This window comes from Suncus etruscus, chromosome 7, assembly GCF_024139225.1.
Source record: "Suncus etruscus isolate mSunEtr1 chromosome 7, mSunEtr1.pri.cur, whole genome shotgun sequence".
In the NCBI taxonomy this organism is placed as follows: domain Eukaryota; kingdom Metazoa; phylum Chordata; class Mammalia; order Eulipotyphla; family Soricidae; genus Suncus; species Suncus etruscus.
In genome coordinates this window covers 106,741,968-106,814,056 of record NC_064854.1, presented here as the reverse complement: position 1 = coordinate 106,814,056, position 72,089 = coordinate 106,741,968, and the positions used below count along the sequence as shown (strand labels likewise).

The following is a 72,089-nucleotide window of genomic DNA, read 5'->3' as shown; positions in this document are numbered from 1 at the left end:
CATATTCTCTTAATTTTTATTAGTGTTCTGATTTATACTTTCTTTGATTTCTGTGAGCAACCTCCATATTTCTTCTCTAAACTCCATTTCTGAAAGACTGCTTAGGTAGTTGGCCATTGTTGGGTCATCAGAGTTTCCATCTTCATTCTCTATGGCTGAAGTTGGTCTGCATAGTTTCCCCATTGTCACACTTATGCTGTGGGTTTTTCTACATGTTGTGGTGGTACTCATTGGCTAGGTGGAGTGCGCAGCGGCAAAGTGAGGCATGCCTTCAAGGGATTAATGCCGGAGAAGATCAAAGTTCTCAGGTTGAAGCAAGCTGGGGGAGGCCCCAAAATGTCTGCCGAGCCTAGGGGTCCCAGCAGTCAGCTTTCTCCGCAAGTCTGGTCCCCAAACACTCACCTCAGCCGAGGCAAGCTGTCAGGGGATGAATGCCAGAGAAGATCAAAGTTCCCAGGTTGAAGCAAGCCTGGGGAAGCCCCAAAATGTCTGCCAAGCTTCTGTTGTTGAATTTTTGATGCATTTTTGTAGGTGTGCTTTCTAAAATTTTCTAAATTATCACAGTACTCATATAACTCATTCTTTGCAGAGGTCAAGGAAACAAAACTCTGAAGGCCGAAGAAATACAAAAATATATGCAGAAGCTCTAGGAATATTCCAGAAGGATGAAAACTGGAAGACAGGAGCTGTTCTATATCTGTAAAGAGGGCCTATGACTATTTCCTACTTGTTTTCCTCAAAGGAGTTATGTAGTCTAGAGAATCATCTATTCCTTCAAAATAGGCTTGATAACAAAAATATATAAAACAAAATGCAGCTTAGCTATTCATGACCAAATCTAAACCTCAACAATGACCCTAGAATTTTCAGAATTCTTTTATCCCTGATTAATACTCAATTATAAAAGGATGAATTTATGAGACCAAAAGGCAAGGACCTCAGTTGAGATTATACTAAAGAAAACATTAATTTCATTATCTAACCTATATTAATTTACATAGTAGGTGACATTGTTTTAAAGTTATTGTTAGTTTCATGTTCACAACATTCCAACACCACACCCACCATCATAGTAACCATTTTTCCCCATCAAGTTTGCAACAGCTTCTTCTGCTCAACAACCCCCACCCCCATGTTTAGTTATAAGGAGCAATTCTTCTTTTCTGGTGCCTTTGTCATGTGTAACTCCCTTAATGTATTTAAATTATACACATAAAAGTGATAATTTTGAATCTATCTGAAACCTTATAGCAAACAATCCAACATAATACATCTGGTTCCTTCCATGTCATGGCAAATTGCATACGTTTGTTCTTTTTACTGTTGCATAGTATTCCATTGAATAAATAAATGACAACTTCTTGATCCATTATTTTCAGTTAGGTATTTTTTGTGGCTCATATCTTGGTTATTACTCTAAATGCTACAATAAACAAAGGTGTGCATATATGCTTTAAAACCAACATTTTTTGTTTTTGTTTTTGGGGGAGGTTCATGCCAAGAGTTAGTATCTCTGGGTAATATGGGAATTATATATATTTTTTATAACATTTAATCACTCTGTGTACAAAAAATTTTATAATGGGGTTTCAGTCATAGAATGTATACCACCCTTTACCAGTGCAATCTTCCAAGCACCAATGCTGTCCCCACTTCCTTCCCCTATCAAACCCCTGCCTATCTATCAGATAGGCATTCTGCCTCTCTCCCTCACAGTCATTGTCATGTTAGCTGTCATTGTAGTTAATGCTTTAAATGCACTCACCATTCTTTGTGGCAAGCTTTATATCATGACCTGGTCTCCCAGCATATAGTTCTATTGTCTCTGGACGTAATTGACATACTGTCTTTTACTTTTCTTATATCCCGCAGATGAGTGACTCTCTCTCTCTCTCTCTGACTCATTTTACTCAACATAAGAACCTCAATGTCCATCCATATATAGGCAAATATTATCACTTTATTTTTCCTAATAAATATAAAGTATTTCATTGTGTAAATATAACACATTTCTTAGCCACACGTGTGTTGTTGGGCAACTGGGTTGTTTCCAGATTCTGGATATTGTAAATAGTGCTGCGATAAACATAGGGGTTCAAAGAGCATTTTGTATTGTGTTTTTGTGTTCCTAGAGTGTGAAGGAACTTACAGGCTCCAAAACCAGGACCTTCAGAGACGCAGGTCTGAAAAATAAAGGTCGATGCAGGAAATAATCCACACAGTGAAAGGTACAAGAATGGGTTCAGGAATTCCAACACTCAAGCCAGAAATTTCAACACGCAAGGCTTCCATTCCTAAGAAGAAAGGCAGCTTAGAGGAGGAAGACTAGAGAATAAATGCACTGCTTTACTGAAACCTGGGCTTTTATTAGCAAGAACCAGATCACACAGTAGGGTAAAGAATAAATACTAAATAGGGAGGGATTCAATAGTCCAATCACCACATCACACTTTAGGGTGGATAATGAATACTGAGTAGGGTAGGACTCAGTAATCCAACACTAAAGTATATCCATAGAAGTGGCTTTGCTGGATCATATGGGAGCACAATTTCTAGCTTTTAAAGTAATATCCATATTGTTTTCCAGAAAGGTTGGACTGATGGCTTTCCCACCAGTAGTGAATAGGTGGAAACATATTTTATCCCACAGATGCAAGGATAGTTTAACATTCACAAGTCAATTAATGTAATATATAGGTATTACGACATAATATATAGTTCTTTAACCTCTTTCGTTCCTTTGTTCTTGCTCTTTGTGATGTGTGCCATTTTCTGTGGTGTAATATGATATCTCATTGTCTGGGTCTTCCTGGAGTCCTGATTGGGTTATCCAGCAGTAGCTGCTCAACCTCAGCAAACAATATATGCTTTAAAACCAACATTTTTTGTTTTTGTTTTTGGGGGAGGTTCATGCCAAGAGTTAGTATCTCTGGGTAATATGGGAATTATATATATTTATAATATTTAATCACTCTGTGTACAAAAGAATTTCATAATGGGGTTTCAGTCATAGAATGTATACCACCCTTCACCAATGCAATCTTCCTGGCACCAATGCTCTCCCCACTTCCTTCCCCTATCAAACCCCAGAGGAGAGTCCTGAAAAGGGTTGAGGGTAGGAGAGAAGTCTCGCTGTAGTGCCAACAAATACTCAAACATGGCGGCGGTTCTGTCAGAGCACTTCCAAGTGCTGGAAACAGAGCCTGAAATAGGAGACAAAGTAGTTCTTTGCTGTGAAATAAAACAGAAAATAGCGTGGGGTGCAACACTTGATAGTTGTTTGTTTTGAATCTCCCTGAGGATTAGTGATGTGGAGCACGTCTTCGTGTACCTTTTGGATATCTGCCTTTCTTCTTTGAGGAAATGTCTGTTTATTTATTCTCTCCATTTTTTGACGCAATTAGACTTTTTTCTTGTTAAATTGTTTGTAACTTGCATATCTTGGATATTAGTCTCTTATTAGATGAGTTTTTGGTGAATAGTTTCTTCCATTTCATGTGTGGCCCTAGTCACTGTTTCTTTGAGGTGAAGAAGCTTCTCAGCTTAATATAGTCTCATCTGTTTATCTTTGCTTCTTTGCTTCAACTTGTTTGGACAGTGCTGTTTCCTCCTTGAAGATGCCATTAGCCTCAATGTCATGGAGAGTTTTGCCCAAGTTTTCTTCTATATACTTTATACTTTCAGGTATGATATAAAATATCTTTAATCACTTTGATTTGAACTTTGTATCTGGTGTCAGTTGGAGAGAATTCCGAGTTCCCTTTTTTGCAAGTAGTTCCTCCTGGCTCCATGCTCAGGAATCGCTCCTGGCAGGCTCGAGGGACCATATGGGATTCCAGGATTCGAACCACCATCCTTCTGCATCAAAGGCAAACACCTTACCACTGAGCTATCTCTCTGACCTCTGTATGGAGTTCTTATGCATCTCATCTTCCAAATCACTGATTCTGTCTTCAGCATTTGTTATTCTGTTGATGTGGCTTTTTAGTGAGGCTTTCAATATTTTAGCTCTGATATTTCTGTTTGGAGTTTTCTTATATCTACTTTTATCTCATCTTGATTCTTATTTGTGATCAGTCCAGTTTGTTCCATGGATTCTTTTAGTTTCTTGAACATCCTCAAATTTCCTTTATAAAGTCTTTCTCAGAGAGCCTATATAGGTGACTGGTACTTGTAGGGTATTTAGATCCATCATCTTCATTCTCTAAGCATGTTGGTGTTCTGCAAAGCTATCCCATAATGTCCTTTGCAGTGTGTTTTTTTCTACATGTTATATTGGTGTACATTGATAGGCACAGCCACGGAGTGAAGTGGTCATTCCTCTGCTTTTGGTCTCTGAGCAGAAGCCTGTGCTCCCTCAGTGGAGGAGAGGGTTGGCCTTTCATTTTAAATTTTCCTTGGAGGTTTGTGTGTCACTGATTCTTCTGTTTCTCAGGGTTTCTGCCAGCCTTGGCCCAAGCAGAGGTTCCTGCTGCTTCTGAGCAGGAGTGAATTTATATTATTTACTTTTTGAGAGCACTAAATGTTATGTTACATTTTTGAAGGTTCAGATCTACCTCCAGCTTGATATTTATAAAAACATATCTGAAAAATACCTTGGTTTGATTTTATTTCTCTATGGTCTGGAGTATCAAAATGTACATCCTAAAAGATAAAGAAATTGGCAATTTTAAAAATAAAAAATTCACCCAGAAAACATGTATCTTCAACTTAACCAAAAGAATGCACCTTTTAAAGGACAATATGTTCATAAGAAGAGATATTTAAACTTAAAGCAACAAAAGGAGCATTACAGAGCAGCACTAGATGGCAGAAGAGAGTTGGTTAAGGGCCTATGGCCTTCAGTGCTTTGCCCCTTTTTCTCTAGAGTTAAATTACATGCAAGGCAAGTCCAGTGCTTGAGAGAGGTGAGGGGAAACTGCTAACACAATTATGACTCTGTTCATTGCAGTTTATTTGACTAAATTTGATTGGAAGGATGTATTTACACTTCTCTGTTCTTCATTCCAGCAGGTCACATATCACAATCGCCCCACATCAGTCAGAGAAAGATGGTTACACACCCCTTCCAGCAGATACTAAATTACTTTAAAATACCATCTCCTTCCTGGAACAATCTGAGGCGACACCTGCTTTTGGAGTCCATGGTGCTTTTATTGCATGCAACTGCAGCTGACAAATATTTGAAACCCTGGCACTGCACTTTCTGTTGTAGTTCCTGAGCACAAAATCATGAATAAGCTACAAGCAGATCCAGGGGTGTCCAAAATCAAACAAAAATCAAACTTCATCTAAGTTTAATTCTTTTGTACCAAATAAAAGTAATAGTAATATCTACTTAAGGGATTGCTAAGAGAAATAATTCATAAAATGCTTTCTCAATAAAGTGCCCAATACATGTACTTGTTACAGAAATATTAAAAGAGACAAAAATTAAAATAGGATTAGGATTTATTATTCACTTTGTTTGGCATAGACATCTTTTCTAAAAATTTTCTTTCTTAATACTCAATTTAAAAGTCATTTCTTTTATTCATTTACATATCTTCTTGTATTTTTGTATTTATTTTTTGCCAAACCCAGTGGTACTCAGGAGTTACTCCTGTATCTTTACTCAGAAATTGCTCCTGGCAGGCTCGGGGGACCATATGGGATGCCAGGAATTGAACCCAGGTTTGTCCTGGGTCGGCCATGTGCAAGGCAAACAACCTATCTCTGTGATATCTCTCTGGGACCTCTTCTTGTTTTTTTTTTATTCCTTATGGTAATAAGAAATTAATTGATTAGACATAACTTCTAGTATCAAGAAGCTCCTAGGATAAAGGCAGAATATGTTAGGTGGACAATGTTCTTAATGTAATATAGAATATAATTAAGAATTAGTATTATTAGATGTGTATACCACCATACTTAGAAGTATGTATTATGTACCAGAGTTTTAGATCTTATTATATATAAGGAAGTTACTTAATATTGCATTTGAGCCTCAGTGTATTCATATAAAAAATAAAGTTAAGGGGGCAGAGCAATTGCACAGTGGGTAGGGCATTGGACTTGCTCGTGGTAGACCTGGGTTTGATCCTCAGCATCCTATATATATCCCTTGAGCTCACCAGGAGTTATTCCTGAGCACAGAGCAAGAAGTAACCCTTGAGAACTGCCATATGGGAACCCTATGGGATGCCAGGAATTGAACCCAGGTCTGTCCTGGATCAGCCATGTGCAAGGCAAACAACCTTTCTGGTTTTATTTTTGTGGCCCACCCCACCCAAAACAAAGAAAAGAAAAAGAAAGTTTCTGATCCAATTTGCCACCCTGTCTCTTATTTAGTGCATTTAGTCCATTTACATTCATAGACATTATTTTCATTTGTGTCATCTTTTCATAGGCATTTGGTGTGTTTTTGGAGTTTATCTTACCTTAAAGTAGACCCTTTAGTTCTTTTAAAGTTTGATATGAGTATGTAAAGTTCCTGAGCTGCTGTTTATCCATAAATGTGTGCATTCTTCATTCAAATTTGAATAAAAGTCTGGCTGGTTGAATTACTTTCAGCGAAATTTTTATTTCATTGATTTTTATTTTTAAATCACATTTTTTTTGTTTTGTTTTTGGGTCATATCAGGCAGTGCTCAGAGGTTACTCCTGTCTCTGAGTTTAGAAATAGCTCCTGGCAGGCTCAGGGGACCAAAAGGGATGCCGGGATTTGAACCACCATTTGTCCTGGGTCTGCTGCCTGCTGTACTATCTCTCCTGACCCCATTTCATTGATTTTTTTTACACTATATTCGACCACTGCCTTAGGGCTTGAGGGTTGATTGTGATAAATCTGCTGTAATCCTTCAGAATGCTTCCTTGTTTGTTATTTCCTTCTTTGTTCTTGCTACTTTCAGAGTCTGTCTTATGGTTTTTTATCATTGTGACTAGGCTGTGCCTCGAGGTGCTTTTATTTAGATATCTTTTAGCTGGTAGCATCCAGGATTTGGGTGCATGCACTAGCACTCTTCAGCTCTGGGAATTTCTCAGCAATGATGTCTTTGACTATTGATTCTTCATGACGGTTTTCTTCCTTGCTCTCTGGGACTCCAATAATTCTTATGCTCTTTCTGTTACATTTATCTCAGAGTTCCATTTGTTCTGTTGTATGGAAGTTTTGTGTTTCTCATCTTCCAGCTCACTGTTTCTGTCCCCAACAGATGCTTTTCTACTGGTAAGGCCTTCCAATGAGTTTTTTATTTCACCTATCAGATTTTTCATTTCTGTTATTTTTGTTTGAAGTTTCTTCATTTCCACTCTCATACATTCTTTCTTTCTTTTTTGGGGGGAGGGGTCACACCTGGCAGCGCTCAGGGGTTACTCCTGCTCTATGCTCAGAAATCACCCCTGGGAGGCACAGGGGACCATAAGGGATGCTGAGATTTGAACCACCATCCTTCTGGATGCAAGGCAAACGCCTTACTTCCATGCTTTCTCTCTGGCCCCCCTCTCATATATTCTTGAATCTTATGACTGCCCATTCCATGTTTTCTCTAAGTTCTTTGAACATTCTTCTCTTTTTACATTCGAAAGATCTTATCAGTAGCCTGTGTAAATGACTGGCAGTCATTGGATCTTCAGAACTACCTTCTCATTCACTTTCTGTGGAGGGGTTCTGCATTGCAATCTCATTGTCACCTTCGAACTTTTGTAATGTTTTCTATGTGATGTATTGACATTCAGTGACTAGAAAAAAAAATGCACGACCATGAAGGGATGTGGAACAGCTTTCTGAAAGTGTGGGGCCTGTGACTTGGCTCAAGATGCTTCCTTGATGAAACTTGATTCGTTTGCTGGATCTCCTTGCACTTGCACCTCCAACACCAATTGTCCAGCCCCCTCTCCCCTGCCCGAGATCTGTCCACACTGCAGTCAATTCTGTTTAGGGTGGAAAAATTTTAAAAGATGCACACCTTGTCTGCACTTAGGATAAATTTCCTTTCCATCCAAGTTAAAAATAGATTATCTTGGGGCCGGGAAGGTGGCGCTAGAGGTAAGGTGTCTGCCTTGCAAGCGCTAGCGTAGGACGGACCAAGGTTCGATCCCTCGGCGTCCCATATGGTCCCCCCAAGCCAGGGGCGATTTCTGAGCGCATAGCCAGGAGTAACCCCTGAGCATCAAATGGGTGTGGCCCAAAAACCAAAAAAAAAAAAAATAGATTATCTTAAGAAACTTTCTGTACCTATACTAATAAGTTATAATGATGTGGTTGTATTCTCTGATATTCTTGCTGTACTCAACTTTCTTCAATATTACCATGGTGTACTCCTTATCTTACGTACTGTAGCCCCAATATCCTTGCTCTAACTCATGCTATGGTTTATGTGCACCCCCCCCCACAATGATAACATGTAATACCAAGCATGAATCAAAAGGATGACATTACAGAAATGCCCATTGTCCCCTTTGTACTTTTGTGATGTTTTTATGTGATGTCTTGAGGTTTAGTGACTAGAAGAAATACATGGCCATGGAATGATGTGGAGAAGCTTGCTGAAATTGTAGGGCCATTGATCTGGCTCAGGATACTTCCCTGAAGAAATATGATTAGGTCTCACATAAATGCTTGGGAGACCACTACCCTCTGCTGCTGTTCTCAGATGCCTTTGTTGTCTGGACTTAGCTCCCTTGTGAATAAACTCCTAGTTCTGTCATGGATTGTCTTAGTGTGCTTGAGTAAACAAATATTAGTTACAAAAAAAACTTGTTTGAAGCTGGAAGGCCTCATGTTAATTAAAATAAGTCAGAGAGAACATCCAGCTATTTCTGGTATATAAAGAAACAAAACAAAGGAATAGTATCAAATGTTACCTAGCAGTGGTGGAAGCTGGTGGTAGCTTTAAATTAGAAGTAACATAAGGAGGGCTGGAGTGTGGGAAAAGTAGTAAGGCATCTGTCTTGCCCCCGCTAGCCTAGGACGGAAAGCAGTTTGATCCCCCGGCTTCCCATATGGTCCCCCAAGCCAGGAGCGATTTCTGAGCGCATAGCCAGGAGTAACCCCTGAGCGTCACCAAGTGTGGCCCCAAAACAAAAACAAAACAAAACAAAGCAAAAAAAAAAAAAAAAAAAAAAAAAGGAAGAAGTAACATAAGGATATTGTGAAGAGTGGAGGATGGAAGATCTTATATAATCTGTTGGGGGTAAAGTTGCCATAGTTTTATAGTTAACATTATTACAAATATGTCACCTAAACTCAATAAAACTTTAAAGGAATAAAGAATAATATAAAATTAAACTATATTTATAGGTCAGGAAAACAGGGCAGCTCCTGACATTATATAAGAAAGGGAAAAACTGTTCAGAAGTTTATTTCAGTTAATCAGACTATGTAATTAAAGTTTTATCTCTTGTTCTAGCCAAATCATTCTCCTCCACACTGCTTCTCCTACAGCCCTTTATTTGTCCTCTATGATTTATCATGTTATCTAAATTAAAGATTTGTATGTGTGTTCTCGTAATTTTACAACATGAAGGTTGGATCTTGGCTCTTTTATCTTCATATTCTTTTATACATAATATTGGTCAATATGTATCGAATTTAATTGATTGAAACCTATGGTTCTATACAATGCAATAGATTGTGTTTTACTATTCATCTCAGTCAAAATTGAACATCAGATTTCTGTGTGCCTAGTAATTATTCTTCTGGTGACACATAAATTCAATCTATTAAAACATTGATTTGCAAATCTGCACAGAAAGAAATCCTTTGTAAAATGAAAGGCATCATTTTTTTCTCTTAAAATTTTAAATTGAAGAAACTTTACATTCATTTATTTAATTATTCAGTCAGTCATCAATATAGTTTTGTAGTACTATATGTTTTTTCCTGTCCTGAAATACAAGTTAGAAATTGAAGCTCCTCAACTGACTTATTAGGTAACCAATCAAACACTGGAAGTCAGACAATGGACAATTCCTCATCAACGGTAATTTACTTATCAAAGTTCAAGTTGGCTTAAGTTCCCTTGAAAGCTTAAATACTCTCATTGACAAGTGTGTTTAATTACTGTCAAATCAACAAATTATATAAAGGAATAAAATGGTATAAAAAAGCATGGTGATTTGAAAACAGGTATTCTAGGGCTGGAAAGATGTGCATTCAAATTCCAGCTCTGCACCTGATTTATCTAATTTATTTACTTTTGACAAGATAAACGCTATGACCTTCAATTTATTTTTTATTTTTTTATGGAATCATATCTGACAGCGCTTACAGACCACACATGGCTCTGTGCTTAGAGTACATGCCTGAAAGTACTTGAGAGGTTCTGGGATTTGAACCAAAACTACAATTGTGGTACTTGTGGTTCTGGAATTTGAACAATAGTTATAATTGTGCAAAGCACAAGATTATTAGTATCACTCCTGTCCCCTCAATTTCCTTATGTTGAAAATTGGAATAAAGTAGTATTCATCACATAGGGTTGTAGTAAGAATTAAAATAGGTAATTCATGTAATGCCATTATCAATATGAACACATTTTATACAAATAATATGTTCCAAATACTCAGGCCATCTATGGCTAGCCCAGGCAAGGGATACGAAGTATTCATTGAAAGGTTTTTTTCTTGTAGTTTATTAATTAATTAATGAATTCATACATAATTCATTCATACATAGAATCACAGAGCTGACTTAAAGAGTTAAAATTATATGACTCTTACAAACTTCAAGGTTTGAAATCAGAGTGGACTGAGTCCTAAATGATAAATGTTAGGTAGCAAGAGCATTTAAGATATTTATTAATGAATATTTATTAATAAATGGTTGTTGGTAGTAGTGCCTGCATGAGAAGGTAAAGAGGCCTGTTTAATCAGGGACTCAGGATCCTCTTTCTTGCTCCTGCACACTCTAGGGGAGGAAAATAATTTCTCATTTGACACATTTGAGTCTTTTCTGGAATTGGAGACTGATAAACCTTTTTTTTTTTCCAGCTAGTTCTTGGCAGTTTTCAGGCCCAATCTCTGAATATTAACCTCTGCCATATTCTCTAAAGTACATGCTTATGCAACAGTTCAACTCACTGAGTTTCAAATTGCTCACAGAGTTTTATTAAGGTTTTATAATTAAAAATTGGGGAGCCATATCAATAGTATAGCAAATAAGAAACTTATCTAGCACACAGCCCATCCAGATTTGAACCCCAGCATCCCACCTGGTCACAAGAGCACAGCCAGGAATGACACCTGAGCACAGAACTAGAAGTAATTACCAAACACCACTGGAAATGACCCCCAAATCCTCAAAATTTGGACTTCGGGGACATTCACAACAGTGCTTCACCACACTGGGATCACTCCTGATGTGGCACAGGAGACCATATGGTATGCTGGGAATCAAGCTCAGGTCCACTATTACATTCTTCATTTCTGAATGTAATTCTCTCATTCTGGCTCTCAAACTTTCTTGTGCTTTGCTGACTACCTGTGCCATTTTTTTTAAGCTCATAAATGTCCTCACCAGCTGTCACTAAAGTCTTCTGCAGGATTTACAGAACTAGTTGATATTGTTTGATATTTTTGTGTTATAATTTTCCCATACTGAATATATTGACCTCTATTATGTATTAGAACCCAAACTTTATGTTTTAAAATTATAAGAACACATACAAATATTTAACTCAGAAAACAATGAATCATAGAAGACATATAAAGAGGAGCAGTGGAAAAAACAAGAGATAGAGCCTTCATTTTGTAACACAATTAAATGAAACAAATTCCCTAGTTTTCCTGCTCCCTGGTTTAAAAATATAGCGTAATCTTATTTTTCCTTTTAAAGTTTTTATTGAGTTTAGGTCACATGATTGTAATACTGTTTACATTTATCATTTTTATCTACAAAGCTCTGGAACCTTCACCCCAGCAGATTGTCCAAGGCTTTCCACCACTTCTAGTCCACATCTTTTTTCTGACTTTTATGAATATTTCCCATTACATTTTCAGTATTCCTGATGTGCCAAAGGTGAATGTTTATATTTAGTCCCCCTTGAGACTCTGAGTGATTAGGTTGAAAGTTGCTCTTGTCTTTCCCTGCCAGCCTTCACTCAATGACAAGAAACATTAAAGGAGATTTTTAATTTAATTTAATTTATTTATTTTGGGGGCCTATACCTGGCGGTGCTCAGTGTTACTACTGGCTCTGTGCTCAGAAATTGCTCCTGTCAGGCTCAGAGGACCAAATGGGATGCCGAAGATTGAACCTGGGTTGGCCCTGTGCAAGGCAAAAACACCCTACCTACTGTTCTACCGCTCCGGCCCCTAAAAGAGCTTTTTTTTTAAAGTGCAGCTTGCTTTGCATTGTACCTGACCTGTGTTCAATATCTGGCACCCAATATGGTCCCCTGAGTAGCACCAAGAGTGATCCCTGAGCACAGAGCCCTGAGCACTGCTAGATATGATGCAAAACAAAACAACCACCACTGTATAAAGCATGACATTCACTCATGGCTCTTATGATTGCTCTTTACTAGATTAAGAATGGGATGTTTATTCCTGGTTGCTAGTGTATTTTATACATTTTAATAACCATTACATTTCATTTAAACTGAATGCTCTATGTCTAATCAGGTATTTTTAATCATAGAGATTCTCTACATTCTTTTACTTCTTAATGTAGCCATTTATTCAGTATATAATTATGATTTTTTTTGGTTTTGGGTCACACCCAGCAGCATTCAGGGGTTATTTCTGGCTCTGCATTTAGAAATTGCTTCTGGTAGACATGGGGGACCATATGGGATGCCGGGATTCTAACCACCATCTGTCCTGGACTGGCTGACTGCAAGGCATCTCTCAGGCCCCTGAATATAATATTTTTAATATAAAGACAATATTATTTCCTTCCTTAGGGTAAAGCAAATTTATACATTTATAGACCTATTCATATTTTTCTCTAAAGTTTGTAAATTTTATTCATTGTTGCTAAAATTTAGTTTGTAATTTATTTACCTATTTACCTAAAATATTTACCTATTTCATATAAACTGTAAATATATTAGCACAAAATGTTTCATGTTAAATTTAATTAATATATATCAAAATATATAGTTTTTGAAATTAAATTTTTGTCAATATGCTGATTTATAATTTTGTGGAATTTCAGGGATAAGTTCTATTTATATTTGTGTATGTGTCACTACCTCCACAATAAATAAAAACAAGCAATCTCTCCCAGATGTGGGTAAAAAAGGAACATATTAAGGAAACAACAAATGATCAAAGTTATTGACTAAAAACTTTGTATATTGAACTGAAATTATGAGAGTAGTGATTGCCATGATTTTAGAGGTTGTACATAAAATTGAAATTTGTATTTTATGTGACAATTTAAAAGCTATATACATTACTATCTTACATAGTATATGTTTGCTATTGCTATTATCTCACTTTTAACTAATTCTTAATTTTCCATCATTTAATGTCAACATTCTCTCTTGTCTCTGTTTCTCAATTCTTCCTTTCTTTATTCTTCTTCTACCTCCCCATATTCTCTAAATAAAACTACTTTACTTTAAAAACATATCAGTAAGGTACTTTGTAGCTTTTCTAAAACAGACCAAATGTTTGGTATGTATTATTAATCCTATTAAGAGAATATTGTAGACTCTTGAAATAAGAAGGTCTCAGTAGTAAATGAAGAAATTGAAACTATGTTAGAATTAGAAGACTTACAGATAGACTCAGAGCCAACTGAATAAGTCAGCAGGAATGTTAACTTTATGGTATATGACTAATTCTAGTTTAGTTTTATTTCAACATTAAATCAAGTTTCGGGTTTTGGCACCTAGTAGGAAATCTCAGCTAGACCAAAAGTATTTCTTTTGTGAAAAGAAAATTCGAGAATGCTAGAATTACAACTTGTCTTTCTGAAGGACAAAATGTAAATAATGATAACAAGGAATGGATAGAAAAACTTAAGTTCAAGAATAGGACATTTATTTCAAAAGCAGATTATTGTATATCAACCAATTTTTAAATACCTCACTTGAAACATTTGAATATCAATGCTCTTAAGTGGATGCTATAATTTTCAATTATTTTTTAAAATAGTGAACATAGTCCATGTTCTAACAAATGGAATTATAATGTTTCTTTTGGCTATCTTAGTAAATATAGTGGTGATTTTTGAAGATATTCAAGACTGTGAAGGTCATTTTAAGACAAAGTCTTCCTACTGTTGCTCATTCATAAAATAGTGTATAGATATTTATTTTGAGATTAGGAACTGTGTCTAATTTAATGTTGTTGTTTTTTTTTTTCATAAGTACCATGCGAGAGTAGTGCCTGGAAGCAATGGGCAGCAATATGAATTGGTTAAGTGAATGGAGATATTTCAGAACTGGAAAGAACATTAGCAAAAATGTCTTCATTTAGGATAATTCTCAGAAAAACTGAGACATATGTGTGATGTCATAGGCTGTTTGAGTGGCAATTTTCCAGCAAGGATCTTCCTACTGAACCATACTTCCACTCCTTATACTCTAAGAACCCAAATAGTGTGCTTCCAGCATCGACCGTCAATCATTTCTACCTAAGACATATACTTTCTCAGAGATATTTGCTTCTCTAGAGATGGAATTAACATGCTTTCTTCATTTAGAATCTATAAAATTAATGTCAGTAAGTTCTAGTTTATCTTTTGAAAAGTTAATTGTCAATTTTTACACTTGTTTTACTACTGGGAACCAGCACTGGGTGAATGGCCCTGAAGCAGAGGTGCTGTGAAAATTAAGAAAATATGACAAACATGACAGAAAAGCAATGGAATCAGAAGGCTCACAGCCTTGTGAACTAAAGCCCTGACTCTCTTTTATTTATTATTTATTTATTTACTTATTTATTTATATTTTTGGCCACACCCAGTGACACTCAGGAGTTACTCGTGGTTATGCACTCAGAAATTACTCATGGACCAAATGAAACGCGGGGGAATCGAACTGAAGTTCATCCTAGACTAACTAGCAAGGCAAGGCAGATGCCTTACTACTCTGTGCCACCACTCCGACCCAAATACAGTATTTATTATTTAGAACAAGTAAACATAGGATGTTAACAGATACTTTTCTATATGTACTCATTTAATCTAGCTAGGTGTTTACTTATCTAAGTTAAAGCAAAAGTGTACAGACAATCTTTTTGGAGGCGTGTCAGATAAAAGAGTGAATACAGAATCCTCACCCCTCACCAATAGGACATTCAATAAGGGTGCTACAGTTCCAGTAATAAGTAATTAAGGATCCTTAAATCATCTTTTCAGTTCTTCCCCTCAGATTTCTAGTTAAGTTGTTTTATTTCCTGGATGTCTGCACGTCCAACATTTTACCATACTATTTTCAGAATGCACAAATATCTGTATATTATACTTTGTTCACTCAATAGCTAATAATAAGCATTTTCATGTTTCAAACATAAGCATCATAACTATAATGTTTATTGGTTTTTAAAAAAATTCTGTTGAATACAAATATCACAACTGACTTCACTGTTTTCATAAAGGACAAAAAAGCTTTACTTGATAATTTCATATTACAAATCAAGTAATGATAAATAGCTATGGTTGACTTACATAGCTTTGTTTATGCTCTGGATTGTTTGCTTATGAGGCATTTGCTATTAGTGAGTCAAATATGATGGACATTTTTGTTGATATATAAGGCACATATTTTTAATTCCTGTGTGAGGAGGCAAAATTCAAAATTTAATTAAATTAGGTGAGAATAGGCAATGGAGATTTACTCTGTAAATCCAGGCAACATGTTGAGTCTGGTAATGTAATAGAGAGCTGTTCAGAGTAAGTTTCCTTTTCTCGGCGCTTCCTATGTAGAATCATTATGATTAATCTGGACCCAAATGTTATTTCAGAAGTCTGTATGAGACTCTAGTTAAACTGCTGTGTTGACTTGTCATAGTCCTTGTTTTGATCTCTGACAGTTATCAAAAAGAAAGTGGGAAAAAGAAAGCTTTTTCTTTCATTTCTTTTGCTAAGTGAGATCAAACAGATTCTGAAGCTCAGACAACAGAGATATTATTAGACTGACTATTGTTGCAACATTAGTATCATACTGTCAAAAGTCAAAATAACATAGAAAAAAATTTCTACTTAGAGTTGTTGAGCCCAGTTTTACCTCTTAACCTATGTAGAAATGGCATTTCTTTTTTTTGTTTGTTTGTTTGTTTTTGTTTTTGGGTTTTGAGTCACACCCGGCAGTACTCAGGGGTCACTCCTGGCTCCACACTCAGAAATCACTCCTGACAGGCTCGGGGGACCATATAGGATGCCAGGAATCGAACCACCAGCCTTCTGCAAACAAGGCAAACACCCTACCTCCATGCTAGCTCTCCAACCCTAGATATGACATTTCTTTTCTGTGCCTAAATGGTCATGCTGAAGTGAGATCTGAGGAATAACCTGACTATATCTAAACAAATTCATATGGATGTTTGATAGAATAGAAAATGCCCCCCCCAACTTGTCTTCAGTCATACATATAATTATTAATTAGATGAGTAATTAATTTCCTCCATGTTTATTTCTTGCTGCAAAGATGTGTGAGAGGGTCTAGGAAGATAGTAGAATGGGTAGGGTGTTTGCCTTGTATGTGGTAAATCTGGGTTAGATCCTTTACTTCCCATATGATACGCTGAACTTCACCAGGAGTGGTTTGTGAGCACAAGAGGTAGGAATAAGTCCTAATCACTTCTGTGTGTGACCCCCCAAATTACAAGCCTTTGTAATATTCCAGAGAGTGTATATAAGATATGAATAATTAATAACCCCTAGTCTGTTTTTATAAATATTTTTATAAATATTTTTACACACCTACTTTCCAAAAGCATTGAGAGTTAATAATATTTTATTCCCATTTACAGACAAATATGATGCATAAGCATCAAATGATTTTCTTTCTCTATTATGTCAGCAAGATACTGAACCATGACTAAAATATAAATGTTTAATCCCAAATCCTATTTATTTAGTACCCTTAGCATGGAAAAACAGAAAAATATTAGGTGATTGAAAATACCTTGGACCATTTTAAAGTAAAACTCTAAACATAAAACTTAAAGCTGATACAAAATTCAGAACAAAGAAACAAACAAAAACCAACCCACCAAGTATCAGAATTGTACTACAAAATGCTAGTGATAAAAACGGCATGGTACTGGAATAAAGACAGACCTTGATATGCAGATAAGAGTTGAATATTCTGAGATAGATTCTCAGATATATGATCAGTTAATCTTTGATAAAGGATCAATAAAGGAATTGGAGCAAGAAAAGCCTGAAAGAAGAAATGTAAATATCAAAACAACACATGAAAAATGCTTTGGTCATAAATTACAAGAGAGATACAAATCAGAACAAGGAGTTATTATTTCTGACCAGAGAGACTCACATACATAAGAAAGAACAAGATATACCCACAAACGCAATTGCTAAGTTCATACTGTGCCAGCTCCATAGATTCATTCATAAGAGAATGAGGAAGCCTAAGCCATGAAAAATCATGGATATATTGGTCACACAGCTGGAAGGTGGCAATCTTAGGCAGAGAGAGCAGACCAAGCCACCACCCTGCAAAAGCCTCTACTGCTTCAGCCATCACCTATAATCACCACTTTGCCTATATCCCTGCCTCACCACTGATTTATGTTTCTCTTGGAGACACCACTCTGACCAAACTTCAGGTATGCTGGTATTTGAACTGCTCTCACCAGTACTTTTTCAAGTAAGTACGGGCAACCTCCACCTGCATTTTTCTCCTTCTAGAAGCCTGGAAGCTGAGAATACTCCCTGCAAAAGCCACAATATCAGTAATAGTGCTTTGAGTTCCTGTACAACTTCATTGCTTAATGCTGTTATCCCTATAGGAACATACTAATTTAAATGCCAATATGTAGTTAAGGCCACTTAATGTATCTCCAATGAAGTCATTAAGACAATGGTAGAAGATTTAGTAAGCTCTTCTGCCATTGTCTTAATGACTTCATTGGAGATACAATAATTTTCATAAATTTACTTGTCACAGTATGTCTTTTTATTCTTTCTTTTTCTTTTCTCTTTTTTTTGGCCACACCCTGTGACACTCATGTACCAAGTTTCTATGATAAAGATGGAAGCCCCTATCTAAAAGATAAAAGTAAGATTAAAGTAAATTTTTTTTAAGAAAGGAGGTGGGGGTTGTGGCAGGCTTTTTGCTTGTTTGTTTTTAATAACAAATAAATTTTAATTTTTATAATTTTAATAAAAATAAACGTTTGAGGGATAATTAGCCTAAAAAAGAGTGTCCCTACCCATGAAGCATTTTTTTCATTAGACCAACTACAGGCTCCGGGCATACTAATTGTATAACCTCAAGGTCTTTCTTCATAGTTCTAGGAAAAGTTCTCTCCAATCACGGTTGTTGCAGTCAGACTTCTGTAATTTTTTTTTTTTTTTTTGGCACAAATCTTATGTTGAAGCCAGGATGTCATAGAGCATTTTCTGATTTCATCTCACCATTCGGTGGTGATGCAGGGAGACCTATTCTGAAAGCAAGTTATTGTTGTCTCCTAGTCGCCAGGGTGTCATATAATTCCACCCTGGAGCAAGTCATTGCTGGGAGGCACTAGGACCTCCCAATGTGGAAATTTAGATTCCCAATGCTGGTGCAAAAACCATACTAATCCAGGAATGGGATCCAACGTACAGGGTTGGATGGTTAATACCCAATCAACTGAGGCCCAAGTCACTGTGACAAATGTTCAGGCTAAAAGGTGCTTTTGCACTATAAAATATGACAAATATTCAGGGTAAAAGGAGCCCTTGTACTATAAAATATTTTAAATGTTTTTTAGTTATTGTGTTTTCATGGTGGAGAGATGGCAACTGAGATGTCTGATATTTCTTGTTACAATGCCACTAGGTCTACCACAGAGGATCCAACTAATGACAAAAATGAAATTGCCATCTAGGACATAAATACTATCATCTTGGAGATTAGGGACTTCATAAATTTTGAGGCAGAATTGCCTATGGCACCCACCACGAGTTTTATGAGGTGTGATCTTGCTGCAGCAGCCTGTTTCATCTCATAAAATATAAGTGCTAATAAAGAAGTTTCCCCAACTTCTGTGGATGGTTAATGAAGCAAGTTAGAATCCAATACTGATGAGTTAAAATCAACTCAAAGTAAATCACCATTAAAAGTCCTACTTTCATTTTTATCATCTTCAGTATGCTCTCTCTTTAGCAAGGAGGAGCCAGTTGACATTATGTTGCTAAATCGGGATTCATCAGTCATCACTTGGAAATAATACTCTGGAAAGGGAAGCATCATCATCTATTTATAAAAATTTAACTTAGTGCATTCCATCATATCTACTCCGTTATTTTTTTTGTATGTGTAAGAAAAGGCCTGGTAATTTTCAGGGGTTAGTCCCAAATCTGCATGTGGGCTGCTCTTAGTGCTGCTCAAGTGGTCAGGCAGTCCAGGGGATTGAACCCAGGGTTCCTGAAACAAAGCATGCCCTCAGCTTTATTGAGCCATCTCCTTGGCCCATATCCACTCACACACTTTTACTTCGGCTATACATTCTTTATGCATAAAACAAAAATATTTTATTGACATCTGAAAATTAGATAGTAATAACATCACCTTCATAGTTTTGAACATAACAGTAGTATAAAATATTTACTTTATATAATTTCAAAGAATTTAAACCTGTAAGAGTGACATGAGTTCTTACAAATTCAATTTACTAATGTTTTAGCATTTAGGTTTTTTTCTTATTCCTCTATTTTCTTACTTGTATTGTTGCTATTCTTTGTACTCTCTAATTTGTAAATACAATACAATGGATAAAATGCTTCTCTTGCATGCAGATAGCACAAATAATCCTGGGCACCCCTTTTGGTACCCCAAGCTCTGACCAAAGTGATTCCTGAATAGAACCAGGTGTAAACGCTGAGCATCACTGAGTATGGCTCAAAAACAACCAATAACTACAAAGAATACCAAAATTGAAAATAAGTTGCATAAATGGTGATCTTCTTTTTAAATACATTAGCCTCTATTCTCTGTGAATAAAGACACTTATTACAAGAATCCAGAGAACAAAAAGAAAAGATAACTGGTATTCACCAATGACAAATAAAAGGGCCTTTTTGGTCTCCAGTCATACAGGGATTGAACCCAGGTTCTCTATGTGCCAGGAATGCATTTACCACCTGGCCACATATCTGCCCACCTAAAAGAAAGCCAATGAGTGCAGAATCTGTAGAGATATTAATTTTTTACTTTAACTTCAGGAAGCTAGTAAATAACGAATTCCAAACTAGGTTTGGCCATATTCCTTTGACCACTTGTGGCGTGAATGTTTGCACTGTATTTTCACTGTGGCATTTGAACCCTTTCTTCCTGCCCCAAAAACTCATTTGGAAAATACCATTGGGAAAAATGACCAGTTTATAGATATTGTTAATTCCAAAATATAACTCTATCTGGGTATATTCTTGTAGACAATTATACTGACTCCATATTGGCAACAAGGAGGAACATATTGCTGGCCAGTTCTTGCCTTATAGTTCACAGATTAATCTACAAATATCTTTTGCCAGTCACCCATTCTAGCCCTTGAGGGTAAAATAGAAAACACAATTTTACATGTTGAAATTAACTTTAAACTCAAATTCAAACAGAGGTTATTGCTGGGAGGTTAAAGTTTCCTAGAAGTTTACTTATAGCTTCAACCTTTCTATATAAACTCTAACTTCCTCTTGTTTTTGTATACCTCTGTATTTGGCAAATCTTTTCTCACAACTCAGTACCACTGGATTTTAATACACTCCTTTCCCTTACTACTCAATCCCAAGTCATCTCCTGCCTGCTCTTATCACAATATACTGTTCTCATAAAACGTGTAACTGTCTAAAATGTTTCAAAACAGGTTTCAAATAAGGCTCATTCATAATTTGTATGTAAATAATGTCATGCCACTTTTGTTCATTTATTGTTTTTTTCCATTAGGACTAAATCTTGCTTCATCAAGTTGGCAAGTAAATTAGTTCTGCTGCCTCTTAGGTGGGTGTCTTTCACTTTCCTTTTATTGGTCATTGTTGCTTAGCCCCTGGAATTCTATATGTTTTAGGTTTCTGAGACTTATAAGTTTGGTTGTGGTATACTTGGCATTATTTCAACATTTGTTGAAATACTGAGGAACATAAAGGAGAACCTGTAGATCCCATTTGGTAGTGTTGGACAGAGAAACTCAAGATCAAACACATGACCTCATACATGTAAAACAGGTAGGCCATCTACCACTGAGTCATATCGCTGGGCCTCTGGTATACTATTTGCTCTAAAGGCAAGGTTTCAAAAGTTGAATTTTAAAAACTAAAAAATAAATCAAACTTTAAAAAAGTAGTCTTGTCTCTTATATGAGTTTTAAAATGATTACTTTAGATTTTCAATTATAAATAAAAGTACAATAGACACAAGCATAAAACTTGTGATGCTAGATCACACCTGGCCTTCATCTCATGAGTGGTGGTGTATACTAAAGGATATACCTTTGGAAGATGTCCTTAAAAACGCTGCTCAAGAGTGCAACCGTGGTTGTGGGTTATTTTGAGCTAAGGTCAATGGAGGCTTTGAAGCTCAAGATAAGCCCTTTCCATTCACTTAATTATCAAGAGAATGAACATTAGTGGAGGGCAGGATGATGATCAGCCAGATATGTATTGTACAGAAATTACATTTCTATCAGAAATGGCAGGAAAAACATAGTTACAAATCATCTGGTTTTATCATATAAGTCTTCCTCCTCTCTCCTTGAAACCTCAGGTGGTTCTTAGCCCATTTTTGTGGTCTAGAATAAATATACTCATGTTGTTCTACTTATTTCACATCCATATAGATTCTTCATATGTATGTAATTAAACCCGTACTTTCCCTCTATTAATCTGCCTGATGTTAATTTGATCGCTTTGACTAGTGCAAAAAGAAACCAGAAAAGGAGGAAATTTGCTGATTTACCTCCATAGTACCGAGAATCAATTGTTGACATTTTCAAAACATCATTTTTGGTTCAGTAGATTTAGGAGTATGTCTGAGTAAACTGTGAAAATTACAATAGCTCAGAGCTTCTCACCCCTAGAATCACTGACATTTGAAGTCTGAGAATTCTTATTTGTTTGTAATTTTTAGGTCCATTAGCAGAATTCCTGGCTTCTATACACTGGTAACATTAGCATACAACCACATTCTAAAATGTGACAACCTAAAGTATGTCTAGGTATTCTCAAATATTACCTGCGGGACAAAATCATTCTGTTAAACTCTATAATAGATAACTTGGGTTTTTTTTACCCATAAATTCATCTTGCATGTACTGGTTAATTCTTCAAATCCAATGTGCATAGGCCACAGATAACCTCCTTAAATAAAAGGTCATTGAATGCAGATTGAATGCAGATAGTTTCTTTTCTTTTTTTTCTCTCTGTTATTTTTTGGTCAAAACCATTCGCATACAGGGCTTACTCCTTGTTCTGCACTCAAAAATCGCTCCTGGCAGGCATAGGGGACCATATGGGATATCAGGATTCGAACAACCATCGGTCCTGGGTCAGCTTCGTGCAAGGCAAATGCCCTACCACTGTGCTAGCTTTCAGGCCCAAATGCAGCTAAGTTTCTATGCTTTATTTATCTTACATCACTAATCATCTACTATAATTTTTGGGATGAAGTATATCTGATGCTGACTCCAAATATTTCTGCTTAACTTGATTTTTCTCTTTCACATGCAATTGTAGGGTTAGTCAACATTTTTTTTGCCAATTAAATGTGAAGTAAACTGAAACAATCTCCAGGTAAAAATGTAAACGTTCATATTCTTTTTACTACATGTTGATCTAATTTCAAGGTTAGTGACATTTGCGATGGTGACTGCTCCATCTGTTTAGATCGGAATAATCACAATGAGCAGGACCCGTTCTTGATATACATAAAAATGAAAATTTGAACTATTAAAAGTATGGGATTTTACAGCTTTCCGTTTTGTTTTGTTTGCTTATTATAAGACCTATATGTTGTTTTTAGTATCACAGACATTTGAATTTAGAGAATCATTGAGGATGGTCAGTTTCTTTTCTCTTTCCATGGGGTTGAGAAGAAAATTTCTCCTGCTCCTTGAAGTTCTTTCATATAGCCAGATAATCAAATTAACATCAAGCAGATTAGTAGGATGAAAGTACAAATTTAATCAAATATATATTGTAGTCTACATGAATGTAACTTCTAAAATAAACAGTGTTACATAATCGTACTTTTTTTTAGATACAGACTAAACTTTATTCAAGATGGAAAAGGAAAAATACTGGAATGGGGTACATTGGCAGTCAAATTTGGGGGATCAGCCCCAAACTAACAGGTCCTTCCTGGGAGCCTCCACTGGAGACAGGTGAGAAACTCCTTCTCAGGGTCAGATCCCAATCACTTCTCAAGTAGAGTATAGTAGGATGCAGGAGGAAAAGTGGGGGGAGAGCTCCTTGGAGGCAATGGGGACTTCAAGTGGTCTAGAGGGAAATGAAAGGGACTTGGTAAAGGAGACTACAGGGTAGGGAGTGAAAGGGTAGACAGAGAGACCACTTTCTAATTAAAGAAATGTGACATATTTAGAAAAATTCTTTTCAGAGCAAAGATGATTCCCTTTGGGAAAGCTAGGTGATTAGGAGAGAGGCTCAGGCAAAGGTTGGTGGGAACAGAGGCAGCCATGGAGACCCTTTCAGTGCAGGATCCAGAGGCCAAGACCAGCCAATGTGGTGAGGAAGATAAGGGCAAGGGCAGGGTTAGACCAAGGATTTGGATTATTACAGTTGTCCTTGTCACAGCAGGTGGTATTGCAGTTGGGACCCAACTTTCAACATAATTGTATTTGAGCAAAAGAATAGGAAAGAGATCTAGAGATTCTGGGAAAGAGGAGGGGGATTCATATAATAAAAATCAGATAATCGAGGGATTTCAGAAACAAAAGAGCAGGTAAGGCTTTCAATGCACCAGAGTGATCCCTAAGATAGACCTAGGAGTATTAACACAGCCCTAAGACAGACCCACGAGTAAGCCATTAACACAGCCATAAATTATGGCCCTCACTCAAAAAAAAATTATCTGTAACTTGATGGTTGTCCTATCATATACTTTAAGATATAGCAAAATCCTAAAGATTTTACTGATAAGAACTTATTTCTGAATCATTCCCTTAAATAAGGGAGTGGAAAGGTTTCTCTTGAATTTATAGGGCTTCCCTTAACAGTAATTTGAAAAATTCACATACAATAGTGACCATTGTTTAAGAAGGGTTTTTTTCTGGACACCTTGCGGAGATTTATTCCTGTCCCTTCGGGAAGTTATTCAGGATGAATCTATGCCTTGAAGTTCATCTGGGCAGATAACAGAGGTTCCTCTCAGATTTACTATAATTAATCTGCAAATGTATTAGTAAGATATAAAGAATTAAGTTAAATTGTATTAGTTATTTGAAAAGTAAGCTGAATTTCCATGTTACTAACAGACTATTGCTACTAATATTGACAGAGCTTTCTCTGAACTAATCAGTATTTTAAGTAATTGTCATAATTTTTATACTTTATTATGTTTTTTTGAGATAAATTCTATCATTAAACTTTAGAGTTGTGAAAAAAAAGGCATGAGGAAGTTATCTGGTTTATCATAAGCTATAATTACAAATTGGTTTAACTGGGCAGTTTGATTCCAAAAATCTTTGTCCCGTGATAACTAGTAACCTGTCTCTTAAAAAGTGATTCTTCTTAATCATCCAGGTGTGGTTCCCTCCCAAAATAAATAAAAATGTGTTTCTCTTTCTGTTTTTCCTCCAAACTAATTCCCTTTGCAGAGATAAACATAAACATATGTGTAATTGTTTTCTAATAATAAAGTGTTGAAGGGCTGATAGGAACAGCTCAATAGCCAAGCACTTGTGTTGAATGCAAGAAATCAGGGTTTGATTCTTGGCTCTGGGTGCCTCTATCACCACCAAGAACCAACCCCCCCCCAAATATCAAGCCAGGAGTAGACCTTGAGCACTGCTGGGTGTAGCTCCCAAACAAAAAAGGTGAGGTTTATAAGAAGTGATGTAGTATAAAAGACCATATATTTGAAATGAAAATGAATAGCATTTAAATTCCCATGCTTTTCCAGAGAGTGTACAAATTGAGTTGATTAAACTTAACATAACTAAGTAAACACATTTATTTCGTAGAATTTGAACTGATTATACAAGTGTTTATACAAATTTTTACAAGTTTATACATGTTGTTTATACAAGGAGTTCTGTAAGATAATTATTCCTTCTAATACTTCTTTGATATTTTTGTCACATTTAATGGCTCTAATACATTTTTTTTTCATTTACACTTTGTTATCTTCTCTCTCATCTCTTTCTGGTTTGATCTCAAAAGAGACAGCAACAAAACAGAAAAGGTCAGGAAGAATAGAACAGAATATGTTTATTCTGCAGGCAGTATCAGCATACAGAAAAGACTATTTACTTATTTATTTATTTATTATTATTATTTTTTATATTTTTTATTAAATCAAGTAAGTGGATTTGAATTTTAGTTCTGGCTAATTAATTAGCTTACTTTTGAAATTTTCTTTTTTTTTTTACATTTTTTTAAATTTTATTTTAATTATGACAACAAAGATGCAAAGAAAGAGGACAGGGTAAAGTTACAGTGGAAGCCCAATCACCCATAAACAGAATTCTCGGTAGTCCCATCGATGATATCCCAGCCTTGAACTTTCAGCCAAAAACATTAAGAAAAACAAAACTGAACCCATGTACAATACAATTACTTTGTCCCTCAAATCCCCAGTTGTAGTACATACTAATTCTTAGCAGCACACAAGATAATCTAAAGACATTAGACTTATGTAACTCCTTAAACATTGAGGGCAAAGTACATTTCTCTAGTTCCATGCACATGCTTACTAGTTTAAGTTAACCTCAAAAGTTTTAGTGGGTTGTTTTTCTTAAGGATTGGAGTCAAGGGAACATAGTAAAAAACAGTATTAAAGTGGCATTTGTTTGCATAGGCCCACCAAAACATAAGGGACATGGAAAGACAAATTATGGTCTAAATACAAGGAGACCCTACCCCTGAAGTTTCCTGGCACAGGACTGACTCTAGGCTCCAGGCAAACTAGTTTGTCCAATTCAAGTCATCGTCTGTAGTGGCAATACACCTCCATTCCTCACATAGTCTCTGTTGTTGGTATCATGTTTCTGTATTAAAGATCCTTTGGTCTGCATATCCCATATTGCAGTCAGGATGGTGCAGAGCATCCTCTCATTTCCCCTCACACTTAAGGGGCACTAGAGAGAACCATGTCCTGTAGAGCAGGTCATTGTTGCTGTCAAGTCTTCTCAGTGTAAACGGAAGTCTCTTTTTAGGAGGTCGATATCAGACCCTTGGTAGTGTCTTTCCTGGTAGAGGACTGCTTCCAGCTGTTGCTATATCAGACCTTGGATGTTTCGTAGATAGCTTGCCTGGTTCTGGCGTGAATGGCGGATGCCCATTCTTCTGAGGCCTGTGCCAGGTCATTATATCAATGTTCAGGGTGTAAGGTACATTGTACTGAGATTTATTAGATAAGAACTTATCTGTATGTATGGTGTTTTCCCATTTTAATGTGTCTATGCAAACAAGGATCAATGCCATGAAGCGTTATTGGTGCATCTGGAAGCAATAGGAACAAGACCAGCAATTTCCATGACATAGTTCAATCATAGGCATCAAACTAAGGGACAGTTCCAACAACAATCCTTACTGATCAGCTTACAAAGAAAAGACAAGATGAAAAGTGGATAGAAACATCATGGTAGAAGAATATATAGAGAGTTATATCAGTTAAAGAAAATACCCATAAAATATACAAAAGATATATGAGTTCAATATGTGTTCAATTTGTGTCTTTCTAAATAGTTCTAGGATTTGTTAGATCTACTGTATGTCTTAGGTCAGAGATTAGAACTGTGTGTTACTGAAGTTAAGAAGGGTAAATCTGGGGTACTGATGGTTGGGAGGAGCATATGTTCGCGCGGGGGCCATAGCCCCTGCGCGGTTTGCAAAATGTAGACTGGTATAAAATTGCCAGTGACAGCCTGAGTATAGCTGAGCAGCTATCTGCCACCCACCAGATCAAACTCCACCCCCTCAGCCCCACCCTAGGCCAGTCTCCGGACAGGGAATGGGGAAAACCCAGGGTGCCCCGTCAACTCCTTCCAGGAACCCACCTGGAGATCCGGAGGAATGGGGGAGAGGGGGGTCGGGTGACCCAGGTCCGGGCCCCCCTACCCTGGGCTGGGCCAACAGGCCGCTGGCACATGCGGAGGCCTGCCAGCTGCCCACCCATGCCGGCTAAAAATCCTATTTTTTTTTATGTTTGGTTTTTAGGTCACACCTGGCAGCTCTCAGGATTCCTCTTAGCTCTACGCTCAGAAATTGCTCCTGGCAGGCTCGGGGGACCATATGGGATGCCTAGATTCAAACCACTGTCCTTCTGCTTGCAAGGCAAACACTTCATGCTATCTCTCCAGCCCCAGAGATGATTTTTTTTTTGGTTATTGGGTCACACCCAGCAGCGCTCAGGGGCTACTACTGGCTCTATGCTCAGAAATTGCCCCCGGCAGCCTCTGGGGACCATATGGGATGTCGGGATTCGAACCTTCATCCTTCTGCATGTAAGACAAATGCCTTACCTCCATGTTATCTCTCTGGCCCAGAAAAGACTATTTTAGATACTAGACTCAAACCTCATATTTCATTAAAACCACAAGCCAATAGCTGAGAACAGAGACAGAGAAAATCTAAAGATATTGAGATATCACCAGTGACAACTATTCAAATGATTAAGCAGAAAAACCTAGAGAAAAACATGAAATATACCAACCCTCCCCCCAAAAACAAATGATAGAAACAGTAATTAAAGTCCTAATTTTCAATAATTATCCTAGATATAAATTATCTGAGTTAACCAATAAAAAATACTGACTGGCTTTATAGATTAAAATATAGATTCATAATAATCTCTATTATGTATATACGAAACTGATAAGAAATCAAGACAAGGAGATTCACAGTGCAATGTTGTAATAAGTACTTAAAGTTAATAACTGAGAAAAAGGGAGGAGTTCTCACTTAAATTTGGAGCATTAACTTTAAAAATATTGAGCAAATGTCCAAAGAAACCCAAATATTACTCTTTGACTAAAAAAATGAAGATAAAAGTGATGAAGGGAATGGCTACAAAGACCTTTTTATCTTATACTTCCACTGAAAATTTTGTAATAGGCAGATTGAGAAACACACATATAGGGATTTGAAGCAATACTACCCATATATTATTATGTTGCAAATCAATAAAATTTAATTAAAAACAATAAGCAAGAGCATTAAAAGAGTCCTGGAATATACAAAATAGTGCTTATGAACCAAAAATATGATATTAAGCACTATGTATGATTAATTCAATTCTGTGAGAGATACTTAAAGAGGAAAATTAAAAGTTTCAAATGTTAAAATAGTGTATTGTTGTAAACTGAATCAGTGCTTTTAACAAGGTGAGAAAACCATGGCACATAGAATCACAAAACAGAAAGTACCAAGTTGTACAGTAATCTCAATTGGTGACACTTTTTTTCCTAAAAGATAATTGACAATATCTGAGAACATTTTCATTGTCATATCTTTGTGGGCAGTTCTACTGGATAGAGGCCAGGAGTACTGCTAAGTACCTGTTAACACATAACCTTCACTCCAAAAAGATATAAAACTTCAAATGCTGATAGTTCTGAGATGAAGAAATCCTGAGCTATAACCACCAAAAAAGCTAAATATCCCTAACATTTGTGTGATATGCAGTTAAATATGCTTTAACACATTTGGAGGATGAATGTATGGTAACAGAACCTGAAAAAAATCAGCATACAGAACAGTATTTACCAAGGGGGTGATTTGGGAGGTGGGTGTAAGGGGAATCTGAGGTATTGGTGGAGAGGCACTGGCAACCTGCTTATTGCATAATGTGTGCACAAAACTCTATCATTAATAGTACTGTAAATCACAGTCTCTAAATAAAAATTGGAAAAAAAAATTAAAACGTAAAAACAATCCTACAGCACATCATTTTTAAAATTATTTCCAGGATCTTTACTTATTTAACTAAATTAGTACATGGGTATGGTTAAGTTGTTTACATCCACCAGTCTTGGGTATTTTAATCATTGGCATGGTGGAGGAGGGAAGAGTGACCATACTAAGAAGTGCTCAAGGTTTATTCCTGGCTTTGTATTCAAAGATCACTCTTGGTGGTGGTTGGGGTGCCAAATGCAGTGCTGGACATCAAACCAGGGTCATTCTTGAGCAAGTCAAGTGTTTTAAGTTTGTGATATTTCCCCACACTGGTTTGTTTAAACATCTTTAATATAATTCTTATAAAAGTTAATTGAAATGTGAATTTAAGGAAAATAAAGTAGATAATACTTAGCCAAGAACTCCATTTTTTTGTTTAATTATGGACCTGAGTTCGATCAATATCAATATTAAGACAAGTTAAAATGTTACCTTCTAAATCAAGTTTTGAAGCTTTAACCCCCACACCACCTGAACTGAATCTAGCTCTGAGTTCTATGATGCTCAGAGGGGCAATCCTAGAGATTCTCAGTCAAATGGATTGGATAGTTAAATGTTGGGGCCAAGTACATGATGCTTCTGCTGTCCTGTGGTGCTTAAAAAAGCCAGGTTCATCCTGATAGTGCTCAGAGGACCCTGGAGCCACACATGGCTGTACTGTGGAGGGGTCTGTGAGTTGAACAAGGATTGAGGGATTGGACACATGCATGGTCTCTAATCCTTATACTATCTTCCCATCCCTGAAATATACTTTTATGCTAATTGTGATTGCTTTTAGCCCTCATTTTCTAGGTTAATTTTTTTTAGAATGTTTTATTTAGACAAACTTGCTCTCGCTTTTCTTTTTTCCTCCCTCTCTACTTTCCCCCTCTCCCCACACACCTAGCTGTCTACACTTTGAGATTTTTTAAGCATCTATTCTGTCTGCTTTATTATATAAGGATCCAGCAGATTTGTGTGTAGCTACTTTCTGGTTCATAGAGGTGTTACTTCAGTTCTCTAGGAATTCTTTTATAAAACACAAGTCTCACTCAGATCAATGCATCTTTAAACATAATCTCCAGCTCTGAGTTCTACCTCCTAATACCAGCAGTGGGGATAAGGATTCAATATAAATTTTGAACACATTTAGTCTCTATCTCTGTATTTCTAAAATCTAAACCTATTGTTTTTGGCACCAGGAACATTGCTTTATAGCATACCTGCCCAGATTTCTAGGAGAGGGTAGAGATAAATAATTTTTGAGGAACTGAATATCCCTGACACTAGTTTTACAGTCACCATTTAAAAAACATATATGCTAAGTTTAGACACTTGAAAGGCAAATTAATACATTTAAATTATACCCAGTATATTAAAATTCATGATTCACGAAGTGATCTTCTAGTTATTACCATATTAGAGCCTAGATTCACCTCAAAGGAAGTACAAATTAAAATAGCACAAAAACCAGTGATATTCACTTACCAGAACCAGTAAATAGAATCATTAATGGCTAGTCAAACTTTGAGTTTAAAAGAAGATGAGTCATTTGTAATATGCTTTTATAAATTAAAAAATAACTCCTTTAATAGCTAATTTGAAATTAGATTCAGATTATGTTTGTTACTTGATTTCAGGCATTAATGTAACCAACACAAAAATCTTTAGCAAAAATATATCATATTTCGTTGTATCTGCATCCTGAGAAGGATAAACATATTAAAGTGTCATTTGATAAAATGTTAAGAGTCACTGGTATTCTCTTCTCTTTCATTTCATATAACTCATTTCATTTCATGAAGCTCAATTTCACAGCTTCAATCAGTATTGAAAAGGAAAATTGGTAAAAGGTGGAATCGATTTGCAGAATGGAATTGCTATTTTCTTTAACACCTTTTTCATCATCCTTGTGTTTTGTAATACTATTGACAGTTGTCTGATCACAACAAATAATTGCTAAAAGTCATTTTCTAAAGTGGGGGCAGAAAAACACCAACAACACTAAAGTCGCCAGTTGATTGTGATTTTATAAAAAATTCTAAATTTGTAATCTTGCTTTAGTAAACTCTCTCTCCTCCCCTGAAATTTACATCTAAAGTTTTCTTCTCTTTGGTCAAAGAGATAGCATTGTTGGTAAGGCACTGTTTGGCATACAGCTAACCTGGGTTTCAACTCTGGCACCATATATGGGTCTCTGAGCCTTAAAAAGGAATGCATACTGAGCACAAAGCTAGGAAGAAGTCCTAAGAACATCTGGGTATGGGACCCCAAACAAAAAAGCTTCTGCTTCCAAATAACTATGATCATAGCAACCTTCTTTGCCTTGGTTCTATGAAAATAAATATTTAAATCACTAAACATATAATTTGAGCTAAATACATATCCTTCAACATTTGTTTCCTTTTAATATTCTATTCCTACTAAATTTCATGTTTAAGCTGTAAATATATGAGAAAATTTCTCCAGAGGACTTTATGCTATTTGATAGTTAAGCTGTAAATATATGAGAAAATTTCTCCAGAGGACTTTATGCTATTTGATACATTAAGATGAAAATTTGTTTACTTTTCTTTCTGCTTTTCTAGATCAGCAGTAAGTTCTTACTAAATATCAAATTTTAGCATTTTAGAACAAAGCTTTGTCTATCTAATGTTAACCCTAATAACAAGAACTCCTTTGTTTTCTTACAGATAGTGGAGAAAGAATAGTGTGGGACTACTGATTCATATATTGCATCCTTCACTATCCATTGTTCTTTTAAAATACATTTCTTTGGGAGGAAGACACACCCAATGGAGCTCAGGGGTTACTCCTGGCTCTTTGCTCAGAAATCACTTCTAATAGGCTTCTGGAACTATATGAACTGCTGGGGATCAAACCCAATAGCCCCCATCCAAGGCAAATGCCATACCTGCTGTACTATCGCTTCTGCCCCTTAATATACATTTCTAATGATTAAAGTACGTAATGCCATCTGCCCAGTAGAATGGAGTTTACAGTGATAACAGCATTATAATTTTCTTTGTTTTGCTATTTTTATTCAGGCTGATCTATTTGCTATCTACTTACACCCGAATTTAAAAAAATATATCAAAACATCATAAAGCTTTCTTTTTAGTTAATTAAATGATATCATCACTCCTGCTAACTACGTGAGAATTAAATAAAAAAGAAAATGAGCCCAATTTAAGAGTTAGATAGGTAGCTATGACAAAAAAACAATTAGAAAAATAATAAAAAAACATTTTAATAGGTTTGAGAAAGTGGCTAAATCCTCAATTCAAGATCTTCAATCAAGAAATTAAAATTCCTTTATTTTCAGTGTTAGAAAAGCTATGTGCAGAGAATAACCATATATTTAGAAAAAAAATTCCTCACTGATTATTCTACCGTGCATTTACTTCAAAGTTGTAGCATTTCAACCGTTAATTTGTGACTTAAATTCATTTTAAAAATATTATCCATGATGTGCCAAGGAACACTGCAAGTTGCTAGAATAAAATAATTATAAAACATGATAACAGTACATTTTCTGCTCTCTTCCAAAAGATTAGCAATGCAAAGCAGATAACATAGGACCTATTATTCACATGTTACGTGTAAAGAATATAAGTGCTCAATAAATAATCTTAATTAAGATTCCCAAATGAAGTGACTAAAGAGTGAGACTTCGATGATTTTTCCCTGAGTCAAGGTATTTTCAAATATTTCTTCACAGGAAATCATAGATGACTTAGTGTGTTAACCCCTTCTTTTCCAAGAAGCAAAAGAGAAAAGTATCTTGAAATTCCTCTATTTGGAGAAGTCAAACAGGTGTTTTCTGGTTCTGTGATTAAAAAAGCAAGGTTTGAGTGGAGGCGAATTCTGCTGGGCAGCAGTTGTCAGCAGACCAAGTCAATCTGTGGAAACCAGAGAGGACTTGGCCAAGGCGATGCTATTTCAATTGGGTGTCCCAGGTGACTCATCAGAGATGGCTTGCTTTTCGGGCCTTCTGATCTTTTCCTTCAGGGTGGGGTTATCAGATTTCCTTGGCAGTTTTGCAAAATAAATAAATAAATAAATAACCCTCTGGATTATTTCCTATAATAATGATTTCATAGCCCTTAAGCAGAGACTGCTTTCATGCTCAAGACTTGTCATGACAGGAGGTTTTGGGAAGGAAGCACAAGGTAAAAAGCAAGCAAACAAACAAAAACATTAAGACCAGCCAGGGTCCTAGAAAGAGGCCTAAAAACTGAGACTGGCATTTCAGGAGCTTTCCCTCCCCTGAGCCCCTCAGAATGACAGCTCGGCTCCGGCCCGAAGACTACTTCTTCCGGCAGGCAACTCACGCCTCACTGCTATAGGCTGGCGTGCTCCCAGAGCTCCGCCCCCTCCCGAATCAACCAATAGGAAGCCTCGACTGGGGCCCCCGCCCGACCCAGACCACGCGGGACCGAGGGTCCAAAAACTACAGTTCCCGAGGCACTTGGGCGCCTGCCAGAGCCAATAGGAGCCCGGAATGCGGAGGCGAGGGGCGGAGTTTAATGCATAGGCACACCTCATTGGCTGGAGCCAGCTTAGAAGAGCCGGAACCCGGGAGCCTGAGACGCTCATGACATTTCCTCTTGAAATAGCTTTAGCGCCCGGGCGCCGTGGAGAAATGGCCGCGTCGGCAGGTGGGTCCGGTGGTGCTTCGAGTGGGCTGAGGGAGGAAAGGTGGGTCGGGGGCCGGGCAAGTCGGCTGGGGGGTTCCGAGCTGACGACACGAAGCCGGAGAGAAGGATGGAGAGGGATGAGGAGGGATGAGGAGGGCGGTCCCTTGGGACCGGGATGGGGAGGCCGGGTACCCAGCCGTCGCCCGAGGGCGGTTGGAAGCGGTTGACAAGCCCGTGGGGTGGGGGCGGGGGGCGCGTCCCGGCCGAGTCGCCTCGGACACGCTCAGGTTGGTGCCTCGCACGGGTTCTCCTCCTCCTCCGCGCACGGGCGAGCCCGGGACTTGGGGCTCGCCGTGTCCTCCGGCTTCGCAGCAGCTCCCAGGCGGGTGTCCGGGGGTGCTGCTAAGAGAACGACGTCTTTTTTTTTTTTTTTTTTTTTACTCTCCAAGGGGGTGGGGAGAAAGGCAGCCTGGGGGAGAACACACACACACACACACACACACACACACACCCACACGCACGCACGCACACGCATCCATGCACACACACCCAAGGGGAAGGGGAGGAAACCAGCCTATGGGACACACACACTACACAGCACACCCTTGTGCCACCCCCTAGCCTAGGGAACACACACATGCATACACGCATGCACGCATGCGCATGCCACCCGAAGGAGAACACACACACACACACACACACACTCGCAAACACATCAAGGGCGTGGGGGAGAAAACCAGCCTATGGGACACACACACACCATACTCGCGCCACCGGAAGTCCTTATAGGGGAACACACATACACGCATACATGCATATACGCATGCGCGCTCGCGTCACCGAAGCCAGCCTAGATGAACACGCATGCGCGCACGTCACCGAAACCAGCCTAGTTGTACACACACACGCACACGCACGCAAACACGCATGCGCGTGTCACCAGCCTAGTTGAACACAGATACACGCATGCGCGCTCGCGCCGCCCGAAAGCCAGCCTAGGAGAACACACGCACACACACCAAGAGGGTGGGGAGACAACCAGCCTATGGGACATACACACATACACACCACACTCGCGCCATCGGAAGTCCTTATAGGGGAACACACACACACGCATCCACGCATGCGCGCGCGCTGCCCAAAAGCCAGCCTGGGGAACGCACATACACATACACACACCATGGGGGTGGGGAGGAAACCAGCCTATGGGACACACACACCCCACACTCGCGCCACCGGAAGCCAGCCTAGGAGAACGCGCACACACACACATACATACATACATGCACGCGCGCGCCCCGCCCGAAAGCTAGCCTAGGGGAATGCACACAGGCACACACACCAAGGGGGAGGGGAGAAAATCAGCCTAGGAGGACACACACACACACACTTTCGCGCTGCCCACACTGCTTCCAACTTCTTGTGGTTGTCCGATTTTTTTTTCTTTTTTTTTTTCTTTTTCCTCCTAGATAGAAGTAAATCGTCCCCCACACCGAATGGGATTTCCTCTTCTTCAGAAACCGCCTTCGAGGCCATGGACTCCTTCCATGCTTGCAGTATTCTTAAGCAACTCAAAACCATGTATGATGAAGGACAGTTGACAGACATTGTAGTGGAAGTGGATCACGGGAAAACATTTTCCTGTCATAGAAATGTGCTTGCTGCAATCAGTCCCTACTTCAGGTATGATGCTAACAGACATTTCTGTGGCTGTTCCCTGAGCATTATCCACAGAGTAGCTAGATGAAGCAGCTAGGACAAGGCAATGAAACAAATCGTTGGTTTAGAAATGGAGACTGCTAGGATCTAATTTATTCGGTTCTCGTTTTTATGGTAGGGTAGCTGCCTCTAGAATTGACTGGTTTTTATGTTAGTAAATCTGTTTTTATTTGTCTTCGGTAGATCATGATATCTAGAATTGTGTTACCCAACATGGCAGCCATGAGCCACTTGTGGCCTCTTAAATTTCAGTTGTTTAAAATGAAATGAATGGGTGTGAGAGATGGCTCTTAAGACTGAAGTGCATTTTTTCCACATGCTGGAGCCGTGTAACCACTCAGAACAACCCCTCTTTCTGTTCTCTATCTCTACCCAAATTAAAAATGTAATATTTCTGTCACACTACATTTAAAGGATTCAAGGGCCACATAGTGTTTGCCTCGTATGTACAGCCCATATAGAGTGGGGGTTCAGGGGTGCTCAAAACAATGAACTAAAGAGGAATGAAATAGTTTCTGTGCACCTTATCACTAGTGGTTACTTCCAAGATTTTTAGGAGTGTTTTTAAGCTAAATTTTCATTGACTTTTTTTCCTCTGTCATAAAACCTTGAAAGTAAAACAATGTAAATATCAAATACTCTGAAATCAGTGATAAATGCTGTTTTCTACTTGTGTTTAACTTCTTTTGTGTCAGGTGTTCACTTTTTAAGTCTTTCAATATTCAAAAATGGAGTATGAATGACAGTGAAATATTTTCTCAGGATACTCTAAGGTGCTTTTTTCTTTTGCAGGTACTTACCCTTAGGGCTTAGAATAGTGTAGTGTTCCAGACAGTAGTTTCTTCTTCCTCTTTCTCCAAGTACTGGTTTAAATATAGTCACTTAAGTTTGATGCCTGTTATATAACTATTTGGACTTGCTAGGGTAGGTCATTGGACTATTAAGTATTAATCATCACGAGATAAAGAACTGGAAAGTAGGAAGAAGAAACTCATACACAGAAGTCATGTCATTTGGTCCGCCGAAGGAAAATTCTGTTGTGATTCATTTGTTCAGTCTCTTTATGCAATTCAGTCATTTATGTGATTAAATATATGTCAATTACTATTTAGTGACTTCTGAGCTAGGTATACTTCACACATATTACTTTAAATAATTCTTTGTACAGAAGTTCCATTTTACATTGTGGTAAACTGAGGCTCAGGCAGGTTAAGTGACCTATCTAAATAAGCTATCTCACTAGCTACAGGAAAGGATGGATTTTATTTTAGAGCTAGCCTTCTTAGTGCATGATTTAAGGAACAAGAGTGGATCTTCCTTAAAGTTTTCTTTTTTGGGGTCAGAGTGCTAGGATAGTGGTTAGGGCATTTACCTTGCATATATTCCTCTGAGCCTGCCAGAAGTGATATCTGAGCATAGAGCTAGGAGTAAGCCCTGAGCACTGCTGATGTGACCAACCCCTGCCCCAAATCTTATATGAGTTTTTATTATAAATTAGGTTTTGAAGTGAAATAAAGTACTGGAATTTCAAATTGAAAATATCTGTCTTAATAAAATTTTATACTCTAGCATGTATCACTTAGATGTCAATTAAATTTTTTGAAAACTATGACCAATCCCCTAAAAAATTGTTTTTAAATATATTTTCTTACCCAGAAGTTAAGGAAATGCTTGGAAGATTTCTAAGCATAAGATATGGTTAGAAAGGCTTAAGAATTAGGTTATTTTTTGCAGGAGGTTTTTGTACAGTAGTTTCATATTAGTGCCATTCTTGTGAGAATTAAAATATCACACTTAATAGTTTCTAAGTCTTGCATCACTGCTAGAAGAATTAGAACAGCTTGAAACCTGGTATGGTGGTATTATCATTCTAGTAACTTGTCAGTATTAAATTTTTTATAATTATTCAAAATGTTAACTGCTCCAACATTTTGTGTGAGGAAGTACTACTATCTCCTGTAGTTTATGCAATGAACCTCAGAGGAAAGCTCATCAAATGTCACACTACTCCTGTGTCTGGGACCAGCCTGTTCAAGTCAGTAGTAGTTCCCATGATAAATAGTTATGTGGTAATACTCTCCTTGGGGAATTAATTTCTACCTAATGAAGAGCTTTATTTTTCTTTTTAATTGGTTGCCTGTATAACTGAGAGTTTTGTGAGCTGAATTGATAGCTAACTCATACATTATTGGATCATTTGGTTTTCAATGGTCAAAAATTAATCATCTTATAATATTTATATAATATAAATGTTCATATTTATATTATAATGTTTAATATTACAGTAACATTGTGCTTATTATTTACATGTAGATATAAAGTAGGATTTTTTATTTTTCACTCTGAAAGATCTCCAGTATTTTTTATACTATATTTTTAAATTTCATGTGCTTGGTGGAGACTTTAGAAGTGACTGAAATCTTTGACAGATCTTTTATTGGCAATATTTATAGGTATTTTTCAAAAGAAGTACTTAAATATGTGGAAGAGATCTCATTTAAGTATTACATTTAATAATCAACTCTTATCATTAATGACAGTTAGTTTCTTCAATAGACATCTAATAAACATTTTAGAACATAGCTCCTTTTTCATTGCACTCCTATGTTCACTGCAGAACTGTTTACAAAAGCAAGAATCTAGAAACAACCAGAGTGCCCAAGAACAGTTGAAAAAGCCACAGAATTCAATGAAATACAACACAGCTGTTAAGAAAAATGAAGTCATGAAATTTTCTTAAACATGGATCAATATGGATAGTACTATGCTGAGCAAAATGGGTCAGAGGGAGAGGGATAGAATTACAGCAAGCACACTTATTTGTGGGATATTTAAAAAAAAAAGTATGGTAATAGTATCCAAAGACAATAGATATGAGGACCAGGAGGACTAAACATGGTAGGAAGCATGCCACAGGTGGGGAGTAGTGCAGTTAGGGCAGAGAAGGATCCACTAAGACAATGACAGTTGGAGAGGGGAGACATTGGTGGAGGGAAAATGTGCACTGTTGAAAGATATTGAACACTGTATGATTGAAAGTCAATGACGAACAACTTTGTAACTATCTCATCGTGATTCAATTAAAAATTATTAAAAAAATGAAAATAAAGAGGTTTTTGTTTGTTTTGTTTTGGTGTTTGGGCCACACCCATTGGTTCTCAGGGGTTATTCCTGGCTATGCCCTCAGAAATCGCTTCTGGCTTAGGGGATCAGATGGGATGCTGGGGGATTGAACCCAGGTTCGTCCTAGGTCAGCCGTGTGCATGACAAATGCCCTACCACTGTGCCACTGTTCTGGCCCCTTTATTTGATTTGATTTGATTTATTTTTGGGTTTTTTTGGGGTCACACCCGTCGGCACTCAGTGGTTACTCCTGGCTATCTGCTCAGAAATAGCTTCTGGCAAGCACGGGGATGCCAGGATTCAAACCAACCACCTTAGGTCCTGGGTCGGCTGCTTGCAAGGCAAACACCGCTGTGCTATCTATCTCTCTGGCCCCCTTTTATTTTATTTTTAAGTTTAATTTTGGGAGGCATGGTTTGAGGGCTACACCCAGTGGTGTTCAGAGGTCACTCCTGTGATGCCAAGGGAAACATATAATACAGGAGAGCTAATTGGGGTCAGTACATGCAAGGCAAATAATTTAATCTCTGTATTGTCTCTCCAGCCCTCCTTTTTATTTAATTGTAAGAACATTTAAAGGAACCTTAAAAAAGAGAAAAGCAAAGCAAAATGTTTGTAAATGACAGCAGATATTCAGGTTTTGACTACTTAATGTTTTGGTCAAGGAAGTTATTGGCCAGAGATATATTAATCTCAAACATGTTTTCAACCGTAAACTTTTATCTTTGTGTCAGTTAATTCACCATATATAATTACCTTTTTTTTCTTGCTATGTTAACTTTTATGATCTATTGTCTTAGTAACTTTCAATGTGGAATACTGGAACTAGAATTATATATAGGGGTTATGGCATTTGCCTTGCATGCAGGTGACTTTGGTTTGATCCAGGCACCAAATGTGGTTCCATGAACATGTGAAGAGGGATCTCTGAGTACAAAGCCAGGAGAAGCTCTTCAAATTGCAAGGGTAGGGCCTTATACCCAACGTAAACAAAAAAATAAATAAATAAATATGCAAGACTATATTGGTAACTATCACCATATTTCACTTTACTCACCAAGAGTTTACTTACTACTTTTTGCCCACCTTGGTGTATCTTGTCATTTTGAACACATGTTATCTCATAAAAGTTTTATTGACTGGAGTGATAGCAGAATGGGTAGAGTGCTTACCTTGCACATGGCTGACCTAGGTTCAATCCCTGACTTTTTATCTATTATCTTCAAAAACTGCCAGAAGTGATTGATTCCTGAGCACAGAGCTAGGAGTAATCCCTGATCACTGTTGAATGTAGCCCAAAAGTTAACAACAAAAAGAAAAGTTTCAACAATATACAAAAAGTTCTATTAAACAGTCTCTTTTTATATTGATGTGTTACATTGACACTCTATAGATAATCCTTTTGGTTTTTGTAGATTTTTGTATGTTTGGGAGACACATTGAGTGGTGCTCAGGGAGTCTTACCTACATGTTGACTGATTTCATTTCAGGTGATGTATCACTTGGGGAATCAGACAGTCCAAGAGTTGAAATCATGCTACATGTTTATCATGTTTATTAGCCTTTTTTTTTTTTTGATTTTTCGGCCACACCTACTGAAGCTCAAGGGTATGTGCTCAGAAATTGCTCCTGGCTTGGGGGACCATATAGGACGCCAGGGGATAGAACCTTGACTCGTCCTAGGCTTGTGAGTGCAAGGCAGATATTCTATCGCTTGCACCACTACTCCGGCCTCGTTTAATAGCCTTTTTAAGCTAGCTTCCCTGATTCCCTATAGGTATTCTTAAATTTACTGAACTGTTGATTTAAGATGTCACTTTTTATAAGGTTATAAAGCTTCATGTCTCCAAGGTAACAACCAGAAAGACTGGATAAAGGACTCTAAGGTAAGTAAGGTATCTTGAAATAAATACTTCATTTCACCTTTCATTATATTCTTTCTCAGAGATGGCACCAAATGAACTGGTTCATTTGAATTAAGTAGGGTTTGTGAGATTAACTACAGTAAATCTGCTGCATTGTCAGTTTTCTTCCATTTAAATACAAATTAGGTAGTCCCTTTCAGTTTCATAAAAATTACCTTTGTAGTAACTTTATGCTGTTAAAATTTTGCCACAATAATTTTAATTTTTCGCACACATGTGATAGTTACCACTCTTTCCTCATAGATCCATGTTCACTAGCGGCCTTACAGAAAGTACTCAAAAAGAAGTTCGAATAGTTGGCGTTGAAGCTGAATCGATGGATTTAGTCTTGAACTATGCCTACACCTCCAGAGTTGTTCTGACCGAGGCGAATGTTCAAGCCTTGTTCACTGCAGCTAGTATCTTCCAGATTCCTTCCATCCAAGACCAGTGTGCTAAATATATGATCAGCCACTTGGACCCACAAAATTCTATTGGGGTCTTCATATTTGCTGATCATTATGGTCATCAGGAACTTGGAGATAGATCAAAAGAATACATCCGTAAAAAATTTCTGTGTGTCACCAAAGAACAGGAGTTTCTCCATTTGACAAAAGACCAACTGATAAGCATACTAGACAGTGATGATTTAAATGTAGATCGAGAAGAACATGTATATGAAAGCATTGTAAGGTGGTTTGAACATGAACAGACTGAAAGAAAAGTGCACCTTCCAGAAATTTTTGCCAAATGCATACGTTTTCCTTTGATGGAAGATACCTTTATAGAGAAAATTCCACCTCAGTTTGCACAGGCTATATCTAAAAACTGTGTAGAAAGGGGACCATCCAATACCAATGGCTGTACTCAGAGACTTGGAATGACTGCATCTGAAATGATCATATGTTTTGATGCTGCCCACAAACACTCAGGAAAGAAGCAAACAGTGCCTTGTCTAGATGTAGTCACAGGAAGAGTGTTTAAACTATGCAAGCCGCCAAATGATCTAAGAGAAGTTGGGATTCTTGTATCACCAGACAATGACATTTACATTGCAGGAGGGTACAGGCCAAGCAGCAGTGAGGTTTCCATTGACCATAAGGCAGAAAATGATTTCTGGATGTATGACCATTCCACCAATAGGTGGCTATCCAAACCATCCTTGCTGCGAGCCAGAATAGGCTGCAAATTGGTGTTTTGCTGTGGTAAGATGTATGCAATAGGAGGCCGTGTTTATGAAGGTGATGGGAGAAACTCACTGAAGTCTGTTGAATGCTACGACAGCAGAGAGAACTGTTGGACAACTGTTTGCGCAATGCCTGTTGCCATGGAGTTTCATAATGCTGTGGAGTACAAGGAGAAGATCTATGTTTTACAAGGTAATTATCTAAATGATTTATTTCTTCATAAAAGGACAAAAATGGTATGTTCTATACAACAACAAGCATTTTTTTCTTACTAATTGGTGACTATCTCTGGCTTTTTGTATGTTTTTGGACCACAACCAGCTGTACTCCTGACTACATTCAGTGGATGAGAGTTTGGGGGTCGGGGGTGTGTGTCCAAGCAATGGGATGCCAGGGAGCTGGCCCAAGTTGATTTTGTGCAAAGCAACCTCTTTATGCACTGTACTATCTCTATCCTCATATCTGATTTTCTTATCAAAGTTGTTGGAATAGTATGAAATTTAAGCTCGTGTCTAGAAAGTATAGTTCTGAATAAAAAAATAATAGGCATTTTCCAGTTACCAAAATGATTTGCAAGCTTTTGTTCTTAATGTTTTATGACCTCTTGAGTATTTTTGAAAACAATAAAAATAACTCAGCATGTGGGAGAACTTCATTTCACAGCCAATTTTAAGACAAAAAAATTTTCTTTTAAATTAATTTTACCAAGAAAGCAAAGTATATGCCTCCCCCCATTTCCTTTTTTTTTTTTTAGTAATATGGACTCAAAAGATGTAGCTATTTTCTTACAGAACATACTGTATTAATTTAAAAGTCAAAAGAAAAAGAGCAAACCATTCACTAAAGTTATATTATTCAGCTCGAAATGAATTTTGCATAAGCTCTATTATTGCAAGTTTATAAAAAATTTAATTGTAAAGAATTTGAAGTTATGCTGTGTGGATATTAATTGCATCGAGCTTATGATACCTTCAATAGGTTTAAGCATTTATTTTCAATGGAAACTTTGGATATGTCAACTTTTATTTTTGCCATTTCTTATACAAAGTGAGATTGTCTAATTTATTTAGCTTTAAAACAGAAGCAAAAGTTGGAGAGCTGGAGTGGTAAAACAGTAGGTAAAGTTTTGTTTTTTGTTTTTTAAATCGGCCTTCCTCTCTTCCTCTCACCTGGTACAATATGCTTGCTTTAGCCTTTTTTTTTTTTTTTTGCACAGCTGTTTCTATTTTTTTTAAATTGACTCTGTGGGATCGAGTTAAAAAGTTGTCATAGTTGAACTTCACTCATACAGTGTTCCAATACTCATCCTTTTGAAAGCTTTTCTTAATTACTCACCATTGGTTTAAACTTATTAAAGAGAACTTTAGAGGTAAAATGATCTATATCTCATAATTTCTTTTTAAAAGAAATTATGAGATATTTTAATTGAGATTTTTAGATAAGGTCGTACACTTTAGAAAATTTTAATTTCGGGGCCGGGCGGTGGCGCTAAAGGTAAGGTGCCTGCCTTGCCTGCGCTAACCTTGGACGGACCGCGGTTCGATCCCCCGGTTTCCCATATGGTCCCCCAAGCCAGGAGCAACTTCTGAGCACATAGCCAGGAATAACCCCTGAGCGTTACTGGGTGTGGCCCAAAAACCAAAAAAAAAAAAGAAAATTTTAATTTCTATTTTTATAAAGAGTACTGTTAGTAACAGAAAGCATGTATACGCAAAAGCTGGGAATTTAATAATCTATTGTAAGAAAAATTTAAAGGAAATAATCACTAGCAGTTAAATTTGTAGATAAGAGTGAAGAGTAAATCCAGTTAAAACCAATTTTCAAGAGGGTGCTCAGTATATAGACATTCCTTTATTCTACAACATAGTCAAAACTAGATATGATATTTGTATTTTATTTTGTGTTTCCTATTTTAGGAGAATTTTTCCTCTTCTATGAGCCTCAAAAAAACTACTGGGGTTTTTTAACCCCCATGACTGTGCCTAGAATCCAGGGCTTAGCAGCTGTATATAAGGATTCTATCTACTACATAGCTGGAACCTGTGGAAATCATCAACGTATGTTTACTGTCGAAGCCTACGACATTGAGCTAAATAAATGGACTCGCAAGAAGGATTTTCCATGTGATGAGTCTATAAATCCCTATCTTAAACTGGTACTTTTCCAAAATAAGCTTCATTTATTTGTTCGAGCTACTCAAGTGACTGTAGAAGAACATGTCTTCAGAACCAGCAGAAAAAATTCCCTTTATCAATACGATGACATCGCTGACCAGTGGATAAAAGTTTATGAAACCCCAGATCGGCTCTGGGATCTCGGCCGGCATTTTGAATGTGCCGTTGCTAAACTCTATCCTCAGTGTCTTCAGAAAGTTCTTTAATAGGTAGTAGGCCTTAGTGGCTTACTGGCATCTTGTACTTGAGGAAATTTAATCCTCGGTGATGCAAAACATGCTGTCAGTATTGAAGAAAGCTGAGAGAGTTTGTATATGGAAATGGGTGCTCCTAAAGATTAAAGATTACAGTATAGGAAGGGAATTTTTTTTTCATTCTTGTGAAGTTTTTATTTTCAGTAAGCAAAGTTAACAAAGTGCAATTATCAGCATATTTTTCCCCTGGTATAAAAGTATCAGATTATTCTAGAATTTTGTGGTAAATAGTTACTGAGCTAACAGAAGAATTGACAACTATGCACTCTTAGAAGAGCATTAGGGTATGATTGGTTAGAGATACCCAAACTAGTTTGACGTGACTTTTTATTTTAAATACGGGTAAAAATTTGAGGCAATATCACTAGGACTTTAGCTGTGATCTCTCTAACATAGGGAAGCACTACTTAGATCCTCATTCTTAATATATAGATATATAAAGAGATAGATATATATTTGTGTACTGTTCTCTCGTGTTCTTGGATTAAAGTGTGTTCTGTTAGAATAGATGGAAAGGAAAACAAATCCGTTTCAGAAAGAACATTTGGTCTGATTATTGTTTCTCCATGTTGCTTTAAAACGTCTATGGTTTTAAGGTAGTAGTTTTCAGTTTATAAATTTTTCAAGTTCTGACACTGTCTTTAAAAAAAATCCACAAAGGGCTCAAATTCATAGGTGGCTGGTGCTAGTATAATTCATGTGTATAACTAGATAGATTTAAATTGTCTGAGCCTATATCTACCTTTTATATTGGTATGCTAGTTTTGTGGCCATAGTTCTTTACTAGAAGAGCTCTGGCTTTTTCATGATGTTCTTTATGTACATGATAACAAGGTATGGCCACTTACTGATCTAACTGGATTTATTCTTCAGATAGTGAGAATATTATACTTAGTTTGCACTAACATAGGCCGTCTTGTCGCCTGACATCCTTTTCCATTCCCTACCTGTTCAGTCATTATTGATACAATGAGAGTAACTTATTTCTCTTCTGCACAGAGCATAATGTGAAGTTTTACACCTGCTTTTAAGATTCTGTTTTTCCAAAATACAAAACTCCTACAGTGATCTAATTTAATGACTTTACTTTACATATGACAATTCAAACCTCATTATTGTGTTTATTTTTGCACTTAACAGTGATAATATTTTTACACTGAGAACCTTATCTAGGCTGAAGGTAATTGAGAAGCAAAAGTATGAATAGAACCATAGCATTATAGGTACTTAATCATTTTTCATATTTAACTGGTGAATTTCTAATAATTGGGAAATATTAATGAAGTCCAAACCAACTCATTTGTAATACCTAAGGCAAATATTTGAATGAATAACTTTTTTACTATGTTGAGAATAATTGATAAAGGATATAGTATAACCACGAATCTCTCCTCAACTGGAACATTGTGATTCTCTTAAAGAAAACAAACTAGCATGGTTTGTATTAAAACCTCTTGCACAAATTGTAATGTGATACTGTGAAACAAATTTAAAACATTGCCTCTTTGCATCACATACCTCGTTTTTTTTTTTTTTTTTTTTTCAGAAACTTTCCAAACTTCTTGTCATAGCTATAAGTAGGAAATGTTTTCTGAAGCAGAATTTAAAGTGGACAGCTTTTATAGAATTAACAGCTAAAATCTAGTCTTGAGAAGCTAGATTTGTGGTTTCTTTTTACTGGCCTTGATAGTCTGGTTATAATCTCTTTATAAACTTTCACAACCAATGATATTTCTCCCCACATTTTCATAACTTCTGTTCCTTTATCTTCATGCAGTTTTAGGAATATTTCTGTGATTTTTCTGAGCGTTTTTTTTTTTTCCAGTATTGTGTTGCAGAAGGGAGAACAAAATAATTCTGATTTTGTGAGAGATGTTCATGTAATTTATTTTTGAAAGCTTTGTGGAATACTAAGATATCCTGTCGCTTTTTGACAATCTTCTATATTTATTTAGATATATGTATTACTTGAAAACATGTCATTAGAACATTGAGTTAGCAAGTTACACATGCTGTATGATGAGTAGAGTACAGCATACTGTGGTTAATTCTGCGGTAGATATTTGTTAATCTGCACAACAGTTAGTCCTTTTGCTCTAACATTTTATATTGTGGGAGTGATCTAAGTACAGTGTGTCAAAGCCAAGGTTTAGAATTTACTACAGGAGTAGACGATATATTGAATTTTGTATGAAGAACTATTTGCTTAAATTATATATAGCTGGGAGACTTTGCCACTTTTAAATGCTTTCAGAAGAGTTCCTAGAAAATTAAGGCTAGTACTATGTGTGGATATATGTTTAGATATTTAAGGTATACTTGTATAGTATAATGAGAATATAAGCAAAAGGCACAATGGGTACTACAGAATTGAAATATATGTCTAACACAAATGCCAGTCTCACTGTAACTTTGTTTTTTGCATTTGATGAATGTATGTAGCACTTTCCTATGTATTTTTAATATGTTGAAAACTGGACCTGTTCTAACTGTATAGGAAAGTAGAAATTGTATTCTTTATTTTCCATCTTTGTTTACTATTATCCTTACAAAGTTGATGTTTAAGCATCAAGTTAACTTCATTGGTGCATGAGAAAAAAGTGGACGTGATCTGCAAGGAAATAGATTCCCTATGTGAATCAGTTTAAAATGGCATTCAATGTTCAGTGCTCAGGTATGTAGTAAATACTGTAGTCCTATGGGCTCAAATTATTAAAGCATTTTGCCATAATTGCACAATTTTTTGCATTTTTACATGATGACATGGTTTCTTATAATAAAACCTTTTCTGATTAGAAATATCCATTGTTGTAAATTGACCTCTAACTGATGAGTTGCAGAATTAAAACTTGATAAAAATCATGAACTATCTATGCCACCTTGGAATGAAATGAAATTTAAACCTGTTACATTCTGAAAGTGAACCCCTTAATATCGTTTGATAATATCAGTATCTCCCTTTTACATTTGTTTTTTTGTTTTTTTGTTTGTTTTTGTTTTGGGGCCACATCCAGCGATGCTCAGGGGTTATTCCTGGCTGTCTGCTCAGAAATAGCTCCTGGCAGGCACTGGGGACCATATGGGACACCGGGATTCGAACCAACCACCTTTGGTCCTGGATTGGCTGCTTGCAAGGCAAACGCCGCTGTACTGTCTCTCCGGGCCTCCCTTTTACATTTGTCTTGGCATAAAAGTTTATGCCTCCTTCTTTCTCACATCATAGTTAATCCAGAGTTAAAGCTTATGCCTTCTGTTTCTTGCCTCATAGTTAAATCCATTAGAAAATGTTCTTTCATTTTTAAAACATACCTAGAATCTAACAACATGTCACTTGCATCACTTCACCTTAGAATAAACCAGACTGTTTTGTCTGTCTAAATGTATTTTCACTGAACAGGTCTGTTTGTTGCACTGTAGCCAGAGTTGAAAATCATAAATAAGAGTATGTCCATCTTTTGCTTAGATTCTGCCAATGGCTTCTCATTTTTGCAAACCAGTGCCTTTTTATTTGGACAGGGAGGTCACATCTTGCAGCACCTAGGGGTTATTCCCAACTCAGAAATTATTCCTGGCAAGCTCAGGGGACCATATGGGATGCTGGGGATTTGAATCCAGGTTGGCCATATGCGAGGCAAGTTAAGTGCCCAACTTGCTATGCAATTGCTCTGAGCCCACCCACCATTGTCTGTTACCCTGATCCCTTCATCAGCCTCTTTTTCTAGCTCGCTCTAATTTAGCTATGTTGACCAGTTCCTTAAACTTCCAGGTACCTAAAGCTTCATGGCTTTTGTCCACTTAAGTCTTTTGCCAAGAGAATTTATAAAGTTACCTTATTCAAATTTACTAAAATTCCAGACCTAGTTTAAAACAAAACCTCCTCCTTGCCACCTTCAAACCCACTAATATCACCTATAGTTTCCTGCTTTTCATTTACCTCTCCCCTCATTTAACATATACTCAATGAAGGCAACAAGGATTCAGTAAGCATCTCATCTCAGATTCATATTAGTTACCCAGTTAAATATTTGCCGAAGAAAAATTTAAGTCTTTATTTACTTAGTGATAAAACCAGTAGTATCACCTCTATTTATCAAATAGGAACAAAAAACAAAACCAAGTCAATTGCTGAAGGACATAACTAATGAGAGAATCTGAAGTCAAAACCAAGATAACTATTCCTACATAGTATTTTAGCTCCAAATTAAGCTGTTAGAAAAAGTAAATGTGAATTTTATCTTTAATTTCCATCTTTTCTCCAACACTACTATTTAAAGTATACTGTAATTTATAATAATTATTCTTCATGGGTGAGTAGAGATAATATATTTTCAGAGATAGCACACCAGGTAGGGCTGTTAGGGTACTTGCCTTGTAGACACCAAGCCTAGGTTTGATCCTGACATTACATATGTCCAGTAAGTATCACCAGGAGTGATTCCTGAGTGCAGAGCCAGGAGAAAGCCCTGAGCATCACTGGGTGTTGGCCCCAAACCAGAATCTCTTTGTTACCCTCCCTACACTCCCACCCCATATTATATCTTATGTTAATATGCCTCTGTTACTGAGTTCTGTCCCACAAATAAATTGAATAAAAATAGGGCTTAAAGTACTGCTAATTTATTTCCTGAATGAACTTAAAAAGATGTCATTTAAAATCTTGCAGGTAATAACTTTTTTATTAATTATTTGTAAATATGAAACTTAAAAGTAATGCTTTAGGATTTGCAATTCTCAAAAGGAATGCTGCATATAAAACCTGCTAGATTTTTGTTATTGTTAACAGTTCTTGGAGGCCACAAACAGTGGTTAGTAAGGTTCTGTCAAACTCAGGACTTCATACAAGGTCACTGTACCCTAATACTTAAGCCACATTCCTAGGTACTTGTTAATTTTTAAATTAAAAGTATAATTATATAAAATAGATATGAGGACAAATATATTCCTCTGTTTTATATGTATAAAATATATTAATGATTCTTAGATTGGGTACACAGTTTAAAAGTTTTCAATAGTAAACAAGAAGAGATAATATTAGCTTGTAAATTTCTAGTAATAGTTTTGTATCCAATGAACCTGCTTTTAGTTTTTTAGTTTTTATGCTTCTCACTTCATTTTGTTTGCTAGTATCTTTAGGCTCTAGGAAGTTGAGCCTCTGGATCTTCTCTTCCTCCTCCTCTTCCTCAATCTCTTACTCCTCATCCTCCCATTCCTTTTCCTTCTCCCTTCTCCCTCTCCTTCCTCCTGTTCCTCAAAGATGAAAGTATGTTGGTAGCCTGTGCTCAAGGCACCTTGCATTTCTCATTAAGGTGTTTGTTCTTTCAACTTTTGCTTCTCCTACATCATCTATCCTTGCTCAGATCATTGGGCTAGTACCAAAAGTATTTTTTCACACAGCATAAACCCCAAAAATCCTTCAGTCGAGTGTCTTTCTTCAATAAGTTCACCTTTTCTTACTTGCATTAAAGCCAAACTTTTTTTTTTCCCACTTGTTTTTGGGCCATATTCGGCTGTACTCAGGGGTTACTCCTGGCTTTGAGCTCAGAAATTACTCATGGCAGGCTCCAGTAACTATATGATTGGTTGGCCTCATGCAAGACAAACACCCTGTTCACTGTATCCACTGTTATATTACTCTGAACCCAAAGCCAACATTATTGGGGCCTTTCCCAGATGACTGTGAAGGGCTAAACAGGCGATATTTGGTGTCAGGGTTTCTAACTCAGGATTTGCCATAAGCAAAGCATGTGTTCCATCCCTGTTCCCAAAGTAAAATCAAATGGGTTGTTTTTCTTAATTGTTTCTATTTCCTTTTATTCACTCTTGTGCTCACTCCTGTCTGTATATTCTACACAGGACAAAAAACTGCTTTTACCTAGATCTCCAGCTTCATGCATGCTCTAAATTCATCCTTCACTTGTCAGTCCTCAGCTTGCAGGGGTCTCAAACTCAATTAACCTGGGGGCCGCAGGAGGCAAAGTCGGGGTGATCCTTAAGTGCAAAGTCTGTAGTAAGCCTTGAACTTTGAGGGGTGTGACCCAAACAACTAAAACAAAACAAAACAAAACAAAAGATTCCTCTGGGGCAGGGTCACAAAATGTTGTACGGAGGGCCGTTTGAGGCCCACGGAGTTTGAGACCCCTGGGTCACTGGATTTTATGAAAGCATTTGGCACAATTGATCATAATCATAATTTTGAAGTCCTTTTCTTACTAGATTTCAGAGAGAACATGTTCTAGCAATTAACTCCTTTTTTTTGTTATGTGTTCTTATTTACTTTTCATTGCTGGCTCCACTATATGTATCATCTTCTCATCCTATTCTCACTGCATCTAATCATTAGGTGTCATATACTTGTTTACAGCTTTCAACCTTATATTTTAGAACAAATTTCACTTCTTACTTTAGACTCATCTATCCAAATGTTTCATAAATAATTTTTGTTGAATTTCAGAGATATCTCAAATGAATATCCTTGAATTCTCTTTTCATATTACCCCTACATTAAGTCAGTCCACCCAAAAATGTTTGAAAGTATCTGCAAATTATTATAATTATTTCTGTATATCCCTCTTCATTTTAAGTATGTCCAATATTTTGAAGTCAGCCTTCTATTTTTTGACTTACTATAGAGTAAATATAGTAATTCTATCATTTTATTATTTTATTAACACCATTGTGATTTACAAAGTCTTTCAGTGTTGTATTTCAGACATACAATAAATCAGGGTCATTCCCAGTGTCAACCTGCCTCTTCCAATGTTCTCAGAGTATATCCTATACCAGGGGTCCTCAAACTTTTTAAACAGGGGGCCAGTTCACTGTCCTTCAGACTGTTGGAGGGCCAGATTATAGTAAAAACAAAAATTATGAACAAATTTCTATGCACACTGCTTATATATTATTTAGAAGTGAAGAAACAAAATGGGAATAAATACAATATGTGGCCCACAGGCCGTAGTTTGAGGACCATTGTGACCTATACCATCACCCTTTGCCCCCTGGACTGTCAGAATAATAGGCCCATTTTAAATTTAGATTGTCATAGTTTGGGTCTCTTGATTCTATTGTTGTTGACTTTGGCTTGGATATTTAGTTCTATCCATTTTTGTCTCCCATCAATGCACATGAGACCACTTGATGCATGGCCACATCCTTTCTTCCCCTCCCTTAATTGTATAGAAAAATGCAGAAATATGGGGTAAAACAAAATAATCTATGTCTCAAGGTTCTTTGAAAAATGCAGGAGCCCTTATCTGTGGCAGTTTTTTTTGCATAGATGCAGTAAAAGTTGTGGAAAATAGAAAAATAAAAACTTTGGCCTAAAAGCAGGGGATCCCAACTCATGAAGCAACCTGCCATAAGACCAATACAGTCTCCAGTCATACAAAGTTGTCTAAACCCCAAGTCTTCCTTCATGGTCCTCGAAAAAGTTCTCAATCACTATTGTTGCAGTCAGGCTTCAGTAATTAGAGGTCTTGGTTTTTGCACAAATTCTGTGTTGAAGCCAGGGTATCATGGAGTGTTTTCTGGTTTCATCTCACTATTAGGTGGCAAGGCAGGGAAAATCACCCTGAAAGCAAGTTGTTGCTGTTTCTAAATCAGCAGGGTGTCATATGAACTCACCCTGGAGCACATTGGTGCCTGGGCAGCATTAGGGCCTTCCCTGATAGAAGTTTAATTGCTGGTGCTGGTGCAGAAAACTGTGCTGGTTCCAAAGATGAGACCTAAGTTTCAGGAGTGAACAGCTGATGACTGATCTACTGAAACCCAAGTCAAGTCATTATGACAGATATTCAGGGTGAAAGGCCCCCATGCAATAAAAAATTTAGGCATTCCTATCTCTATTAAGTAAGAACTTTCTATACACAAGATTAACCAGTTTTAATGTGCCTACCTACAACAAGACAATGCCACAGGATAGTACTGGTGCATAGCATATGGATGTAAAAAAACAGCTAAACAATTCCTGATTGTAACATGATCTCATAACACAAGAGAAACTTCCTACTAGAATTTCCTACTAAACAAATTCAAAGAACAGATGAGAAAACTATATCTACGTAAGAAAATACAAAATAAGAATTATACCTATTAAGGAAATACACCTAAAGAAATGTACAAAAGAAATATACATATCCACTTTAAGTCTTTTGAAATAGTCTGGGGGAGAATAAACCCAGAGACAACTTTAGCCTGCGACATAATCTTGTGGAGTCTGAAAATTGGTTCACAGCAGTTGTGGATCAGGAAATGTCCTGGAACCGAGGGTTTCTCAAAATCTGAATTTGTAGCAAACAATTGTTCATACCGAAGAAACTGGTACATATACACAATGGAATATTATGCAGCTGTCAGGAGAGATGAAGTCATGAAATTTTCCTATACACGGATGTACATGGAATCTATTATGCTGAGTGAAATAAGTCAGAGAGAGAGAGAGAAAGATGCAGAATGGTCTCACTCATTTATGGATTTTAAGAAAAATGAAAGACATTCTTGCAATAATAATTTTCAGACAAAAGAGAGGAGGGCTGAAGTTACAGTTCACCTCATGAAGCTCACCACAAAGAGTGATGAGTTTAGTTAGAGAAATAACTACATTGTGTCCTAACAATGAGAATGTATGAGGGAAATAGAAAGCCTGTCTAGAGTACAGGAGGGGGTTGGGTGGGGAGGAGGGAGATTTGGGACATTTGTGATGGGAATGTGATGGGCGATGGGTGTTCTTTACATGACTGAAACCCAAACACAATCATGTATGTAATCAAGGTGTTTAAATAAAATATATATAAAAAAGGTTAAAAAATTAAAAAAAATAAAAAATAATGCCATTATATAAAAAAAAGGTTTGATGTTTTAAAAAATACATTCTCTAACATTAAAAAAAAAAAGAAAGAAAGAAAAGGGACCTCCAAGAGCAAATCGGCAGCAACGGTGGCAGCAGCTTCTGACCAGACCGAGGCATGGTGGGCTGGGAGGCTGTCCTTTTCCTATGGGAGCTGATGGGGATGGTGCGGATTCTAGTTCCTGAGGTGTTAAAAACAGAAGGTAAAACGGGTTAAATAGAAATAACAAATCAGGGGTAAGAGATGGAAAGGATAAAAAGGAATTTGTAAAGTGGTAGGCAGGGGTTGGGGAAAGGAAGGATTATATATAGCGAGGACAGGACTGTATACAACATAGATTTGTACAATACAAACATTAGACAGATATAGGGATGGTCACCACACACACACACACACACACGAGACAGATAATGAGATCTATCCATAGGTTACAGTTCAAAAGCTGACCCAGGTGAAATGGGCCAGAGTGCTGAATTAATATAAAGCTGGCAGATCAGATGGAGAAGTTTTCTAATTCTTTGGAAAAGTTCATTGGTGAAGATAAACTTTGCTTTAAAAAAGACTTTCTGGCATATATTGGGCATAGAGTATTCTCAAAGTAATCATAATATTCAAGTCTAGAATACTAAGCAATTTGGTAATAAACACAGTAAAAGGAGTCTACATCATGAAGTATTGTCTAATGGGCCTTGAACATCCATTTTCCTTTCCTGAAGGCAAACTGAAAATATCAGTTTATATATATATATATATATATATATATAATATTATATATAATATATAATAGTAAACTAATTTGAATTAAAAATAAATTGCAAAGCTGGAGTGGTAGCACAGTGGTAGGGCATTTGCCTTACACACAACTGACCCAGGATAGATGAGGGTTTGATCTCTGGCATCCCATATGGTCTCCCCAAGCCAGGAGGAGCAATTTCTGAGTGCAGAGCCAGGAATAATTCCTGAGCCCTGCCATATGTAGCCCCCAAAAAACAAAAACCAAACAAAAATTGTAATAACATACTCAATGAATGAGCACTGTATCGAGTCTATGGCATGCATTAAATCATTATCATATTATCAGGTATAATCAAATGGAAAATGAATAGATTAGAATATTTGTCAGAACAATTATAATAAGCACTATATTTAGAGTCTAATATAATCTATAGCACTGTAATGTAAAACTAGAGTGAACAACCTGTATCTCCAAGAACCACCATGAACGAAAAGGTTATATATTACAGACACTATAAATTAAGACATTAATACATTATTATATAATAGGGCACATTCTTATAATGGGAGTCCATGGCTTCCAAACGTATTCTGCATCTGTTTCTGCGGATAAAAGCATTAGAACATTATTATAGACCTCTATAGAGAGCAAATAATTGAACACCTGTTCAATCTAAACAGTTGTATCTGTTGCTGAAGATCTCTTTGGAGTATAAAATAGAATATAAGCTTTTCTGTTTTCTCTCTTTCACTGTTTCTTTCCTTATCTTCACTATACTCTGGAGTAATGGCGTTCGAGACAACTACCATTTACAAAATACCACATATAAGGGATATTATTCTGTATTTAACTTTCTTCTGATTTACTTCATTTAACATAATATCTTCTAGTTTCATTCATGTTGTTTCAAATTACATGATTCTATCATTCCATATAACCATGTAATATTTTGTTTTATATATACATATATATATGTATATAAGTACCACATCTTCATGATACACTGTTATTGGACATCTAGGTTGATTTCAACTCTTATCTCTAATACTGAATGCTGCAATGAATAGCATACATCCTTTTGGATGAAATTTTTTCTGCAATGCAGATAGACACACAAAAGAGGGATCCTCAGTATATGGAAGCTCAATTTTGAGTTTAGTGAGAAAGCTTCGTACTGTTTAGCATAGGGGTTGGATCAGGCAGCTTTTCCACCAGCAGTGAATGAGAGTTCCTTTATTACCACATCCCAACCAACAGAAATTGTTCCCATTTTTCTTGACATGTGCCATCCTCACTGGTGCAAGATGATATCTCATTGTCCTGATTTGGATTTTCCTAATGATAAGTGATGCTGAACAATTTTTCATGTGTTTTTTGGCCATCTGTGGTCTTCCTCAGATTAACGTCTGTTCATTTCCCTCCCCACTTTTGATGGGGTTTTTAGGTATTGTGGTATTGATTTTTGTGAGTACTTTGTATATATCTAGATATCAAAACTTAATCTGATGTGTTGAGCACAAACATTTTCTCCAATTCAAATAGCTGCCTTCTAATTTTAGTCCGTGTTTCCTTTGTCATACAGAAACTTTTTAGTTTGATGCATATATATATATATATATATATATATATATATATATGTTTGATGCAATCTTGTAATCTCAAGGTTTTTTGTCCAATTTGAATTGAATTTTATGTAAGGTGTGAGATATGGATCAATCTTTAATTTCTTACACGTGCTTATCCAGTTGTTCCAACCATTTGTTGAATAGACTTTCTTTGTCCCATTTAAAATTCATGGCTTCTGGTAGGGGCGTTGACCTTCCCGCCTTCCAGCTCTGGAAGGATCTCCTTCCTTCCTGGGAGCCGGGAGGTTCTGCCAGCATGGGGTTTGGCAGCCCTCCACTATGCCAAAAGCCTCTTTAACCAGGCCTAGGAAGGGGTACGGGACATGGGTCACCCAGCACTCCTCTACTTCCTTCCTCCTGAACTCCAGGGCTTCCCCTGGCCACATGATTGGGCAAGCCAGCGAGGTGGGTCCCTTGGAGGAGCTTATTGGTTTCCCTAGGCTTTCTCCATTTTCCTCCCGGCTCCAGAGGGAAGGTCTGGGGTGGGGGCTTTGACCTTCCGGCCTTACAGCTCTGGAAGGATCTCCTCCTTCCTGGGAGCCGGGAGGTTCTGCCAGCATGGGTTTTGGCAGCCCTCCACCATGCCAAAGGCCTCTTTAACCAGGCCTAGGAAGGAGTGCGGGACATGGGAATAGCAACACAATAGGTTCTGGCTTCAGGAATTACCAGGAAAGTTTCCTTACTAAACCTATCCATTTTGAAACTATGCCCCTGCACGGAACATATTGACAAATATTTGGATATCATCATGTTTTTTCTGTTTGTCATAATCTGAAAGCCGTCCAGGAGCTTGTTTTATTCCTTTACTCCCTCACTCCCATCTCCTGTTACCCCACATTTAACCATTTTTCTGTACTAATGATTTTTGTTTTTGCCAAGTTTGATTACATATCTTTCACAATAATTTTTTGGGTGGAGTCTGAAGCTTCAGCAGGCAACACGTCACGGCAAGGCTCCAAGCTGTAGGCTTTTTGGCCAAGCTAAGGGGAAGATGCAGCCTCGGCTGCCCCCAACAGCCTTCTCTCTCCTTCCCAGAGTCCCAGCAAGTGGGTTCCGGCGAGGTGCAATTTAAAAGAGACCCCAGGCTTCCTAGTTCCTGCAAGGCAATGGGAGGGAACTGGTGAACTTTCAACTTTCAGCAATTAGGAAGCAAACGCCTCTCGGGGAGTCGAAAGCTAAGCTCAGCAGGCAGCACGGGAGGACATGGCTCCATGTGCTCTTCACTTGTATGGGGGATGAGGCTTCACTTGTTCAAATCACAGACCAAAATGTTGTCTCAGAAACAACACCCTCCCTCCTGACTATTTCTAAAACATAAAAGGGACACGTGTATCTCCTTTGTATATCTCAGATGTATTCCCTTAACATCTACAACTCTTTTTGAACATTCTCATATAGTGACAATTTTGTCCACTGGATTTGTTATTTGATTATTTGATTTTCCCCCTTTGAGATCTGTTTCATAAGCAATACTGGTAGAAGAGTATCTCTGTATAGATTTCATGTTTGAACCAAGTTATGGGGAATGTTGGACTTTATTTGTCGGCCCCCAGATGCACCAACAATATCTTGTGGCATTGCTTCTCTTTTGCATAGGCACATTAAAATGAAAAAAAAATAATACATATGCAAACAAGTTTTTATCTAATAGAGATGTGAACACAAGTTTGGTAATGCAATTAGGCCTTTACCCTGAACATTGGTATAAGATTTGGCTTAGGCCTCAAAAGAATGGGCATCGCCCACACACAGCTGAACAATGGATACCATCTATGGAAACAACCACAATTGTCTATAACATTACCAGGATCCAAGCCTCTACCAGGGAAGACCTACGACTGCTTTGGTATTGACTTTCTCCAAAGAGTGCTCTCAACATCCAGACGACTCAGCAACAGCCTGCTTTCAGGGCAGATTGCTACGCATTCAATGGTATGCTGAAACTAGAGGATGCTCACATCAGCCTGACATCGATGAAAGAAATGCACAGAATCCAGAGTCTTTAAATATAAGAATCTGATACCAACAATAGCTAAAGTGTGAAAAAGTTTCACCCGGACCACAGAGAATGCCTTGGGTTGGACAGACTGGTATGACTGGAACCTACAGTCGGTATTATGCCAAAAAAACTTCTGGGGTGAGGCCTTTTTGTAATCAGGTCAAGGATTTTTTTCCATTTTCCCCATTTTTCTGGACCTATGCAAACAACGGCGATTGCCACTATCACACCTTTACTATATTTTTTTACTTTTATCCTTTAAGAAAAAAAATACAATTTACTAAACTTAAAAACAAATAACTGTAGTAGAATGCCTGTCTCAAATACAGGCAGGGGATGGAAGGGGGGAGGGAGGAATGTTACACTGGTGAAGGGGGGGTGTTCTGTTTGTGACTGTAACCCAACTATGATCGTATTACTTAAATAAAAAATACATTAAAAAATTTATGGCTCCTTTGTCAAAGATTAGTTGACCATATACTTGGGGGTTTGTCACTGAATATTCTTTTCTGACCCATTGGTCTGAAAATCTGTCATTGTTTCAATACCATGCTGTTTTGACCACTTTGGCTTTGTTGTAAAGCTTTAAATTCGGTAAAGAGATGCCACCCAGTCTCTTGTTTTTCAATATGGATTTGGTTATCCTAGGGCTTTTATGATTCCACACAAACTTTATAATTGATTTTTCTAAGTCTTTGAAGAATGGTGTCTGAATTTAAATAGAGATTGCAGTGTATCTCTATAGTATTTTAGATAAGATGGTCATTTTGATGTTATTGATTCTTCCAATCATGTTCTTCCATTTCCTTAAGTCTTCTTCAATTTCTTTCTGAAGTATTTTGAAATTTTCTTGAAATCAGTCTCTCACCTCTCTTGTTAGGTTGATTCCTAGATACTTAATAGTTTTGAACCTTATTTAAATAGGATAGTCTCTTTGATCTCTTTCTCCTCTGAGTCATCATGTGTCTAAGGATTGCAATTGTCTTATTGGATTGATATGTAGCTGGCCACTTTACTGTATTGTATTATTGTTTCTAGGAGCTTTTCTGTGGACTCTTTAGGATCTTTGGTGTATGTCATCATGTTATATGTAAATAGAGAAAATATAACTTCCTCTTTTCCAAGTTTGATTCTTTGATTTCCTTCTCTTATCTGATTGCTATTGCTAGAACTGCTAATACTATGTTGAATAAGAGGGGAGACAGTAGATAGCCTTGCTTCATGCCTGACTTTAGTGGAAATACATTGTTTTTCACTATCAATAATGTTGGCTATGGGATTTTTATAGTCTTGAGAAAGATTCCTTCACATCTATTTTGTTGGGATTTTCATTATGAATGGGTGTTGGATTTTGTCAAATGCTTTCTTTGCATCAATTGATATGATCAGGTTTTTTTTTATCTTTTCTTTTACTGATGTTGTATATGATTTGATTGTTTTGTGTATATTGAACCATCCTTGTATCCCTACGATGAAACCTACATGGTCATGATGTCTGATCTTTTTGATGTGTGGTTGGATTTGGTTTGCTACGATTTTGTTAAAGATTTTTGCATCCATGTTTATTAGTGAGATTGGTCTGTAATTTTCTTTTTTGGTGGTATCTTTGTTAGCTTTGGTAATGAGCATGATATTAGCTTCATAGAAAGTATTAGAGAGGATTCCCATCATTTCAATGTTTTAAAGGAGTTTAAGGAGCAATGGTAGTAACTCTTTTCTCAATAATGTTTGATAAAATCACCCGTAAACCCATCTGGTCCTGGACTTTTATTCTTAGGGAGTTTCTTAATTACTGTTTCAATTTTCTTACTTGTGATTGACCTATTTATGCTTTCAACTTCCTCCGTATTAAGTATTTGGAGATTATAGTTTCCCAGAAGTCTGCCTATTTCTTCCAGGTTCTCTAGCTTAACAGTATAGTTGTTCATAATAAACTCTTATTATAGTTTTCACGTCTTGGGGCTCTGCTGTAATCTCTTCTTTTCATTTTTTATCCTATTTACTTGAGTATTTTTTCTTTTTTCCTGTGTTTCTTGCCAGCAATTTGTCTATCTTGTTTATTCTTTCCAAAAACCACCTTTGGTCTCATTAATTCTTTGTACTATTTCCTTTGTTTCTATTTTATAGATTTCTGCTCTGGTTTTTATTATTTTGTTTTGCTGCTTGTGTTTGGGTTCCTTTGCTTTTTTTTTTTTTGAGATATTTAAGGTGTCTGTTTAGGTTATTGATTTTGTCTCTTTCTTCTTTCCTAATGTATACCTATATTGCTATGAGTTTTCCCATAATTACTGATTTTGCTGTGTTTCATAGATTTTGGCAAATTGTTTCTTCACTAACATTTATCTCAAGAATTGTCTTTCTTTCTTTCTTTCTTTCTTTCTTTCTTTCTTTCTTTCTTTCTTTCTTTCTTTCTTTCTTTCTTTCTTTCTTTCTTTCTTCCCTCCTTCCTTTCTTCCTTCCTTCCTTCCTTCTTTCCTTCTTTCTTTCTTTTTCTTTCTTTCTTTCTTTCTTTCTTTCTTTCTTTCTTTCTTTCTTTCTTTCTTTCTTTCTTTCTTTCTTTCTTTCTTTCTTTCTTTCTTTCTTTCTTTCTTTCTTTCTTTCTTTCTTTCTTTCTTCTTTCTTTCTTCTTTCTTTCTTTCTTTCTTTCTTTCTTTCTTTCTTTCTTTCTTTCTTTCTTTCTTTCTTTCTTTCTTTCTTTCTTTCTTTCTTTCTTTCTTTCTTTCTTTCTTTCTTTCTTTCTTTCTTTCTTTCTTTCTTTCTTTCTTTTTTTTTCTTCTTTCTTTCTCTCTCTCTGATCCAGCTATTGTTGAGTAGCATGTTGTTTCGTTTTCAATTTTCTCCACAAGTTTTTCTTTAAAATTAATTTTTATCTCTGTGGCATTGTGGTCTTCTAGGTTGTTTGGTATAATAATTATATTTGTGATTATATGTAAGTTAGACTTGTGCCCTAGAATGTGGTCTACCCTAGATAATTTTCTGTGTGCACTTGAGAAGAATGTGTATTCATCATTTTGAAAATAAAAGGTCCTGTATAGATCCATTATTCTTAGTTCTTATATTTTTTTATTTAGTCTTTTTGAGTGTTCTGACTAGTGGATCTGTCTAGTGGTGATAATGGAATGTTGAAATCTCCCACTACAATCATGTTTCTTACATGATTCTCTAGGTTTGTGAGCAAAAGCCTAACATATTTTGTTGACTCTATATTTGGTGCATACATGTTGATAAAAGTCAGTACTTCTTGACCTATTATTCTCATGATCAATAAAATAGTGTCCATCTTTGTCTCTAAGTACTTTCTTTGAGGTTGATAGTTATTTGGTTCAATGCTCTACACTGTGCCTTTTGATGGGAGACATTAAGGAAACTATTGATAGAAAGGGCTGTTGTGCCATTATATTATGTAGGATTGCTGCTGTTACAATTTGGTATTTGGTTTATATAATTGATATTTAAGTAGTTCAGTTAGAGTCAGTTTGGATAGTGTGAATATTGTGCTTTATTTTTGTCTGAGAATATTTTTAATGCTCCCTCTCACGTAAATGAGAAGTTTGCTGGGTATTATACTATAGGTTGAAAGTTTCTTTCATTCAGTGTTTGAATGTATTATTCCACTTTTTTCTTACATAAACCATTTCTTTTTTGGATTTGTTTAGTAGGAAATACTAGTAGGTAACTTCTTTCAGGTTCTGAGTTCATGTTAGAACCAGATTATAGGAATAGCTTAGCTTGTTATTTTTACCTCATATGTACCAGTAGTATCATCTGGTGTTTTTCCTTTTTGCATAGGCACATTACAATGGGGAAATAGTATGTACATAATGAAGATTTTATCTATTTCTATAGGCATCCTGAACATTTGTCATAGTGACTTGATTTAGTATTCAGTCACTTAGACATAGGCCATTCATCCTCAAATCTTGGATTCCATCTTTGAACCTGCACCATTTTTTGAACCAGCAACAGGGATGTCCCTAATGCTGTCCTGGCACTGACTTCAGGATAGGTTCATATGCACACTGACGACTTAGAAATAGCAAAAACTTGCTTTCAGAGTGTTTCTCCCTACCTTGATACCTAACAGTGAGATTAAACAGAAGACTTTCCATGAATCCTGACTTCTATATAGGATTTGTGCATGACCTAAGATCTCTAATTACTGAAGCCTGACTGCAAGAACTGTGATTGAAGAGAATTTGTCCTGGAACCATGAAGAAAATCTTGAGGTTTAGACAACTTAGTATGCTTTCAGCCTAAAATTGGTCTTATGGTAGAATGTTTCATGGGTAGGGTCTCTGTTTGTAAGCCAAAAGCTTTTCCATTCTATTTCCCCTAACTTTTTCTGCATCTATGAAAAAAACTGCCACCTTTTTCTCTTTTCTTCTTTAATTTTTCTTTTTTATCTTTTATATAGGGCTCCCGCCTTTTTCATAGAACCTGGGTACATGAATTACTTTGTTTTACCTCATATTTCTGCATTTTTAAATAAAATTTAAAAGAAAAGAAAAAAGAAAGAATGGGAGCCAGGGGACATGTGGTCTCAGATGCATTGGTGGAGAAAAAGAAAAAGGACAGAATTAATATGCAAGCCAAAGTCAACAACACTAGAATCACGGGACCTAAATTTTAACAGTCTAAACTTAAATGGGCCTTTGATGCTGGAAAGCTACAGGGCAAAGGTGGTGATATAGGATGTACTCTGGGAACATTAGTGGAGAGAGGTCAACAATGGTGGTTGGAATGGTCCTGATTCACTGTATAAATGAAGTCCAACTATGAAGTACTTTGTAGATAATAATGGTTTCAGTAAAATAAAATTAAAAAAGACAAACACACTAAATTTTTGGACACTAGATCAAATTTTATAAGTTGATGCTCTGAAACATAGTTGTAAGTTCTCTCAAGCTTATGATTTTAATTTCAATGCACAAAATAATTACAATTTATCTTATGTGTGTTTTGTTTTGTTTGAGGACCACAACTAGCAGTGGTCATGAGTTACTCCTGTCTCTGGACTCAGGACAATATGGGATGCTGCGGAATTGAACTTGAGTCTGCTTTGTGCAAGGCAAACACCCTACAGGCTGTACTACTTCTCTGTCCACCTAATTATTTTTGTGTGCTTCTACTTTTTAGACTGTTACCTAAACTTTTAAAAATATTTAATAATATTCCTCAAAGAAATGCAGTGCATTACTTTAGACATATTTTAATTTTAACAAATTCAAGAGAATTTTATAATCCTAATCTTACACCAAAGACAGTTTAGCAATAAATTATTTTATATAATACTCACATGATTTTAAAAAATGCTTCACAATAATAGTCACACACCACATTTTTTGTCAAAAATCTATAAAATATATGGCATTTGTGCAATGAAATACAATATCCTATATTCAAAGGAAGCTATTTTATCAATGAGAGCCTAATGTTTATGTATAATGCTATTGCATTCTGTCTTCTAGACTCCATTTCAGATTATTATTTTTCACCTGTTTCAGGAAAATTATTTCAAACATTTAAAACAACTTAAATTAATATATACTTTTTCTTCTTTAGCCTGTGATATGCTGAATGGTCTAAATTCACTTTATTTATTTGCTTATTTGGTTTCATGTTGGGGCCATAACTAGCTGTACTTGGTGCTTACTCATGACTGTGTGCTCAGGAATCACGCTCAGAGGAGAGCTAAGTGCTAGTAAAAATAAAACAATGACCTTTATTTAAACTAAACAGCATACTCACTGAGGTACAGTTTTATTATTAAGTGTGTATATATATGTGTGTGTGTATATATATATATATATATATATATATATATATATATATATATATATATATGTAGTTTTAGGGTCACACCCAGCAGCACTCAGGGGTTACTCCTGGCTCTACGCTCAGAAATTGCTCCTGGCAGACTCTGGGGACCATATGGGATGCCAGGATTTGAACTATTATACTTCTGCATGCAAGGCAAACACCTTACCTCCATGCTATCTATCCGGCCACTTATTATTAAGTATTAAATCAGCTGAACATAGCTAAATAAATCCTGCTTGGACATAAAAAGATTGTATGTTAAAGATATTTGGTTAATTTTTTTGAGATTTTTGTGTTTATTCTAATAAGAAATATTAGTCATAAATTTTTCTTGCAATTTTTTTCCAGAAATTTTACTAGGGTAATGTTACTATCAAATAGGGAGTTTTCTCTCTAATTCTATTTTATGGAAAATGTTTAAAATTTTCTAACTTTAATAAGTGTTAAATTTCCTACCCTTCTCTGTCTTTCCTGAACTCTGGAAGCTCTCCTCAGAGCCCTGGGAAGCGAACCCCAAAGAAACTACATTTGGGAGCTACCCAGTGAGCCAGTGAGTGAGTGAGAAATGGCTGCATGTGGGGGTTTCCAGGCAGAGTGCTGATTGCTCTACCTGCAGAGTCTCCACCCGGCTGTGCTTCTTCTGAGGAACTGAGCACCAGAAGGGAGCCCTGTCCTACCCTTCTCTGTCTTTCCTGAACTCTGGAAGCTCTCCTCAGAGCCCTGGGAAGCGAACCCCAAAGAAACTACATTTGGAAGCTACCCAGCGAACCAGAAACTGAGCACCTGAAGGGAGCCCTGTCCTACTCTTCTCTGTCTTTCCTGAACTCTGGAAGCTCTCCTCACAGCCCTAGGAAGCGAACCCCAAAGAAACTACATTCGGGAGCTACCCAGCGAGCCAGTGAGTGAGTAAGAAATGGCTGCATGTGGGGGTTTCCAGGCAGAGTGCTGATTGCTCTACCTGCAGAGTCTCCACCCGGCTGTGCTTCTTCTGAGGAAACTGAGCACTGGAAGGGAGCCCTGTCCTACCCTTCTCTGTCTTTCCTGAACTCTGGAAGCTCTCCTCAGAGCCCTGGGAAGCGAACCCCAAAGAAACTACATTCGGAAGCTACCCAGCGAGCCAGTGACTCTCCTCAGAGTCCTGGGAAGTGAACCCCAAAAATACAGCATTCTGAAGCTGCCCAGCGAGCGAGTGAAAACTACGCCTGACCAGTGGGGCCCGACTGTGAAAAACTGTGAGTGCTGCCTGTGTGTGTCTCTCTGCTATCCTGTTGCGTGAACCTCCTGAGAGTGGGCTGAAAAGAGGCTCCAGAAGGCACTTAGCTCCACTTCGCTACGCAGCCGTGCGCTCTTTCTAAAAAAAGAACACCATCACAAGAAGAAAAAAACCACACTAAGAACTGTGCTGGATCACAGAAGCAAGAATTTCTCTCCAGACTGTCTTCTCTGCTGCGTGCTTGGGCCTAAGATTTGATCCTGTGTGAGGCTTCATCCACGGAGGACTCCCCCACCTTGGAGGCAAGTCGGCCCATCCAGAAAGGGAGGAGCCAGAAAAGTGTGTTGCCTGCATCATATAACCAATGAATACCACCACAACACGTAGAAAAACCCACAATACAAGTGTGACAATGGGGAAACAACGCAGGCCAGCATCAGACATAGAGAATGAAGATGACAATTCTGATGACCAGTTAACGACCAACCAACTAATCAATCTCTCAGATAAGGACTTTAGAGTAGCAATATGGAATATACTCAAAGAACTCAAAGAAACCATGAATAGAATAGAACAAAACACTAATAAGAATGAAGAAAATATGAAGACAGAAATCACAAAACTCCAAACTGAAATAACATGTCAAATAACAGGCCTGAAAAAATCAGTAAACGAAGTGAATGACAAAATGGATAAGCTCTGGGACAGGGTATCAGAAGCTGAGAATAGACTTGGTGCTGTGGAAGATGAGATAAATAACAATTCCATACAACAGGAGAGATTGGAAAAAAAACTTAAAACAAATAAACAGACAATGGAAAAATTAGTCAAAGAATGGGAACAGATGAAAATAGAGGTCTATGATAAGATCAACAGAAACAACTTAAGAATCATTGGAGTCCCAGAGACCCAGGAAGAAAATTTCCAGGAAGAATCAACGGTCAAGAACATCATTAAAGAGAAACTCTCAGAGCTAAAGAATATATGTGATCAAATCCTGCATGCTCGAAGAGTACCAACCAAAAGAGACCCAAGAAAAACCACCCCAAGACACATCCTAGTTACAATGACAAATCCCACAGATAGAGACAGAATTCTGAAAACAGCAAGATCAAAAGGGGAAATTACATTCAAGCAAGCATCCTTGAGATTTACAGCAGACCTGTCACCAGAAACACTAAATGCCAGAAAGCAGTGGTGGGATATTGTGACAAGACTGAATGAAATGAATGCTTCACCTAGAATACTGTACCCAGCAAAACTCACTTTTCGGTTTGACGGAAGAATACATGGTTTCACAGACAAAAAACAGCTCAGAAACTTTACAGACTCAAAACCAGTCTTAAGAGAAAAACTGAAAGACCTAATCTAAGACAAGACTGACCAAAAGACACACCAAATTTCGATATAAAGATGGCATTAAATCCCAGGACAATTCTTTCTCTCAACGTCAATGGACTAAATGCACCAGTTAAGAGACACAGAGTGGCTAAATGGATCAAAAAACTCAATCCAACCTTCTGCTGCCTACAAGAAACGCACCTGAATAGTCAGAACAAACATAGACTCAAAATAAAAGTCTGGAGAAAAGTTATCCAAGCAAACAACACCCATAAAAAAGCTGGAGTGGCCATACTAATATCAGATAATGCAAACTTTATACTCAGGAAGGTTGTAAGGGACAAAGATGGATATTTTATATTAATCAAGGGGTATGTAGAGCAGGAAGAAATAACTCTCCTAAACATATATGCACCAAATGAGGGGCCAGCAAAATATTTAAAACAACTGTTGACAAATCTGAAAAACAATATCAATAACAACACAATAATTGTGGGGGACCTCAACACGGCTTTGTCAACACTGGATAGGTCAACCAGACTGAAACCCAACAAGAATATACTAGACCTGAGGAGAGAAATGGAAGAAAGAGGCCTAGTGGATATATATAGGACACTCCATCCCCAGAAACCTGGATACACATTCTTCTCCAATGTACATGGGACATTCTCCAGGATAGACTACATGCTGGCACATAAAACATACCTCCATAATATCAAAAGGATAGAAATTTTGCAGGCTACTTTCGCTGACCACAAGGCTCTGAAATTATTTGTGAATTCCAAAGGGACTCAGAAGAAAAACTTTAACACCTGGAAGTTAAACAGCCTCATACTCAATAACCAGTGGGTCCGAGATGAAATCAAGAAGGAAATCAAAAGGTTCCTGGAAACAAATGACAATAAAGACACAAACTATCAGAACTTATAGGACACAGCAAAAGCAGTACTGAGAGGAAAATTTATAGCTTTGCAAGCACACATCAGGAAGGAAGAAGGAGCTTACCTGAGTAGCTTAATGACACAGCTAATAGAACTAGAAAGTACTCAACAAAAGGACCCAAAAATAGTAAGACAGAAGGAAATAACAAAGCTGAGAGCAGAAATCAATGAAGTGGAAACCCAAAAAACAATCCGAAAGATCAACGAAAACAAAAGTTGGTTCTTCGAAAAAATAAACAAGATTGATAGACCACTGGCAAACCTAACAAAGAAAGAGAGAGAGAGAAACTTGATAACTCGTATTAGGAATGAAAAAGGAGAGATCACTACTGATATGACAGAGATTCAAAGGGTAATCAGAAACTACTTTGAAAAACTCTATGCCACTAAAAATGAGAACCTGGAAGAAATGGATAAATTCTTGGACTCTTATAATCTTCCACGGTTGAAAGAAGAGGATGTAGCATATCTAAACACCCCCATCACCATTGATGAAATAAAAATGGTAATCAAAAGTCTGCCCAAAAACAAAAGCCCAGGCCCAGATGGATTCACTAATGAATTCTATCAAACTTTCCAAGAGGAACTACTACCAATCCTGGCAAGACACTTTCATGAAATTGAACAAGTGGAAACACTCCCAAATAGCTTTTATGAAGCCAACATCACCTTGATACCTAAACCAGACAGAGATGCTACGAAAAAAAGAAAATTACAGACCAACATCGCTGATGAATGCAGATGCAAAGATCCTCAACAAAATCCTGGCAAATAGGATTCAATACCTCATTAAGAAGATCATCCACTACGATCAAGTAGGTTTCATCCCAGGAATGCAAGGATGGTTTAACATCCGTAAGTCTATCAACATAATACACAACATCAACAACAAGAAAAATAAAAACCACATGATTATATCAATAGATGCAGAGAAAGCATTTGACAAGGTCCAACACCCATTCTTGATCAAAACTCTCAGCAAGATGGGAATGGAAGGAACCTTTCTCAATATAGTTAAGGCCATCTACCACAAGCCAGTGGCAAATATTATCCTCAATGGAGAAAAACTAAAAGCCTTCCCTCTAAATTCTGGCACAAGACAAGGCTGTCCTCTCTCACCACTCCTATTCAACATAGCACTGGAAGTACTTGCTATAGCGATTAGGCAAGAAAAAGATATCAAGGGAATCCAGATAGGAAAGGAAGAAGTCAAGCTCTCACTGTTTGCAGATGACATGATGCTCTACTTAGAAAACCCTAAAGACTCTACCAAAAAGCTTCTAGAAACAATAGACTCATATAGCAAGGTGGCAGGCTACAAAATTAACACACAAAAATCAATGGCCTTTCTATACACCAATAGTAATAAGGAAGAAATAGACATTAAGAAAACAACCCCATTCACAATAGTGCCACACAAACTCAAATATCTTGGAATCAACTTGACTAAAAATGTGAAAGACCTATACAAAGAAAACTATAAAACTCTGCTCCAAGAAATAAGAGAGGACACGCGAAAATGGAAACACATACCCTGCTCATGGATTGGCAGGATTAACATCATCAAAATGGCAATACTCCCCAAGGCGTTATACAGATTCAACTCTATCCCTCTAAAGATACCTATGACATTCTTCAAAGAGGTAGATCAGGCACTTTTGAAATTTGTTTGGAACAATAAACACCCTAGAATAGCTAAAGCAATCATTGGGAAAAAGAATATGGGAGGAATTACTTTCCCCAACTTTAAACTTTACTACAAAGCAATAGTTATCAAAACAGCATGGTATTGGAATAAGGACAGACCCTCAGATCAGTGGAATAGGCTTGAATACTCAGAAAATGTTCCCCAGACATACAATCACCTAATTTTGATAAAGGAGCAGGAAATCCTAAATGGAGCAAGGAAAGCCTCTTCAACAAGTGGTGTTGGCACAACTGGCTAGCCACTTGCAAGAAATTGAACTTAGACCCCCAGCTAACATCATGTACGAAGGTAAAATCCAAATGGATTAAAGACCTCGATATCCGACCCCAAACCATAAGATATATAGAAAAACACATAGGCAAAACTCTCCAGGACATTGAGACTTCAGGCATCTTCAAGGAGGAAACTGCACTCTCCAAGCAAGTGAAAACGGAGATTAACAGATGGGAATATATTAAGTTGAGAAGCTTCTGCACCTCAAAGGAAATAGTGCCCAGGATACAAGAGCCACCCACTGAGTGGGAGAATCTATTCACCCAATACCCATCAGACAAAGGGCTAATCTCCAAAATATACAAGGCACTGACAGAAATTTACAAGAAAAAAACATCTAATCCCATCAAAAAATGGGGAGAAGAAATGAACAGACACTTTGACAAAGAAGAAATACAAATGGCCAAAAGACACATGAAGAAATGCTCCACATCACTAATCATCAGAGAGATGCAAATCAAAACAACAATGAGATACCACCTCACACCACAGAGAATGGCACACATCACAAAGAATGAGAACAAACAGTGCTGGCGGGGATGTGGAGAGAAAGGAACTCTTATCCACTGCTGGTGGGAATGCCGTCTAGTTCAACCTTTATGGAAAGCAATATGGAGATTCCTCCAAAAACTGGAAATCGAGCTCCCATACGATCCAGCTATACCACTCCTAGGAATATACCCTAAGAACACAAAAATACAATACAAAAATCCCTTCCTTACACCTATATTCATTGCAGCACTATTTACCATAGCAAGACTCTGGAAACAACCAAGATGCCCTTCAACAGACAAATGGCTAAAGAAACTGTGGTACATATACACAATGGAATATTATGCAGCTGTCAAGAGAGATAAAATAAAGTCATGAAATTTTCCTATACATGGATGTACACAGAATCTATTATGCTGAGTGAAATAAGTTAGAGAGAGAGAGAAAAACGCAGAATGGTCTCACTCATCTATGGGTTTTAAGAAAAATGAAAGACACCCTTGTAATAATAAATTTCAGACACAAAAGAGAAAAGAGCTGGAAGTTCCAGCTCACCTCAGGAAGCTCACCACAAAGAGTGATGAGTTTAGTTAGAGAAATAACTACATTTTGAACTGTCCTAATATTGAGAATGTATGAGGGAAATGTAGAGCCTGTTTAGGGTACAGGCGGGGGTTGGGTGGGGAGGAGGGAGATTTGGGACTTGGGTGATGGGAATGTTGCACTGGTGATGGGTGGTGTTCCTTTTATGACTGAAACCCAAACACAATCATGTATGTAATCAAGGTGTTTAAATAAAAAAAAAAGATTTGAGGTTAACTTAAGCTAATATGCATGAATATGGAAATGTAAAAAAAATGCTAAAAAAATAAGTGTTAAATTTTATATTCAAATTATTCAACCTGGTGCTTTTTTAGTTATTATTAATCATCAGTATATATTAATGTAATGTTATATTTAAAAAGGTTTTAATGTAATATTTGATACATGTATAATATGTATCTTATATTTTCCTTGTGTGAATTTTATAGCCTTGAAAATTTATCTTAGTATTTTTATCTTAAATTGTTTAGTTAATTGCTTATTTCATGCAGATCATTTCACATTAGGAAAATAAAATATTTTGTTGTAATTGTTGTATCTTCTACTTCTCTATGCTTCTCCTTCTAAATTATTTTACTAGTTCCCAAGGCTTTTTTTTTTTTTTTTTTTTTTTGGTTTTTGGGTCACACCCGGCGGTGCTCAGGGGTTACTCCTGTCTGTATGCTCAGAAATAGCTCCTGGCAGGCATGGGGGACCATATGGGACACCGGGATTCGAACCAACCACCTTTGGTCCTGGATTGGCTGCTTGCAAGGCAAACACCGCTGTGCTATCTCTCCCGGCCCCACAAAGCATTTTTTAAACACTACTTGTAGGGAAGGCAGGGATGCAGATACACCCTTCAGATTATGTTTGTTAGAGAAATTAATAATTTCTCCTTCTATTTAAAGGACTCTTAAAGGATTGAACCTAGATTTCTAGGATGATGAGTTTTGTTTCACTCTTTTGTTATTTGGGGGGGGGGGCATAACTGGAAATGCTCAGGGGTTATTTCCGGTTCTGCACTCTGGAATTACCCCTGGAAGTGCTCAGGGGACTATATGGGATGTTAGGGATCAAATCCAATAAGTCTATTTCAAGGCAAACACTTTAACTGCTGTCCTATTGCTCTGGCTCCATGTTTTGCTCATTTAAATATTCAATTTCAAATTGTCCATTTGCAGAGCTTCAAAAGAGAAGAGTGGCATAATTCTTATTTTTTTTCTGTAAGAAAAGTTATTAATCAAATTATTATAGATAAAGTCTTGCTTATCATCAAATCACCTCATCTTCAAAGTGCCCCAGACGCCATCCTTTGTGACATTCACCTTATTCCGAATCTGAAGCTCACAGTTTGTTTGCCAGTAATGGGACTATATCAGTTATTTATTCTCTTATTTTGTTCATCAATAGTTTACAGATGAATGAGATTATCTAGTGCTTATCTTTCTCCCCTTGAAGAAAAAATATGATTTTATTTATTTATTATGTATTTATGTATTTATTTACTTTTGGCTTTTGGGCCACACCTGGTGATGCGTGATGCTCAGGGGTTACTCCTGGCTATGCACTTAAAAATTGCTCCTGGCTTTTGGGGACCATATGGGACACCAGGGATGAAACCCAGATTCGTCCTGAGTCAGCCATGTACAAGGCAAATACTGAGCTATTGCTCTGGCCCCGAAAACACTATTTAAGTGTTGCTTTTTAAACTACTTTATTTTTTTCTTGGTTTTTCTGAATTTTGAGTATGATATGCCAAGAGGAAGGTTGGATTTTTTTTCCCAGTTGGATCTTTCTTAATATGGTGTTTACCATTAATTTTATTTTTTAATCATTTTAACTAAATTATTTGTTGTAGTCTTCTTACTTTTTCTGGTATTCTGACTATAAGTATGTTATACATGCTTATAATTATTTTACTATTATTTGATATCCTATTTAATTATTTTCCTTCATTTTTCTTTTCAGGGACCATTCCTGGAGAAATTTGGAGGATCATACGGGATTCTCAGGAGCAAACTTGGGCTGACAGTATACTAGGAAAACATTTATGTAATATACTACTATCTCTCTAATCTTATGTTACTTCATTTAAGAGATGGGTTAAAGTTAATGATGAATTTAATGTCTATTTGGTAACCAAGACATCAAATTCTTTTAAAATTCTTGATTTGCTTACATCTGGACTCGCCTGAGTATTTCTTGGAGAGTCTGTCTCATAGCTATTTCAGCTCTAATACCCCCTTAACATAAGGAACCCAGATGGCATGATATAGTAAAGTATAAGAGAGAGTACCCTGAAA

General features: G+C 37.0%; 1 protein-coding gene across 1 annotated transcript; it reads left to right on the top strand.

Annotated features, from left to right (window-relative positions):
• The first annotated feature begins 33,821 nt into the window (after positions 1–33,821).
• Positions 33,822–44,678, top strand: KBTBD8 (kelch repeat and BTB domain containing 8). The gene is made up of 4 exons (XM_049777114.1): positions 33,822–33,867; positions 35,316–35,529; positions 40,857–41,971; positions 43,696–44,678. The coding sequence occupies exons 1-4, from the start codon at positions 33,852–33,854 to the stop codon at positions 44,157–44,159; spliced, it is 1,809 nt and encodes a 602-aa protein (XP_049633071.1). The 5' UTR covers positions 33,822–33,851; the 3' UTR covers positions 44,160–44,678.
• Positions 44,679–72,089: the final 27,411 nt, after the last annotated feature.

Coding starts and splice junctions, on each gene's coding strand:
- KBTBD8 (XM_049777114.1), top strand. Junction 35,530..40,856: donor GCAATCAGTCCCTACTTCAG/GTATGATGCTAA, acceptor CTTTCCTCATAG/ATCCATGTTCACTAGCGGCC. Junction 41,972..43,695: donor GAAGATCTATGTTTTACAAG/GTAATTATCTAA, acceptor TTCCTATTTTAG/GAGAATTTTTCCTCTTCTAT.